This window comes from Sparus aurata, chromosome 20, assembly GCF_900880675.1.
Source record: "Sparus aurata chromosome 20, fSpaAur1.1, whole genome shotgun sequence".
Classification (NCBI taxonomy): domain Eukaryota; kingdom Metazoa; phylum Chordata; class Actinopteri; order Spariformes; family Sparidae; genus Sparus; species Sparus aurata.
Genome location: NC_044206.1, coordinates 24,166,679 through 24,237,169, shown reverse-complemented (window position 1 = coordinate 24,237,169; position 70,491 = coordinate 24,166,679). Strand labels below are relative to the sequence as shown.

Below are 70,491 nucleotides of genomic sequence, written 5' to 3'. Positions count from 1 at the left end.
GCATTGTGGGTATCCTGCAGGCCTAAGAAATGTGTTGAACGCTTTTCTTTCCCCTTCAAAAAATGCGTAACAACAAACATGCAGAATATATTTTAAACCGTCTTTGTTTATATATTTGATTGCTTATTCTTAACCTGTTTAGTTTCCGGCCAAAATTATCAAAGATTTGCTCATTCCAGCTACTTAAATTTGAGGATTTGCTGCTTTTCTTTGTCATTTATGATAGTAAATAAAGAGTCTTTGGGTTTTTGGACTGTTGGCTGTGTTGGAAGACGTCGCTTAGAAATGATGATGAGCATTTTTTAAATGTGTTTTTACTATTTTATAGACTAAATTATGAACCGATTAATCGTTAAAATAAGTCTAGTGAACAAATGACAAGATGTTTCTAGTTGCAGCTACAGCAGGATGTCCTACAAACCTGGGTAATGAGGAAGTTTTTAATAATATACATACTCACAAAATCAATCAATTTGCTTTCCAGACAATAAACACTCATAGTAACTGTAGCATGATTTAGGGTTTTTATTAACTTAATGTACTCAAAGTAAAGTCAAAGTCAAAGTTGGAGAAATATTGTGATATTGTGATGTTGAGTGACTTAAAGCAACACACAGTTAACTTAAATAATATTCAGCCCAAATCATCATCCTTCCTGGTCCTTAACTGACCGATTTTTATCTTTTTTCCAATCCAATCACCAGAATAAATGTTGGCAACGTATACGCCAGCAAACCACCGATATAAATCTTTGTTCCTTTTCATGCTGGTGCCCACGGTCCGGTTGGGTACAGGCACAAAACCCATTTGGTTCTAGTTCAGGAGAGATATTTCAGATCATATTTGTCTTATTTGGCTCAGTCGACACAGAACACGACGGGAAACTGTCCCAGTATCCCGTTAAAAACATGATGAAACGCCAGCATGAACAGTGGTGTCCGGCTTGGCAGCTGTCTAGACCAGCTGTAATGTCACCACCTGATGTTTAATTCAGTTTATAAGCATGTGGTGTGAACATGATGTGACATGTACTGTAGAAATGTTGATATGATACGTAAAAAACTCACTTTAATGTTACAGTTGTATTCAGGTGACTGTGCAGGACTCAGGTGTAATCATCCTGCGTTCCCCCAAATGTCTCATCAGTGTCTCTTGAGTCCAGTCCAGAAGCTTAAACTTAATTAAATTGATCCTGGACGATGATTATAATGAAATATATCTGGCAAGGGAAATGAGTTGTATATAAATGTAATTTCGAGGAGAGATTTGTAATCCAAAAAAATACAAATGAGTTGGCTCGCTCACCAAAACATCGCTCCAACAAAACTGCCTGCCGGTGCATTTTTTTAATAGTTCAAAACTCAAAACAAATGTGAAGAATTCATGTAAATTAACCACAACAGGGGGGTATTGTTTGGTCCTGACGGCGTGTGTTTCCTCCAGTCACCGTCTCCATCGTGTTCCCGGGTTTGTGCATCAAGGAAAGAACAATCCAGCACTTTCTGGAACAACCTTGAAATAGCCAGTAACCGTTGAGACACACTCAGCTGAACACCACAGCGGCAATTCCACGGGAGTAATGCGTTTCAGGCGCTGCGTGGAAGCAATCCACCATCACACTCAGTTTACAGTCGCCGCCTCTGTAGGGTATTTTTTTATTTCCTGGTAAATTAAAGTATTTGTGAGGCGGTGATGCAAGGCCACGCTGTGTCTGAGTCAACCAGCTGACGCAGCGGCTTGAGAGGAGATGCTGTCTGCTTCATGTTCGAACGTCTTCATCGACAGCAGGGAGTGTTTTTCTGCATGAATCATCGCGGAGGTCAATTATTTTTTTTCTTATTCCCGACATGAGCCGTTAGCCGGAGAGAGTTGTTGACTTACAAAAACTTTTTCGTCAGTCGTCGTGGTTTCCTGAGCGGAAAGCGGCTCTTATCTGGTGCTACAAGCTGTTCCGAACAAATGCTTGAGTTTGGAGCCCGTATGGTTCCCCCTGCCGCACTCGCATCCCACCGAATCGGAGAGCTTCCCCTTCCCCATGTCAATTCAGGCGATGGCATCAGCTGGCGCGTTGCATAAAAGCCGACGGACGTGAGCACAATGTTGGTGCGACGCCGCGGTCCTCAGGCAAAACAGCAGTGGCACCGCGCCTAATAGAGACATCGCCGAGGCCTATTAGCACAGATGGTTGTCATATGTATGCAAATAAGGAGCAAAGTGAATCACGTAGCCCCATCAGCACCACCTGTCTGCCTCACACAGCTCCACCAGAATCCCCCTTCAGCATCCACACACACACACACACACACACCGCCTACCCTCCAAATCCCTTTGGAGGGACGAGTTTGTTCTCTCCAATCAACAGCTGTATATATATATAAAAAAAAAAGAGCAGAGACATTAACATGACATTAATCATCATTTTGTTCCTTTTTCAAGAGCAGACACGAGGAGGCGGGACTGGCAGACAGGGTTGATGGACAGGAACAAGCGGGATGGCGAGGAAAAGGGCAGATCGCTTGTTCTTTGTCTTTGTGCGGGACGTGTCGAGGGTGTGCTCGCCGCGGTGACGTGTTAAATGTGGGTTTTGTGGTCAAGGAGCATCACGCCCGAGGGAGTTGGCGCGCTGCCCGTTTCCTCTGTGTGTGTGTTTTCAGAGGGAGTGCATGCGATTATACCTTCCTATAGGTTGTTTTGGCAAGTGTGAGACGAGCGGAGGAGTTCCTCAGAGCCCCCCGTGGCTTTAATGCTCACTTTCTACAGCTGCCAGTCAATATTTCCTTTACATGACAAAAGAAACGGCCCCTCAGCGGCCTCACGACTGAGGACGAGTGGACGTTTGGTGAAACTGTTTGGTCCTGGTTAATGTGAAACCTCTAAACTAAGAAGCATTAAGTCTCCAGCCGTGCTAGCAGCTCTGTGAGTTGGTGTTTTATCTACTTCAGTGTGTTCGTGAGTGTTGCAGTCGAGATGTAGAAACAACAAGGGCGCAATAAAGAAGATGCATTGGACTACAAAGTCTAGACTTGTTGCTGCAAGTGTTTGTTCCCTAAAACCACAAATATATTCCTTTACCTGACTTATTATCAGGATTAATGATAATAAATAACCTTTCCAGCTAGTCTAGCTCACAAACATGGACAGTAAGAAACAGTGAGTGTGAGCAAAGAAAATGTATGCAATACTTGAATTAGTTAAAAGTTTCTTACCATCAATTAAATATTTACGCTCGTCCTCCAGTTAAGGGGCCATCATGTGAATTTTCCTGGGTCATGAACTCTATATTCCAATTATTCCGACACAACAAATGAGCTAAATGCACACAAAAATGCTAACTTGCTAAGCAGGTAGAAGAGTTAAACCACAGTCAGCGTTATGGTTTACAAAAACGCAACCGAGGCTTTTTTTGTCAATGTATTAGTCAAACCTTTGTGTAAAAGCACAATTACAATAAAAGCGCTGCTTTTAAGATTTACCGTATTTTCGTTTTCGGGTCAAATTCATTTTCAATGGGAGTGCTACGGGCACTTTTATGCTAGCATCAAAAATCTCGCAACATGAAACTTTGCTGGTAGTATCACCAGGGTCTCTACACATGAACACGAGCATTGAGAACATTGTTTGTGTACACAAGAGTTTACTAAAAAGAAGGTTTTTGAACAACTCACGTTAGCAGTAGCTTGTTCCGCTCGCCGCCGTCCTGCCAGTGGAGAAGTGTCGATCTCAGAATGTGACGTAACCTGGAGGACAGTTAAGGTGGAACGCTCCTAAAGCTCAGTTCCATATAAATGCAGGATAATTCGTTGTTTTGTCGTTAGCGAAAAACAATATTGACCTTTAAGTTGAAAAAGGAGCCTCATATAAGAAACAATACTAAAATCAAAAGCTGGAAAAGTCACGTGAGATATCGCGTCACGTTGTTGCCGGAAGACATTAGCGTTCCACCTTAACTGTCCTCCAGGTTACATCACATTCTGAGATCGACACTTCTCCAGCTGGCTATGACAGCTGCTAGCAGAACAAGCTACTGCTAACGTGAGTTGTTCAAAAACCTTCTTTTTAGTAAACTCTGTGTACACAAACAATGTTCTCAATGCTCGTGTTCATGTGTAGAGACCCTGGTGATACTACCAGCAAAGTTTCATGTTGTGTCGAGACTTCTTACTGTTTTAAAAATAGAGATTTTGATGCTATCATAAAAAATAGCACATAGCACTCCCATTGAAAATCATTTTGACTCGAAAACGAAAATACGGTAAATCTTAAAAGTGCCTCTTTCATCGTAATTATGCTTTTACATGAAGGTTTGACTACATTCACAAAAAAAGCCTCGGTTGCATTTTGGTGAGAGCTTCACTTTAAGTCACGTTTCAGCCTGAGGAGGACGTGACTCTGATTGTTTGTTGAGACATTTCACTAAAATCCAAAAATGTAAAACTGCAGAGATCGTCGTCGTCAGGAGGATTCATCCTCTGGGGAACATGAACACGGACCAGCAGACAGACAGACAGACTCACTCTGCTCGGCTGAATCTGCTGCTGACGTCGAACTTTCCGGGTTTGCATGTGAGAAAAAACGTCTCCTTCTTTTTCATTACCCGTCTCGCTGTGGAGGATTAGTAATGACCGGGAGTAATCCCACGGGAACGCTGTTTTGATAACACCATTCTGCTGGTATTCCTGAAGGAGTGCCAGCGAAGCATTGCCAGCAGATGGCTTGGCGTTACTATTGAGACTGTGGTTTCCCACATTCCACTGTAGTAAGTAGTATGTGAGCTGACATTTTGCAGCACATTTTTATTTTGGACGAGCCGGTGTTAGGGTTTGTTTTTTTTTCTTCCATTCCTGCTGTAAGACTTTGAACAGAGAGAGAACTCCCAGAGGAGAATAATTACAGTATTTTGTGCTTTTCTGTATTTTTTGAAACAGTCCTGCTCAGTCAGAGAGCGACATCACAGGAGTCTATCTTTTTGAGGATGAAGTTTGAAAGATCAAAAAACAGCTCCCTTCTTTTGAAACAGAAACCTTCAGCTATTTCAGCATCCTGACAAGAAAATAAGTGGACAGAAATAGAAGAGGTGTAATAAAATAAGAGACGTATTTATTCCCCCTGCTGTCTCCAACAATGAATCTGCGTTGTCATCTCAACTCAGTCTTTTAAGATAAGACAAAAAACAGCGTCCAGTGTTGCTTATCAGTGGGGGAATTAAAGCAAAAGTAAACTTTGTAATCCTGGAGGGGTTTAGCAGCTTCACACTCACATTAATCCCGTGTTGAACCAACAAAGAACTTGTTCCACAGGCACAAACCGAGAGAGGATTAGAGCCCAGAAAGACGGGGGATTTAAATGCTGTTAATACGCGGCTAAGGATGTTTTAAGTTGTGTACTCAACGCTAACACTTAGGTGCTAAGTGTGAGCCCCCCAGTGGTCCACATCAAACCCACCCACGGACCTTTTTTACAGCCCCTGCGGACTCACTGTCGCGCCACAGAACCATTTTCTCCCAGGAGATTTATTTAAAGGCATTTTAGTGCCACCGATGGCGCAAACCACCTATAACACTGACAGCCTGCCAGTGATGAGTCACCGCCTCCGTTTACTGCACGGAGGTCCCGGCGTCACCGGGCAGGTACAGCTGGAGACGGCATCAAGGGGGGACGCTAGGAAAATATATATAATAATAATACATTCGCCATATGTTTTTCAGTACGAGCCAATACCACAGAGCTTTGACTTATTTATCGCTGCTCGTTCTCCTCTTTCTCACTCGCCGTTTAGGTTTTGAGGGTTGTTGCTGAATTAAAACCACCAACTCATCAATGCGCCCTCGATTCCAGATGTTGGGGAGACACGTCTGTCCAATCACACGGAGCTTTAACTGTATCGTCGGAAGTTGGTGCAGCCATGTTGGATTTGATTTGATCTCCTCGATGAGTGATTAGCTCCTGGGGTTTATTTGATCCAATTTGAGAAGCGTTCATATCCGACAGGTGAGTCAAAAGGAAACGTGCAGATCAAAAAGCAGCTCGATGGAATATTTACAGCAGGGATTGTTGTTATCGGTGATGCAACCTGCAGAAATCTGGAGTGCAAATATAAAAAGAAATGTTGGTGCCGCGACGGAGTTAACCACAGAGTGTAAAACTTAGGAGCCTTCATTGTTAACGGTCACAGGTGGGATTCCTCAACACCTCCAGTTTACTTTGTGGGAATATTTCGAGGCCGCAGCTGAAAAAACACATCAGACACGTGATGAATCGAGCGCCGCTGGATTTGCAAAGAACACAGAATATCCTTTGACTGGCCTGTCGTCGGGTATTGAACGGCGTGGATTTTCTTTTTTTGACGGACGTCCATCATCTAAAATCGTGACCTTGTTTTGACTCTGCGCTCGTATCGCCCCTCCGTCACGGAGACAAAGCAGCGCATTGTTGAGATACCTGTGTAATCAGGAGAGTCTCTGGCGCCTCTTGCCTTTTGACCCCGGCGGTATTATCCACTCCGCTCCCTCTCCGTCTTATCCAACGTGTGGCCTGAGGAGGACCTGGCAACCCGGGCTGATGGTGGAAGCCACCGCGGGCTCGCTAGCTGAACGCTGTGACATAACCGACCTTGGCGCGGGGGGGGGGAGATTCCTTTCTTAACACGCAACACCTAGCGAGACACATCATTTAGCATTTGAGTTAAGGAGCAGCAACGCCGTCATGCATGGCGGACCGTATGTGCTCGTTCTGTTTCGCTGATTGCCATTTTTTTAATTCTTTGACCCCAAACAGAGCAGTAACATAGATACAGCACTAACTCCACCCCGTGCACTTCTCAAGGCCGCGTCCTGTATTTGTCAGAGCGCCGTGGCAGCTGTTTGGCAAAAGGAGCCGGAGCGTGATTACTCTCATACCTCTCTCCAACGCCTCCAACTTTACAGCGGGAGCTCGGCGGAGTTAATAAAGGAAGGAGCCCCGAGCCTTCATGTAAAGCAGCTCTGTGGATGAACGACGTCTCAAACTCGGCATAATGGTGCCTTTGTGAGGCGGTGGCAGTAATATGGAACTTCACCGGTCCGACGTGTCTGCCGGGGCCAAATTAACTTTGTCATCCAAGTCTTTGTAAGGTGCTCGCTACATTTATCACTTAGCGGGGCGCCGAGCTCGTGCGCCAAAAAAACACTGTTTGCACATTTCGGGGTGTTTCAGTGTTGAGCTTATTAATACGGCTTTGATTGTGTGCGTGTGTGTTATTCTTTGCTCAGCAGCTGAGCTACTGATGTAATGAGCAGAATCACATTCGTTTATTCAGCGCATCTGAAAAAAAAACACACACACACACGGAGAATTCCCCCGACGGTTTCCGCCTGTCTGCTGAGTTTTCCAATCAGCCCTCAGAGCAAACAGTTTACAAATGGGCTCGGCGATGTTTAACAATGAGTCAGAAGATAAGTTAATCAGCCCGATTCCTCGCTACTTGAATGTATTTGCTCTGAAAGGTAAATAAGCCCCCAGAATTAAAATCCCTGGATTCATTCGCAGCACGTCACGGCGACCGCGGCCGGTTATTGATACGTCATTAACGCACATTTCTCCAGTGGAGCCGACAGGCTGTCGTAACCTGTTGTCTTTGTAATGAAAAATGACAATCGTGCGCATCCCTTTGATTGATTAGCCCGCGCAATTACTGTCTGGGCCACAGAGCGGCATGAAAAACAGCTCCGCCGCCGCTCCTCTGTGTGACATTTTAATCTGCCGGCAGATTAATGGGACGCTGGTAGAGTGGAGAATATTCTGCTATTGATTTTTTTTTTCTGATGAATCAAATGCCTCCGTTTTAGTGACAGGTTTACCATATATCTAGTCAGTGTTTCTGTGTGTGTGTGTGTGTGTGTGAGAGAGAGAGACAGTAGCTGGAGTGCGAATGAATGATCGTACGACGGGGTTTGTGAGTGTGTGTCGGCATTCCTCACGCAGATACGACACCTCGCGGCGGCGTCTCCGCTCCGTAAACAGACTCATCAGACGTCCTCCTGTTCTCCGCCTGATTTTCTATCAAACCTGATTCGCGTATTTGTTTTGCGCCGCCGAGGGAGTCCTAAATCCAGTCAGAGGTGGAGAAAGAGAAAGAAAAGAGTAAAGAAGAAGAAGGGGGTTCCTCAGCCGTCGCTGATTTACAACCCGACTTTAATTGAGTTGTAAAAAATCAAATCCAGAGTTGTTTCAGGAATGCCAAAATGTGATTCACCCCCTCCTCCTCCCTCCGGCTTGTTTACAGGAGGAGCCCGGCAGTCAAGGACACGGAGAGATAGTGAGCGAGAGAAAGTACGATAGCGAGCGAGGAGGAGGGAGGCAGAGTGATGGTGGGAAAGCAGGGGGGGAAAGATAGAGGGCTTGTTAAAAGAGAGTGAGCAGGAAAACGAATGGAGACGGATGGAGGAGAGGAGGAAGCTGAACTAAGTTTGGCCCATCACTTACAGGACCTGGGCCTGCGCCGCTTCACTCTGATTAAAACCGCCTGTGATTTATATCAACCGGTCAGCCTCGCCATGAAACAAACGGGCGGTTCTGATGTGTGAAGAAACCCAGTGCGGCGTGCAGCCGCTGTACAAACTCAGCTCGGAGGTAGCAAAACAGACGCACAGTCGGACGACAAGAGCCGATGTTGAACTTGGACTTAAAGAGGCGCGAGCGGAGGGGTTTTACTACCCGAACGTTGCGGGCCCTTTAACACATCCGCAAACACAAACACTGCATATTTTCCTCTCGCGTAGTGAAAATAAATGATGATGATGATGATGATGATGGGGCAGAGTTTTCCAGCGGCGCTCGCTCAAAACCCCGTGTCGCGGCGACTGAAGCCGAGGGGGATTTGAGGATTTAATCGGCGACGAGGGGCTAATTTGCACTTGATTAAGAAAACACACAGTGTAAAAGTCTCTACAGCAACACGAGGGATCCGGAGGAGGAGGAGGAGGAGTCCCGGGCGCTGGTGACGCTGACACTGGAAATAAACGTGGAGACAAGAAACCTGCTCTGAAAGGACTTGAAGTGAAGTACCTTAAAGCAGCTATTATACGTCCATTACGGGTGATTACTCTGACGGAGACGCTCCCACAATGCTTGGGACTTTCTGTCTGATTTCTGTTAAGACGGAGAAGGTAAATATTTATCTCCATCCAATCCCGGGATCATTAAAACGTCGTTAGACAAGAATACAATATTAAAAAAAATAAATAGGAAAGCCATTGCTCATCCGGAACTGCGGTTGCAGCGCGAGCACACGAGACATTTTTATTTTCTAATGCTCCCGCTGAACTCCTGAACCCTCATTATCCTTTTCCACTCGGTCCAAAATATCATTCTGAGCTCCGATCATTTACATATGCATCAGACTGTTATTATTTCTATTATGATTATGAGACCCCTGCCTCACATCCGTTCCAAAGAGCACTTAGGGGTAATTAGGTGTAAAGCTTCGCAGAGACAAATGCCTTATATGCAGCGATACCCGCTCGACTTGTCAGTGTTACACACGGTTGCGTATTACTGCGGTTTTTCTCTCCACCCTTTCCCATCACTATTCTCCGTCGCGTCTCGCCCCTTCCCCTCGTTATTCCTCGATGAGTCGTTGGGAAAGAACAATGTGTCTCATCGCGTATGCTGATTTAACCTGCCTCCAGTGACTCCTCGTGTTTTAATACTCTCCTCTCCAACGTATACAGGCTCCGAGATATGAGAGGAGGAGCAGAGCGAGTGATTGAGACCGAGACAAAGAAGGAGGAAGAGCAAGAGAGAGCAAAGAAAAATGGTCGCAACAAGTTTTAAAAGATCACACGTAAAACGAGAGACTGCGGATCGAGGCGACGCTTCAACAGTATTATACGTGAAACTGCTAGATAGTTTTCACGAGATGCTGGGACATTTTCCAGCTGTGTTTGTGGCGAGCAAGAGACCGCTGTTTGAGGTGGCGCTGCAACAATTGTAAGTGTGAAACCACTGGATACTTTTAATGAGCATCAAGACATTTTTCAGCCATGTTGGTCACCAAAATCAGATATTTGTTACACAACATTGGGACAATTTCCAGCTGTGTTGGTAGCGAGCGAGAGACCGCTGTTTGAGGAGGTATATTATGAGCATGAAACCACTGGATACTTTTAACGAGGAACGTTTTCCAGCCATGTGAGTCACAACAAAACTGGAGACGGACACAAAGAAGGAGAGGAAAAAGAGAAAAGGCAAGAGAGAGCAGAGAGAAATGGTCACAACAAGTTTGTAAAAGATCGCACATCAAACGAGAGACCGCAGATCGAGGCGGCGCTTCAACAGTATTATACGTGAAACTACTAGATAGTTTTCAGGAGATGCTAAAACGTTTTCCAGCCGTGTTTGTGACGACCAAGGGACCGCAGTTTGAGGTGTTGCTTCAACAATTGTAGGCGTGAAACCACTGGATACATTTAATAAGATATCACGACTTTTTTCAGCCATTTTCGTCTCAACATTGAAATGGTTCTTAGGCGACGTCGGGACAATTTCCAGCTGTGTTTGTAGCAAATGAGAGACCGCTGTAAGAGGAGGTATGTCTCCATTAGCACGAGCATGAAACCACTGGATACTTTTAACGAGGAACGTTTTCCAGCCATGTATGTCACAACAAAAATGGAGACACAGAAGGATAGGAAAAGGGGGGAAAGCAAGAGAGAGTAGAGAGAAATGGTCCCAACAAGTTTGTAAATGATCGCACATCAAACGAGAGACCGCTGGTCGATGTGGCAGTTTAATAATAATTAGCATGAAACCACTAGATACTGTCGGGAGATGTTGTGATCATTTCCAGCTGTGTTTGTAGCAACCGAGAGACTGCTGTTGTGTGAAACCACTGGATATGTAAAATTTGCAAACAACTGCAGCATCAAACGAGAGACCGTTGGTTGAGGCGGCGTCTGTTTTTATAGACTGTTGGGACATTTTAAAGCTCTGTTGGCGACCAATAGAGACACTGTTTGAGGTGGCGCTTCAGTAACTGTAAGCGTGACACCACTGAATATTTTTAACAAGACATCAGGAGACTTTCCAGCCATGTTTGTCGCAACGATGAGATATTTCTGATGTGATGTTTGGACAATTCCCAGCAGTGTTTGTGGCGTCCAAGAGACCGCTGTTTGAGGCGGCACTTCAACAATATTAAGCGTGAAACCACTGCATATGTTTGACGAGGTTACAGGACATTTTCCAGATCTGTACATCACAAAAAACCCACATATATATGACAAGATGTTTGGACAATTTCCAGCTGTTGGTGGTGTCCAAGAGACCGCTGTTTGAGGCGGCACTTCAACAATATTAAGCGTGAAACCACTGCATATGTTTGACGAGATTACAGGACATTTTCCAGATCTGTACATCACAAAAAACCCACATATATATGACAAGATGTTTGGACAATTTCCAGCTGTTGGTGGTGTCCAAGAGACCGCTGTTTGAGGCGGCACTTCAACAATATTAAGCGTGAAACCACTGCATATGTTTAACAGGACGTTAGCACACTTTCCAGCCGAGTGAGTCACAAAAAAACTAGAGATGGAGACAAAGATGTAGGAAAAAAATGGGAGCGAGCAAAGAACAAAGGTCACTACGAGTTTGTGAGCTATCACACATCTCTCGGCTGTATTAAATACAACTGAAAGTCTACGTAATGCCCGTCCCAGATGTCTCTTAATCAGCCTTGTAGCTAGATGGAGGGTAAAATACCCTAATCTACTGTACGGCACTAATCTGTACACTATGCACCAACCTCGGAGAAAAGCAGTACACAAGCTAACTAAAGCCATAAAGGACAACAACGTCCCTTTGCTGTGAAAGTAAAAGTAGGTCGGCCATAAGTCCTGATGTCTCCACACTTACACGTCTCCCAGCAGAGGCAGCCTGAGCCGACACTGAGGCTCGGTGACGCGCTACAAAATAGTTTACATTAGAAACATGGCGTTGCACTGAGCCAGATAAGCTCGGTTCAGAGGTCTTCGCAGGGGCTCAGCCTCCCTCTGCTGTCAGTACAAAGCCGAGCTCAAAGGAGGAGGAGGAAAAAATGGTGAGACAGCCGCTAATTAGCTATGCAAATCCCAAGCACTGGTGGATTGAGTTTAGAAATGAAATTGGTCCTTTGGATCTTCTCAGCGTCTCCTCTTCTTTTTTCTAATCTCTGCCAGTGTGACCAGTTAAGCAGGAGTGGCTTGAAATGGTGAACAGAGAGGATGGAGTGGTTTCTTATTAGAGTCGGTCCTTTCCTCAGTCTGACTATAAGACCCAAGTGAGCAGTTAACCTCACACACATCCAGCAGCCGTCCACCACCTTCCTCCTTCTTATACACAACATACACCTGAACTCCGGGCTGTCAGGGACTCCAGGTTTCATCAATTTTCTGTCCATTACAGCCCAGTGTTCCCGCGGGGCTCCTCAGCAGAAGTCTGAAGCTGTTGCTGCTTGTTTCTGCAGAAAAACACTAAGATGTGGAGGTGTGTGTGTGTATGTGTGTGTGTGTACCTTGTATGAGTACGGCACCAACCTTCCCAGTCGCCAGAATAAATATTGGCATTTTATGCTTCTGCAATACGGACGGACTAATGACCACAAATGTCACGGAAACAGTAATAAAGCATTTAACTAATTGTGCAATAAATATAGGCATTAATAAACTAGTTTCCACATTAATACATTAATCTAAATTACAAAGTAATTCATTACTTGACATTTTAATGGGCAGACTTCCGCCGACCGAGGCGGCTAACTTCCTGTTTAGCGCCCGGCTAACCTGATTGGGATACAGTAATTTGACCGTGCAGCTGTTCTTGACTTTACAAATGTTATTGGATCAAATGGCGCCACTTATGACAGACTCACAATGTTAGCTTACAGGAACAAGTTTTTAAGGGCTGCAGCGCATCACGTGACGATGTCATTAAACCGTTAGCGCCGGGCTCCGACGCCTCTTTTCGTAGTGGCCAAACCTTCAGGACATTTTCCAGCCGTGTTTGTGACGTGTCAGATCATAAGACAGAAAATAAACCAGGAGAAACATAAAGTTACAACATAAAAAAAGTGTGAAGCTTCTCATATTTTTGAGGTTTGCAGCACATTTGCCAACATTTACTTTGGCGATTGTGTTGCAATAACACACACTGAGCATCTGATATTCCAGCTCCTGCTAATAACAGATTTTTAAAATACCTCAAAATGATTTCCAAGCTGACCAAACGTGTAATCTCAGTTATTCTACGACACAATGCATAATTCCACGACGCAAGGCCGTATCTAACAACTTAATTTCACAGTCAAAACTGTTTCATCGTTGGTGCCAAGAAGTCATTAACCTCAAACGGCGTGGCTGAAATCCTAGCAGAGGCTGCGGTGGGTTTTTTAGGGTCCTCTTGGGCCAGGGGTTAGAATTAAACCATGTAACAAGCCAAAATGTGGCTGTACATTAATAAAAAACTGGCCAACTCAATTTTCCCCCCCCCTCGCGCCTTAATCCTTAATACTTTAGAGTACTGTCTGAGAAACAAGCCCAGCTTTGTAATAAAAAAAAAAGGCTTAAATCCCGGCGGTTTTGAAAGAGCACGTTGTTGCCCTCTCATAAAAGCTTGAATGTAATTGGACCAGTGCGCGTCCTAACCCCGACAGATCAAAGGTTAGCAAAGCAGGTACTCATTTAGCATGTCAGGGATTAGCTGGCTCAATACACTGGTTTGGCACGGAATATGTGTCTGGATCAAAGTTATGTCCTCGTACATGACTTGTAATTAGGTTTTTTTTTCGGAGAGGAGAGGAGAGAGGAGAGGTATTTCTGGGGCTGACGTTGATGAGTTCGAGCTGTGCATGACACAAGGCAGCCCCGGTGGAAAGCCTTCAGGTTTGTTTAGGGAGAGCTGACATCCCTCCAAGTTGCCACATCGCAGCGTTTGGAGACGATCCATCTGCCCGCGCCACTGCACACTCGTGCAAGTAATAAAGATTGATTTAAGTGTAATATAAACTGTTATGTGGCTTGGGCACAATGTAAACCTCAGCTAAATAGAAAATATAACCGCAGCGTTACACAGCCTATCTTACTCATAACACATGAAATGTTCGCTCAAACACGTTCCTTCGCCTTTTCCGAAGACGTCCCTCCAACCCGACGTGTTTGTTTTAACCATATGAAGTAAGAACGGGGCCTCTAATTCTATTATGTGTAACTATTAAACAATTTAAATGGCGGCAGTTTGTGCTCCACGTAGTTAAAATGATTGGGTGTGAACTCATAACATCAGTTTTTAAAGCAAACATTGCCTGTATGAGAAATGTTGAGCTCATTATTTAAACGAAGATTGCAGGTTTATTGTAATCAGCATCTTATTTTTATAGTTACAGACTTTATTTCTATTGGTAATAAAAACATTATTCACCGAATTGTTTGCTGAGGTCGGAGAACTGATGGCAACGCTGCTCAAAAGAAGTCCAAAGTAAATTATTCCCCAATCTGCTCATTGATTTAGTTCAACTTGACCCTGACCTACTGTGCTTAATGTGATTGTGCACGCTCACAGTTTTCCTGCACTAAAATGGATTGTTTTGGAAGTGTTAGAGAGACTGGTAATCTGTGGAAAGACTACACAACTTTATAAAATAAGACTCAAGTTTTAATGTGATATGTTTAACACAAAGTAAAGCTGCTTGCAGGTATTTCGTCATAAACCAAACGAAGAAAAAACATTTTGACATTGTGGTGTTGCTTGATTCAGAGTCAGGGGGTAATAAAAGTTATTAAAATGCATCATGCACGCTGAAAATATTATATCAATTCGTCCAAAAAGCCGAGCTTATGAGACATTGTAGCTTAAAAGGCTAATGTAGCTAAACATTAAGGGTGTAATATGTAGGAATTGTCTTAAAATTGCTAAACTGTAGCTGCTGTTAGCTAGTTAGCTTGGGACAGGTGTGTTAAACCAGAACTGGGTAGCTGGTTAGCATGCTAACTTCCGTATCTCCGCGACACAATACACACACGTCATGAAACTAAGATAATTTGCAATTTTTTACATATTTCTTACATATTGTACCTTTAAACAATAAAATACCCAGCCTTGGTCAGCTGTGGGACCAGGGGGGAGTCTGCATCAATAATGCAATGACAGATTTCTTGCAGTGATTTTATACTGAAGGAAAAGGCAGAAATAAAGTGTCTCAGCAGTTTACTACCCAATCAGGATTGTTGAAATTGTAAACACTGTTTGTCTGAATGAGGGATTTGTCTTTTTTTTCCCGGGTTGTACGTGCCCCCTAACAAAAAAGGCCCCCCTATTCAAACTGGTCTAGAACCGCCACTGTGTGGGACCAAGGCTGAGTATCAAACATTAAAAAACTGTTACTGTTTGTGTCGCTGAATATCGTGTTATAATAATAATATACTCTACTTTGTCTCCTACAGCAGCCGAGTCAACAGTAGGAATAAGACACCATCACAGGAGAACATAGTCAGGTCAGGCTACAAGTTACTTCTGCAATCAGAGGTGATACACGACCATCCTAGAAATAAAAAATAAAGAATAAAAAACAGCCTTACCCTTCCTTTGCCCTGCCCGGTAAGTATATGGCAGCGCGCATTTTCAAAGGCAAGACGGTAAATCAGCTGTGAAGGCCGTGACAGCTGAGGATGTTGAGTGTGTGTGTGTGTGTGTTTGTGTGTGTGTGTGTGTGGGTTCCCTTGTGTGTGTTTGTGCGTCCCGGGCCCCGGACTGGGTGTGGTGTCTAAGTCCTGCAGACGAGACAGGGGATTCATCCTGTCTGACTGCAGCTTATCACCGGACTGGCTGTCACCTAATGAGATATCAGCAAACCCTGCGTTTAAAGATGTGGAGGACAGAAAACACGTGACGTAAAAGGAAGAACGGCTGCGGACCGACCCGTGATTCTGTCTGGACGGGTTCAGAGTCTCTATAGCAATGTCTGAGCTGCATTAAAGCGCATTTATATTGTTGTTTTGTTCTTTACCGCTTCAGATTTAGCATTTATTGCCACTTCCTGCACCGACAAACAGCCGAGATCTGTCCTGTTGAAGACGAGGAAGCAGGACAACAAACGCTCGGAGTCCAACGGGTCGTGTCCTGGCGCTGATCCCTCTAATGCCCAAACCACAGCGACAATGAGCGACAGTCCAGATTCAAAGGGATCCCCCATTAGCCCTCATTGTGCCTGAATCCATCTCCGCATTCCTCTGTAGGCCGGCGGGTGTCAGCGGGTGATAGGCTACGCTAAATGTGATGCATTAGGTGCCGGCGGGTAAACAGAGGCTACCAGAAATGTTATTGGTGGCCTCTACGACAGGATCTAATGGGGGATCCAAATGGAGACGAAGGCTGCAGCATGTCTGTGGCAGTTTTTTGGGGGGATTACTGGCGTTGAAGGGCATTCTTTCCAAAGACGTGGAGGACAAAAAAAAGAGGGACGCCGCCAACTGCAGCGAGATCCCAGTTGATGCAAAAACGCCCCTAAAGAGTGAGGAGGACTAATCGACGCCGCTTAAAGGATGGAAAAATGTGTGTGTGTGTGTTTGTGAAGCTGATGTTTTTCCAGCCCATCTGGAGCCGTCGTAGTCCCGTCTGTTGACCTCCGCCGTGAAGCGGGCGGCTGTCTGCGACCGTGACGCGGTGACAGCAGACATTACTTGTGACTGACAAGGTGGAGTGGAAGCCGGGGCGCACAAAATAACAAAGTCCTCAACTCTTTTAGATCAGGCTGTCCAGGTCTCTGCGAGAGAAATACACAAATAATGCGACAAATCAGAATATGACACATTTCAGGGGCGTTTTCGAGGAAATATGTGAATGTAGAAATCAGGCTGAGACACTAAGAATCTATATTCCCACCAATCACGGCTGCATCCAAACGGCCTCTGACATCAACTCCAGGATTTCCCAGGTGTTTGGGGAGCCATGACATCACTTCGCCCCTCCGTCTCCGGACACACAATGAGGACTTTGAGAGGTGCCGGGTGAGAACAGTCAGCAAAACAAGCCTCGGCTACATACATCAACAAAAATGTTTATAAAAAAAAAGGCCCCTTCTAAATAATATGGAAAGTGGAGATGCGAGCCAAAGCAGCTGAATCCAGTTAACGCCTGGAAAAAATTATACAAACATTTTGGGTGGAGGTGGAGGAGGTGGAGGAGGAGGGGAACACACCGATGTCTGACAATTTGGAGGGGTGTGTGTGTGTGATGACAGCTGAGGGGGGGGTATGCATATTCAGAGAAACAACATTCTTCCTCGCAGCGTGACTCGATGTAGACATGAACTCCCAGCTCGTCTATTTTTTGATGCCGGGACTCTGGAAACAAGCGGGTGTTTGTGCGCGGGTCCTGAGCTGTCAGCTTTACCTTATTAAAATGTCATTGACTCCTAAACTGCATATTTATGCAGTGTTAACCAGCGCCTGATGGCACCGCTCGCATATAGTTTCGTTCTGGCTGGCAGGCTGAGTCAGACAGACTGTGTCGCCCAGAGATAAGCTTTATTACACAATGTATGCACAGGGGCCCGTTTGATTGATGCTCCTCCATTATTATTATGTTCTGGCAAGGTAATGTATTCCAGGCCTCCATAAAAGACCAGTTCTAAATTAGTTGTGTCAAATTGTGGAGGCAGAAGTGCTGGCCCTATCTCGGCTATCTGTGCCTGGAAATGAGGTTGCGCTGACATTGTGGCGGTGGCGGTGGCGGCGGTGGTGGTGTTGGGCGCGGTTGCATCAGCAAACCCCGGATTTCTATCCCCATTAAATGATAGCTTTTCTTTTCAGTCTCTATGTAAAATAGCCTCCTCACAGTTCCAGGGTATCAATTAGAGAAGAGCGGGGAAACAACTTCGCCGCCTGTTTGTTGTGTTTCTCAACGCCGACCGAGGCTGATCCCAGAAATATCCCTAATGTTCATTTCAGTCCCTTTATTTTGGCTTCACAGGTCGTCGACACAAACAGCTCAGTGCAATCCATATCTACAGTCACTTTAATGGTGTGTTCCTACAAAAAAAAAGCAGAAAATTACATACAAAGTCAACACAAAGAGAGAACTAGAGTCGGGTGCAGAGCCAGATCCTTCTGGAGGAGTAAACACCCAGAGTACCGTCAGATTCGGTTCTGATGTAGATGTTTTTACTGGCTCATCCTGGGCTTGAGCTGGGGTGGATGGACGGGTCGACAAACACAGGACTTTGACCCACGTAACCAAAATCATCCGTGAGTTATTTTAACTCACATATAATGTAGTTTAATTACGTCAAGTCTGCAGCAAAAGTTATTTTAAACTTCACCATGACAGTTTCCTTAAACCAACCAGGTAGTTTTGGCATCTAAACCGAACTGAACAGTGACCGTTTTACAACGTTGAGCAACGTGACAACAACGGTTTGGTACGTCGACTGTCTCTGGTACTCTCTAATAGTCACATATGTCATTTTTTGATGTAATTGACAGTCAGTCTCTTCAGCTGTTTAAGGATAAGGACATTCTGAGTGTCTAAATCAATAATCATTCTCAAAGCGACACCTCTGATTCCTCTCATGCATCCGCCTTCCTCATCCCGTTGACGAAACCTCGACCGGACGTTCGTTTTATCACTCTGTCGTCCTACGAGTGCTGAAAGTGATATGAAACGTTGCGCTGCGACACCACGTTTTATTCTCATTCCCCGTCCTCTGGCAGCTCATCGGCGGGACGAAGCGGGTCGCTTCTTCCTTTTAGTCGGACTTCGTGGAAAAAGGTGTGCGTGTGGAATGTAACACTCCGGGAAGAAAATCGATAAAGCACAACACAACTGCTGCTGCTGCGTCTTCAGGCCCGAGTGGGTGGAGAGAGAGCAATATGTTCGGGCTGTAGAGGGGAGCGCTCCTGGGAAACATCCACATACCTAACCGTTAGCCCAGATGTGGTTCTGTTACGACTGTCAGAGCAGTCACATCTGTCTGGGCTCTGCGATCGGTGTGCGTGGGCGTCTCCGTGAGTATAGCTGTGTATAAATATGTCTGTGTGTGTCGGTTTCCCAGCATATGTGTGTGTACGCTATTTGTCTGCGTCCTCGCTGGTGCTGATGGATCCCGGTTAATGTTCTGCAGCCGAGGGACTCTCATCCCCTTAATAGCTTTAGCAGTTTCACCCTGCGAACGGGTCCACCTTACTTCAGCAAAAGGCCCGGCGCTGGTTACGATTCCAACAGTTGAGCAACATTTATGGCTGCGATGGCTGCAGTTACTCCGCAGTGATTAACTTTAAGTGACTTTGTTGTAAAGATAGACATTTAGGACGCAAGTTCGACAGTTGAAGGCTGAGCGAGCGCGGCATAAAAACGCTGATTACAGCTTCGATTGATCGGCGCATTTAAAGATTCACGCCGGCCACGGGCGTCGTTAGCGGCACTTTACACAGAATCCTGTTATCTTCTCTTTTTTTACTGTGACTTTGCTACAAGCATCTGTCTGCTAGTGTGACTCAGCAGATGTTGATGTGGGTATCAGTTTGCCGCACACTCCTGTCTGCATGTTTAAAAACCCCCACAGCTACGAGAAACAGCAACCTGCACGCTGAAAAATGCAGGTGACCCTAACTTTGACCTGTTCGCTAACGGAACGGAACAAGCTAGCAGCTGTTGCCTTTTCCTCTGCAGGGATTTGGAGACACTGTTTTGCAGAGGAACCATCCTGGACTTTACGCCGACCAAGATGACTGTGATAGATTTAAAGCAACGCAAACACGCCAGAACCAGAGATCGGACCGGCTGCACGCTGACCCTCCTCTTACGGGACGGTTGTCAACCCCGACAGCAGCTAATGTCTGCTGAGGTTCTGCAGGAGCTTTATGTCCGAAACAAAAATGACATCATGAGGGTTATTTCAGCCAAATGTATGACTTCTTGTGAAATTGCACACGTCTGCGTGAATGTAAACGACGGCGCTGCGTCAGGTGGCTACATGAGTCTCTTGTTCCGACCTGCAGCTGAAGTCTGAGGCAGCTAATTGTCTCACCGCGCTTAAAAAAAACACTGAATGAAACCTCAGACCTGTTCTTAGGTGAATCAGTAGTCTTGATGCATTGTGAAATTACAGAGTTCTCATATCCATCATAACTAAAGGCCCGATATGTTCGGAGCTACTTTGATCTGCAATACTTTAATAGCACTCTGACAGACAGTTGCTATATTTTCCGAGCCGAAAACAATCATTTTGACGGCAGAGAGTTTAGAAAAAGAAAGCTGCACGTCACCTTTTGGTAATGTGCCACAGCGAGCGGGGCATCATCCACACTTCAGCTGTTATTAACGAGTCATCCAAGGCAGAAATTTAATTAGACTTCTGAGGTGTCGGGGAAAAAAAAAACAACAGTCGTGTAAATGAGCGAGGGGTTATTTCAAGCAGCACCTCCCTGCCAGCGGCTGACATTAACAAATAGTCTTCATTAGGTGTTTTTGCGAGATCTTCTCTGATGTAAATATCGCCGCGGCGGGGGCGAGAGGTTAGCTCCTCACCTACGCACGGAAGATGACAGAAAAAAGGGATTCTTATCGGCGGCGGGAGACGTTGAGCTCATTGTCCGAATGACAGAGAAGAATCACCTCAGAACATCATTTCCTCCTCATCAGCCCGGCGCGGCGGTGTAAATTAAAGACGGGAGTTTGTGGTGAGATGAAATAATCGGGCACACTTCCCTCCCTGAGGTGATGCAGTCGGATCTGATTTGGCGTGATGATCGACTAGTCAGTTCCTGTTTTCATCATTAACTTCTGAACGTATTGCCTGTTGCTCGCAGTTATCAGCGCCGCTAACAAATTGCTCGCTGTATGAGTCTGTCGGTGACACCAGATGTAACCCGATCCCTTTTTAAACACTCTCGGCAGACACGCCCGCTCTGCCAGTCATCCCCCCGTTCTCATGACCTCTGACGGTGTTTTCAGGTGTTTTCAGAGTGTGTGGTTTCCAGCCCGAATGCACCTGAGAGCCAAAAACAAAACCACACAAAACCTGACAGCCGTAAAAAGGTTCTGAGTTAATATCCCGGCACACCTCGTCGTAGACGGGCGAGGGGGAAAGATGGAACGTCTGTGGGGTAAAACGCGAGGAGATCAATCTTTTCCTCGTCATTCCAACCATCCATTTGTCATTAGCAACGGAGCCCCTTCCTCAAGAGGTAAGGCAATATCCGCCACATCCAGCGCCGCGGTCTTCCCTCTATCGCCGCATCTCTGCTCATATACCCTTTAGGGAGTTCATTAACGGGGAGGAGGGCGGGCTGGGAGCTCCAAAAAAACACAGCTTCTCTCCATACATCATGCTGCACGCCGTCAGCTCCGCTCCGACTCTGACAGCAGCTGCCCCCGTCATCCTCGGCTTTGCTTTCACTGGGAATTATTCTAACTATGCACAATAAGCACACAAACTGAGGGCCCCTTGTTTGTCTTGGACGACGTTCCTCGACTCTCGCACGTCCATCACTGCGGACGCCGCGGCGCTGAAGACCACACAGAGCTCATCTGTGGACGGGGAGGGATTGATACTGCTTTGAGAGAAAACAGGTGAGGTGGAGGGGGAAAAAAAAACGTGATTTTTTTTGCAGCATCACACTCTTAAAGTGGCTGTGATTGCTATGATATCATCAAAGAAGTGATTTAAAATCCCAGTTGTGGTTGTGCAACATGCCTTAAAACCACAGCACAGTCACACATTCAGCACCACAGCTAATATCGTTTCCATACGGCCTGCTGATGCTGTGTTTTGTCAGTTTATTTGACATGAAGCGCGCTCATTTGCCAAAGTAAAGACTGCAGCTGTAACTCCATCAGCGACGTCACACTGTTTTTGCAGCCGGGCAGGAAAAAAAAAAACCCACCTGATTCAACAAATGATGGCTCTAATCGATGCTGCTCGGGCTCCATCATCGCATCACGACAGCAAACAGCGTGAAGATATCCCGGACAGATTGCCGCCCCAACCGCTCAGTCCCGCGCAAATTCAGGGCTCAGTTAGCAGCGCGGTTAATTCGAACTCGCGGTCGGGAGGATTTCTGCAGCCCCGCGGCGGCTGAGACAAGCCGCGGCCTAGCTGTCGTCTTTGGATGTATGAGCTGATGCTTATCTGCAGGAAATGGCAGATCAGACTTCCACATATTGCTTTTTAATGAACACAGCGCGCCGACGTCCAGCAGGGCTCTTAATTGGCTCACGCGTGACGCATCATCTCCGCCGGTCATTTGGACGCCGGCATCAGTCCCGTATCACCAGCTCCTGGTTTTGGCCTCGTCCCAGGAACAAAGAGAGGTCGAAAGGTCGACACGGGGAGCGTCTCTGCCTGCAGCCCGGTTAAAGAGGCAACACAGCAGCTGAGGAGGGACAGGAGAGCATTTATTGATTTCTTTAGTGTGGAAATATCTAATAAACCGTCATAAAAGCGCCTGAAAACATCCTGCTGGAACAGTTTGGGATCTTTTTACACGAGCGATTTCTGTATTTCATCTGCAGCAGTGATCAGACAGCTCCTGCTGATCAGCATGGACCTGCCAGGGTTGGATCCTGGATCTGCTCGGGGGGGGTTTCCTCCACTGCTTGGAGACCAGGGGGGGTTCTGGGGACTCCAGGCTGTCATGGACTTTCCCCCGCAGTCACCAGGACCAAAGCATCGCAGGGAGTCTTCTTGGGGTTTTGTGTGGACTCGTGTGTGCTGGTTTGCAATCATTACCGGCCGGCATCGACCCTTCACAGATATATATCGGTACTGTCAGGATTAAATCTTTCTGGTTTCAAAGATTACAGTGCAGAAATCTAAGTTTATAACTAAACTGCCTCCATGATATTTCTTATTTGTTTGTTTGATAGCCACATTTGACGGATCATCGCAAAAAAATGTGTGTATATCTGAAAAACTGCACATCGGTCGGGCTGTGCTGCTTTTAAATCCAAGCTAGAGTCCGTTTGTTTTCTTTGATATGAAATGTATTTGTTGGTTTTTCTTCTTGTTTTAAATCTATCTGCATTTCTCTCCCTGCTTTTTTTGTATTTTAGTTGTGCTTTTTTTTTCGTCTGTGTCGTCTGTAAATCCCTTTGTGCTGCTGCCTTCAGGTGTGAAATGTGCCGCATAAATAAAATTGGTTTGAAGTCGACGCGGCTCAGCAGGAGGAAAAAAATAAACCCGGTGTCAGTCGTTGAGGTCGTTGTGAGGCCGCTGCCAGTCGCACACAATCCTAACGAAGCAGATTTAAATCAAACTCTTCATGATTTAAACCTCAGGATGTTTTTTTCACCTTTGAGTGGCTGCAGCCGCTGAATATTCATCCTTTCAGCTCGCTGGTAAACTCCTCAAAGTCGCCATGACACTGTTTTATCCCGGTGCCAAGTGCATTTGGTGATTAATCTGGACGATTGTTCTCCTGCTTGCCGTACGACATTTCCAGCCATATGCGCTATTAACCTTTGTGTACCCACACCAGCTTGTCTTTAAACCTGATTACTGGCCTGTAGAGATGGACACAGAGCTGCACAACCTTCTAACTCCAGCGGCGCCTCCCTCCCTCCCTCCTCGTCCTCCCTGCCTGCCTGCCTTCCTCTCTCGTATTCAGCTGCTGCCTCTCGGAGGAAGGAATGCGACACGAAATGCAAAACGCACCGACACACGAGATGCAGATCCAGCAGCGAGCGCCTCGACGTCACGCTCACACGCACAACAAGGTTTCATCTCGATCGCGTTGATGCATCCACCTTTTCCACAAATTAATTAAAGCTATCAGATTTTCTTTGGATAATATAAAAGCTTCAGAACACGTAATATAACACGTGTAAGGCTTTAGAAACATCTCAGAGAAGACAGATAACGTCTCATTTTGGTTCCAGCTCCCTCCCGGCCGCCGGCGTTAAACATAAGCAAACAGAGACTCTCGCTGACAAACGGAGCGTAATTGCTCGTGTGCTTAATGCAAATTGGCTTGTGTGTGGACAATTTGAGACTATTTAGAGAAACAGCCCACTTCAGATGAGCATTAATCTGATTAAGAGCAACAATTTATTTGGGTTTTCCGTGCTCAATAGAGAAAAAAAAAAAAGGGGGCTTCCTGTTCGGGCTCTGCCAAGCGGAGCAGAAGAACCAGAACTGGATGAACGGTCGACAGCTGTGTGTATAGAACGAGTACATTTCCTCTCTCGGCCCGTTTCAGTAAAACACTGAGTCACCGCTCACACATCGAGCACATGTGCCAGCGCGTCGCGTATCGAGGAAGGTCACCTCATCTTCTTCTTCTCCTGTTTTATTTCTGACTGAGCACAGAAGGTTTAAATTACATCACGGCCGTCTGTGGTTTGTAGGTATTGCGTTTGTATTTTTAGTTTTCATGAGTTCTTACCTAATTTAGCTCGTAAGTGGACGCTGCCATTTCAATTTCGCTCAAAAATAAAAGACGGCGTTTTAAGAGTCGGACCTCCCGGAGCCAGCGAGCCGCTCCGCTTGGAAATTTCGCGTGACGCTGATCTCAGCTCAGGCACGGAACATGTCGTAAATTACATCCCATACAATTTCCATGTGTAAGCATCTGTTTCTAACCGCCACATTGGAGAATTGCACCTTTTTTTTTTTTTTTTTTATGGCTATATTTCAATAGGCCGACACACATTTTTAGCAGCGTCTTAAATTTACGGCATCGGTTGTCCGACCGCTGAGGATGAACATTGTTTCGAGGAGACAGAGAGAGCTGGAGGTAGAATTTTATCGTCACGGATTTCAGGTGGAGAAACGTAAAGCCGTAATATTGGCAGTAAAGACGTCTCCTCCGGACTGACAGCTCCCAAACCTCAGTTCATAAACCTGTCTGGAGATTATGTGCATGGCCGAGACGCGCCGTCTAACTACTTGGCCCGGCTCAGCAGTGGAAAACAGTTTCTGCACGACTGTATTCTCAGCGTTGACGATGCACAAGTGTATGTATGTTTTAAACATTTCCTACCGAAAGCGACGATCACGATAATTCAGCCGTCCCCATGTTTGGTTTGAGCGAGTGTTTGCTTTCCCAAGGCGTGCCCTGAGAATTTCTTTTTTTTTTTTTTTATTCAATATGCAAAGTAAACGCACCATTTTTTATTTTTTTTTTATTATTCAAAGGATAATAAACAGTTTGTGTTTGCGCCCACTTTAAACTTAAAACCCCAAACTCTGCATCCAAGATTCCAAGCGGGCTGCGTCAGTGTAACCATAGCGCTGCAATTTTGGATAAACGGCGAAGATGAAAGCCCTCGGTGCGTTTTTACATGCCTTCTAGACTGCTTGCACATTTCTCTAAAAGCACCGATGTCTGGGTGTGTAATTACACACTGAATGCTGTTTTTTTTTTTTGTGTGTGTGTGTGTGTCGCTGCACAAACATTTCAGACCCCGACTGAAAGCGGCTGCACTGCAGCGGCGTCTGAGCACCCACTCAGACGCCACCGATGACAACAGCGCCATTAGACTAATCAGCGGTCTTTATCGGCCGGCCCTCGTCACAAATGTGACTCCGGGTCATAATATAAATCTGAGAGACTTCGAGTGGCTGCAATCAGCTGTGCAGAGTGGCTGAATACATTTACTTTTTAAGGAAATATGACACACTGCTTGAGGATTAAAGGGGCACTAAGACACTCAAACTCAGAAGTTAAATATTTACAGTATTAGTGAGGTAATAATACAAACTAAGACATATTTTTGGGATAAACACGCTGCGTGTTTATCCCAAAAATATGTCTTAGTTTGTATTATTACCTCACTAATGATGTACATGATCCCAGAACGGTGTTTGAAGCTAGAAGAGGTGGCAGGGTCCGCCACGTGTAAACAAAGTAGGACTGTGTAAACTGTGTCGTCCTCTAAGGTCAGTTTGTTTATTCAGTCGTGAAAACAAAGTTTATTTAGTTTGTTTCTACGCAATTCAAATGTCTTCCCCAACATTACATAATGCACCTTTAAACTATCTGACTGTGTAGAGTGTTTTAAAGTGCTGATACAAGATTAAAATACTGCGTACACGTTAATAAAATAATAAATAATCATGTGACACTCGTGGGTTTTTTTCGTTCCTCCAGTAAAAGTTCAGATGCTTGTGTAAATAAAAATCACTGTGGTAAAAGTATTAAAAATATAAAAGTTAAAGTTTCCCTCTGAAGGACGTCCGTCGAGCGTTTGTCACCAACACGCCTTCGCTCCACATTCCAGTCACCCTCCTCCGTCTGCTTTCCTCTTTTTTTACGTCTTTTGCGTCGTTTCATCTCGCGGCGTGCAAATAAAGATCATAGATAATTCACCTCGAGCGCGTTAAAGCTAAAGTTACGAGCCTGTTTTGAAACTGCGAGGAGGAGAAAGTTCAGATATTTGTGTTAAACTGTATGAAGGAAAAGCAAAGAGTTGTCAGAAGAAGTATTTATACTGTTTTTTATAAATTGTTTAATAGATTGTCACGTTTGGGTCGTTATCTAGAATTTGTTTGGCCTCGATAATCACACAGTGAAAATCTGATGTTGTGATATTTTAATGCAAAACTTTGCTTCTACTTAAGGAAATGATCTGAATATTCCCTCAAATGTGTCCAATAATCTAAATGTTTAATAAAATAACTCGTCGTTCTGCATGATGAGAACTTTGAGGTCTTTCAGGACTTTTACTTGTCGCTGCGTATTTCACACGGTGGTTTTTACAACTTTAACTTCAGTTGAAGAATCCGAGCACTTTGTCTGCCGCAGGTCTTTTTAGGATTCTCGTCTTTCACATTAATCATGTTTGATTCATCTCGCGACCTCTTCGGGGGAGTCGAGACAAACAGGAAGAGAAACTCTGCGAAGTTACAACTCCGCTGTGAGGTTTCTTAACTGTGGAAATACATAATTTAAAAGAAAGAAAGAGGGTGTTATTATTATTTCACCAGCGTTTGTCTGTGATGAGTCTGAAGACGTCTGACCTCTGTGAGGGAATGCTGGATGTCGTCACAGTTGCGTCGCGGCGGCGGCGGCGGGGGTCGAGCATCTCTCCGGTGTCGCAGAGACAGAGGAAAGACACGGGGTGTGGTTTGTTAAATGCGGGACGACCCCCGTTGTATTGTCTGGACAACATGGGGGACATCTGGCAGCGGTGTTGAGGTCTCCATCCTCTTTCTGGAGCAGTGAGCTGTGCAGCATTGAAGCACTGCCTGCACATTCTCATGCTAATACGGGAGAAGGCAGCAGCAGATGTGAAACATTTGGTTCTCTTCTTGTGCACTTGTAAAGAAATAATGTGGCCCCCGTTATCATCATTTCACTGTTTTTGTTCTCCTGCGTGTCATAAAAAAAAAAGGGGAGTTTGCGGTGGAGGCCATCTTCTTTGGTGGCCTCCACGACTTCAGCTGCATGTGGGCGCCGTCAGTGACGGAGGAACGGCCTCCGGAGCGTTTGAGATCGTTTAAAACGTGTCGGAGTGGAAAAACTGGAGGCGACGCAGCAAACAAACATCGTCCCGGTCAGACAGAAGCTTCCTCGGCTGCGCTAACAACAGCATCGTCTTCTGAATCACTTTTAAAGCTCTCCTTTAAAAAAATGTCTTTTTAATTATACTGAACTTTATTCTTGACGTCTCACACGGCTCTATTTGAACGTACACGTCGTTTTCTAACTTTTTATTTGTGGTGTTTTTATGGTTTTAATCGTCCGTCATTATTAGTTTTATGTGTCTTTTATTCCTGCATGTTTTATTGTCTTGACTTGTAACTGCTACGCAAATAAAATAAACATATTGTGAGTATTTTCTTACGCTGCATGTGTTCATTCTTGTGCACAGGAGACGTTGAATACCATGTAAATAATGGATTAAGTAAATAAAACAAATATACTGACATGTCTATTTGTGTCATGAAACTATGTGTGTGTTAAAGTTTGTCTTTGCAGCATTTTTTTCAACTTTACAGATAATTATAACTTCAGTGGTGGAAGAAGTTAAAGTTATTACAGTGCAGTAAAATTCAAAATCCAAAGTAGAAGTGTGTATCATCAGCTAAATGTACTTAAAGTATCAAAAGTAAAAGTTGAATGTGTCTGATATATTATTATATGTAACGATGTTAGTCGAGCTTTAACTATTTTTCATATTTTAAACACTTTTATTAGTTTTCCCAAGAAGACAGAAAGGAAAAAGTTTATTACACAAACATTTATTTACATATCTGATCAAACATCTGTACAAGATGCAAAAAAAAAAAAAAAATAGAAATACGCAATAAAAATCCAAATGAGAGGATAAAAACAAAATAAAAACAAAAGTAAAGACAGAGAGGGACGACTTGTTTCACGTAGAGGACAAACTTTAAATACAGTGCAGTTCTAGCTGTGTAACATGGTTCTGGTTCTGTGTCAGAAGTTCTTGTTCTTCATTACAAACTTCAGATTTCAGCAGCTCCCGTCATGGTTTACAGCCACAGCTCCTCTAGCTGTCATAGGTCCAGTTGTTGTGATGTGTTTGGTGTGTTTGGACCGGGTTCTTTTGACAGGATCATTCAGAAGGCACAACATGGGTCCATAGTCCAGACCACATGTGAGACACGCCCATCTTATGTAGTCGATCACGGGTGAAATATGATGTTTTGAGGGGCTCAGTCGAACTTTAGTGTTGCGCGGGGAGTTGGTTGTTCTTAGCGGATGCTAGCGTTAGCACTCTGTTAGCGGAGCGGAGGGCGGCACCGAGACGAGGCCCGAGTCCCGACCCGAGTTCTCCACAGAGATATCCAAAGTCCAGCAGCTTTAAACAACCTGACGAGACTGTACTTTAAAAACTAGAGGAGAGCGAGAGAGGGAAATGGGGAAGGTCCAATTTTTCTGGCAATTTGGAAAAAATCCCCCCTTTAAAATAATGTTTTACAGCTCATCTATATGCTTTTATTTGTTTAATATAAAACTTTACTTTGATAAGTAAATATATCTGGCAAATAAAGGTCAAGTGCATTAACTGAGAACAGTTCTTCAGTACAGTACTGAGGTAAAAACATCTTTGTTACCTGGAACATGAACATTTGCTCCTATTTGGCTCAGACGTCTCTGTGCGTCATCGCCCCGCCCACCTGGACTGTCATTGGCTCCCGTCTGCTCCCCCCTTCATCTGATTGGTCGGGGAGGTGTCCGTCAGGCAACCTTGACGTGCGAGACAAGTTTACAACTGTATCCACGTGCGGCTGGCGCGTCCGGGCATCCTGCGCGCGGAGAGCCGGGACGAGGACCGAGCTGCTTCACCTGAGAGCGGCCGAGCAGACGCACCTGTGAGCGGGCTCACCTGAGCGCGCGGCAGGTGTCACCTCCTCCCCTCCTCCTCCTCCTCCTCCTCCTCCTCCCCCCTGGAGGAGACAGCGGTGGTACCCACGGTCCAGCCCGCTGTGGATCAACACTCACTCCTCGGTTTTCTTCATGGCGAGGAGACCCGATCATGTTCGCCCAGCATGGCTGTGGCTCCTGCACCGACCCGCCCGGGACCGGTATGGCTTTTAGCCGCGTCGGCAGACTGGACCCCCCGAACCGAGGCGTCTCCAGGAGGGCGGCGGTCATGCTGTGCTCCCTGCTCACCTCCCTCTTCCTCCTGCACTGCCTCACCGAGCGCTGCGGCACCAGCTCCCCGGTCAGAGCGTCCTCCAGCCGGGGGCTCCTGCAGGACCTGGGCTCGCAGAGGACTAAGAGGCTGGTGTACCAATGGACGGAACCGGTGGGCTCCGATGGACGGGTGGACGCCGAGCCGCCCGAGGAGTCTCCGGAGCTAGTCGCGTCCAGGAAGGTGTCTCCGAGGTTCGCAGGTAAACTGAGTCCGCTCGGGGAGGGAAGCAAGAAGCTGCCGCAGGCGCTCATCATCGGGGTGAAGAAGGGAGGCACCCGGGCTCTGCTGGAGTTCCTCCGGGTCCATCCCGACATCAGAGCCGTGGGAGCGGAACCGCACTTCTTCGACCGCAACTACGAGAACGGACTGGACTGGTACAGGTGAGCCGTGTGGTCAGAACTTCTGAGCTGGGTCGTGTTTCTCCTCCTCATCACTGATGAAGAGTGTGTGTGACAGCCTGTTGATTTATGAGCCCACATCAGCTCCTGCTTTCATTAGATCGTATCTCCTGCTGGTTCTGCTGCCCAGTTTCAGGGTTGACTGGCCTTTAAGTCCCGAACCGAGAACCAGAACCGCTTGATGAGGCTGGGAAACAAGACAGGGACGCATTTAAAAGTTGTTTTCTTCTGAAGCTTTGATGCCTTATACAGCTACATGAGCCTGTGAGGGTCAAAACTAAAGGAACGTTTCTCAAATACAACTTTAAAGTATTAAATGAATAAAGATTTGGTCACTTAAAGCTGCATCATGAAGTTTTGGGGAAGATATTTTTATCAATTTGTGTCTAAACAAACTCTAACCTTTGTTTATATGTGGCGGACCCTGCCACCTCCCTCACATCAAACACACAGCTCTGACTTTATTTACAGCTCATGGAAGAAATAAAAGTTTCTGATAGTTTGCGATATTGTAAATATTTTTTAAATAAAAATTGAGATCCTCTCACTTTTAACTCACTTTTTATTAAGATTTATATGTTTGTTTTAAATCAAAATACGACCTTAATCACATTTTCTGCCACAAATGTGTCAGACGGCAAGAAAAAGTTTGAGTGTAGCCTGAAATTTAACTTTAATTCTCTGAAGAAGCTGAACTTGATGTTAAAAGTGCAAATTAATTAACAAAAGTTGGAATTAGATTGTTTTTCTGTAGATTAATAACAAAATCTTCAGTTTTTTTAATATTGTTTACATTAGTTTAGTCCCTAAAACTAAGATATCAGATTTTCTCTACAGGATTTTACCAAAACAAAATAATCTCAATATCTAAATAAATACAAATTTAGATTTAATAATTCCAGCAGTTGAATCCATCTTTAAATTAGTTTACTGGGTGTTTTCTCTCTTTTATTTTGGTGAATAAATAGTTAAGTGTGTCTATAACATAACTTTAAAAAAGAAAAAGAAGAATTACGCTCAATTAAAAGTGAAAAGTCGACCAGAAGCTGCACGAGGCCAAAAAACATCGTCGCTGGATTATTCACGTGCGTGTGTTATTACAGGAAATCAATAAATCAATATTTATCTGCGAGACCTCGACCTCAAACTTTTGGCCGTGTCGAGTTTTTCGGCTGGAAGAACTCGTCGGTCTTTTTTCATTCGCTCCCGTCTGATTTGACTCTCTCGGCCCGACGGAGGAGAAACTTTGGGGAAACTCTGCTCCCACATTAACACACATTTACTCTCCAGCGTCTCCATCTTTTTTTTTTTTCCTCTCTCTCCAAGTCGGATTGCGTGATTGATTTCATCTGTCACTGCGAGTGTGTGTGAGTGAGTGCTGTGTGTTCACATTTCCAGCGGGGCCGTTGGGGAATAATGGCTCCCTCCTCCTTCTCCTCCTTCTCCTCCTTCTCCTCCTTCTCTCAGTGCTTCTCTGTCTAATGGGGCATTGCCGACATCGCAGCTCTGTTATTAAGAAGGATTAGGGCCATAATGAAAGGTTACCTGAGTGTCCCGGGAGGTATAATTCACCTTTTGATTGAGTTAACACTACACACAGCACCCTCTAAAAGCCTGGAGACAAAACTTTTACTCTCCCCTCGCCTCCTCCTCCTCCTCCTCCTCCTCCTCCTCCTCCAAACACCCTGGCTCTCTCCCATCTCCCCCCTCACACACCTCCCTCTTTGTGCCGCTCTGAGAGTGAACATTCTCTTTTCGCCATCACTCTTTCACACCCTTCTGTTTACCTATTCATCCATTGTGGGGTGTTTTTTTTTTTCTTATATCCATGAGGGTCCCATCTATCCCGAGGAGTTGCCAAGATTCTCTGGAATTTGGACCGTGCCTCCAAGGACGGACCTCAGCGCCGGTTCCCCTTAATGCCGTTCCATTTAAAAAAAGAAGAAGAAGAAGAAGAAGAAGTGAAGAGGGAATAAATAACTGTTACAACGGCGAGGCCCGCTCTGCAGGAGTTCATCGTGTCAGGCGCTCCTCGACTTGAACGCCCCTCCGTTTGAAGCTCGAGGTCACGCAGAAGAACGGGAAATCAGCCGCAGCCTCGCCGCTAACGACGTTTTCTGTTTAAGATTTCGAGGCTGCAGGAATGTTTGCAAACCTCCTCTGACAGGTCGAGGGACAAAACTCTCCAACGCTGGAGAAAAACAATCTGTCGGTGTTTGTGCAGAACAAGGCCGGGATCCTCTGTGACTAATCACCGCGTCCAATTTGCTTGAATTATGTGATTCCTTTCATTAGCGACAGTGGAAAAAAAACAAAAAAAAACGCGGAGGCTTCCGTCTCAGGAGACTCTTTGTTTATTGTCGAGGCCTCGGCATGAATCGCTCGTCTCCGTCCCGATGGGAATGTGAGCGGGAGACACTTTCTGACACCTCTAAGCTCTTCATGTGACGTGGAAACATCTCCAGCCTCCCCTGTTTGTTTGTTTTCCGCGTTTCTCAGAATTAAACTCGCGTCGCTCGTTCTGGGAATTTTTCCATCAAAAGCGCTCTGAAAACATCAGTCGTGACACCCCCCAAAAAAAAGCCACGATGCGAGAAAAAAAAAAGTGTGATTTATTGAGAAGGATAAAAAAGCTTTAAACTTCCACTTTTATGTGTCCAGAGATTAAAAATAGTCGGTTAAAATTCTGACTCACCGTCTGCATGTGTCCAAGTGTTGGTGCTGACTTTGCAGATTTATTTTTGTAACATTTCAGCAACTTTTTCTGTGTTTTACTTTTGAATTTCGCCTCCTTTTCTTTTGATTTTCGTGCACTTTTTTTGTCCAACAGGAAGCCGACACCGGGCCCGGTCGCCCCGTCAGTGTTACATTTCACTGCACATTTCTCGGCGGTGTATCCGTATAATCGCGTACAACCTGTTAGGCTTTTGTTGTGGAAATGGACACTTGGAGTGAACAAGGAGGTCAAGCACAAACACTGTGAACTAAAGCAGAGGTCCGGGCTGTGGAGCGCTCGGTATTGTGTTTTCGGGCCTACTTGGGTTACCAAACCGCCCAGCTTTCACCTGTCTAGACCCGCCGGGTTCCCCGTTTGAAGTCTGCTCGGATTATCCCGCACCAGATCTCTTAATGGGTTAATTATCCCTCGTGAAAACATGTTTGACCCGTTAAACACAAAGGCCAGCGACTCCGCCACACGCGTATCCATCTCGATGCAAACAAACAGTCCTCGTAGAGTTGATCAGAGTCCCTTCAGCTTCCCCTCCAATGTTTTCCTCCATGCATGCAATACTTGAAAACCGCGAGAAAAAAAAGCAAAATGAAAAGAATATGTTCGGCTAGCATCACATTAAATCAGGGGTTTCCCTCGTCATAAAACTGGCCGTATTTGAAAGCACGTTCCGTAATGGTCATAAAAAAACGGGGTCTTAATCACAAGAGTAGCGACCCAGAGGGGAGTTGTGTTAGGAAAGCAAACGGCGCTGATCCGATCTGTACAGTCGTGTGTGTGTGTGTGTGTGTGACAGCTTCAGATGTGAATATACACACACAGAATTCAAACACAAATGTCGATCCAGATGTAAACGTGCAGAGTAACAGCGCGTCTGTGTTTAAATTCCACGAATGCCAGTTTGCTTCCTGATTGGCGACGACAGTTTGTTGACACAACTCCATTAAAGAAGAGAACGGAACGTAAAGAAAATAAAGTCGAGCGCTGACGACGCAGAAACGAAAAAAAAAAAGCCGCTGGATTCCCAGCGTTATGAAACGAGGCCGGCGTCCAAGTCTCTCATGCTTTGGCTGAGTTTGGAGTGGAGTGTCAATTAATTGGGTGGCAGGGTTTGAAACTCTGGCCTTGTTCTGCTGCCGCCTGACATTTCACATGTCACTCTCGAGTGCGGAGAGGTTCTGGCGGACTCGTGGAAAGCATGACTCCAAACTCCGGCTGGGAGCGGCTGGATGTCAGCGGCGAGGACGTGACTGAGGAGCTGTGTGTGTCTTCCAGTAAAAAAAAAAAAAAAGTTTGTTGCAGCAGCAGCCAGTCCTGCACGCCTGGACGCCGGCCATAAACTGTACAAGTTACAGCACGCATGTGTATATTGTTTATTGTGCGCCATGTTGTCATGACAAAACCGCCACGCCAGCTGGAACGAGAGTCCGGATTGAACAGAGACCCTGTGTGTCTGCGTCCGTATTTATGTGAGCGTGCGAACTGTGAGCTGCCCTTGGATGTAACCCCGCGGCGGCCGTGAGTAAAGGAATGACGTGGTGTTCCTCAGAGTTTAAAATACGGCGATCGGGTTGATAACCGTTTGGTTCTTCCGCACCGTGCGGCGTTAGAGCGGCGACGATGAATCATTTCAGACGTTTTGCCAGCTCCGGCTTCTTTAAATGTGAGAGCTTGCTGCTCGTCTTTTGAATTCATGACAGCAAATGAAGACATGTCTGAGTTTTTTGAAGGCTGGTCGGACAAAAGAAGCAATTTGAAGACGTCAGTTTGGGCTCGGGGAGATTGTGACGAGCAATTTTTGCTATTCACTGACATTTTTACTGACGGATAAATATTCGTCAGATCTTCGATGATGAGATTAATCGTTGGTTGCAGACTCTAAAGTACTTTGCCTCCCTGTTCGTGTTTGCACGACCGCATCGGCCAAAAATACGAGGCACTTTTTACTTTTTTGCCGGTGTTATGTGTCCGCGGTCTCTTCAGCGAGGCTTTGAGAGGAGACATTTGTTTGAGCTTTTCTCCGAGGCAGAGTCAAGATATTTAAAACAGATTTCCACTAATTGATCCCTTGATTGATTTCACCTCCTCTGACACTACATTGGAAAAAACCACTGAGCAGAAGTGAAATATTCTTAAAGGTCCCTAGAAACGACTTAGGAAGGTCATTTCGGTGCTTCGTCGTGCAACAGGAAGTTGGAATGTGAGAGGTTTTATACGCTGGGAGGAGATTCCTGGTATATAAAAGCTGCACAGCTACCTTCAAGTTTTAAATAAAGTCCTCTCCAAAATAAACTCGTCTCTGGCGGCTGCATTAACAGCTCTGTAATGCTCAGCGCTTCACAGGAGAAGGGTGGAATTTCACAATAAAAGTCAAGCGAAATAGAACACCGAGCCGAGCTGCGACGATTAATCAATTAGGCGTCGGCTCGTAAATGAATTTGCAAAGTCCGAATTCTCGGATTCAGATTGACGACAGCGAACTGAAGATCCAAGACATGTGTCGACGTCATCTTGAGAACGCTGACCGGCATTTTACTCCTTTTACAGACCAAAAAAAACGATTTAATCAATCTAGAAAATGATGGTTAGCTGCGGCCCTGACACCATGTACACGGAGCACAACTCGGTCTGCTAACACAGCAGGTTTGCGGATGGCAGGTGGAGCGGCGGGGTCACGGTTGGGGTTGCAGAGGGCACACACACACACACACACACACACACCGCGGAGGTAACGTGATCACCAGAGACCTCCTGAGCATGAGCTCCGGCCTGCCTTTGGATTGTGAAAGTGATTATCGGGGAGTATAATTGTAAAACCGGGACGCTCACCTCCTGCTGAAGGCATGCAACCCACCCACCCATGGCTTCATCCCCCCCCCCCCTTCCTTGCCAACTCCTTGACCTCCGCCGCCCCCTCTGACATCTTTGCATGCCCTGAGCAGCTGACCCCAGGAGGCCCCATGTAGGGGAGGTAGATAGAAGTATCCAAAGCAGTGCCTGTCAGCAGCTGCCCTCAGGCATCCCGGGAATCTGCCCCCCACCCCCCGATGGCTGAGTGAGGACAGGCAGCAGGTGCAGCGGCGCTCCTGCAGACACCACCTGGACCTCCACCAGACGCTCACACCTGACGCATTCACCTGACACACCTAAAATAAGAGCTGTTTGTTGACTCGGAGATGAGGGAGGCTAACCGGAGGACTTTCATGCAGATATTCCCGGCCCCCCTCGGCGGGGTGTTCAGGAACTCCGGGAGCTTTGATGATGAACATGTGTGGAAAAGGGGGGGAGCGTGATTGATCCGCCACCCTCAGAGTTCACAATGCCAGCAGATGGTACTGTAACTTTAAGATCGGGTTACATTGTTCTTAGGATTCTGTTGTTTGTTCACTTTTGGGTTTCTGTGTACACTAGTCGGCAACCGGTTTGACCCCCCGACGTATCGCGGGCCCATTGAGCTTAGCAGCTGTCGGTCCTTTTTTACGAGGTATTAGTCCATACATTATAAAAGCATTTATTCCTGGATTCATATTTCAAACAGAGCGCCTGAGGTCATTTTTTGCACCGATGCACCGCAATCTTTTATTGTTCCTGAGTGAACGATGCACCGCAATCTTTTATTGTTCCTGAGTGAACGATGCACCGCAATCTTTTATTGTTCCTGACCTTTACGTCTGGAGCTCAGTCCTCTTTTTTTTCCAGGTGATCTACCTGAAGCCTCTCGACCAGTTTCGTAGTTTTCAGGAAACACCCGCGAATGTCGGCGCTGTTTTTATTTTCCAGGTAATGTTTTTTCTCGCATCGCAGCAGTTCTGCCTGCAGGCGCTGAAACAAGAAGTGTGACTGAAATGAAAAAAGACAGACTCCGTGTTTGCAGTTTTCTTCCTGTGCTGTATTTCTGTTCGTCTGTGTTTTCACTTTTTTTTGGCAGTTCAAGGTTGATGGAAGTTAAGTGTTATCCCTCCGCAAACAAAGAACGACTGTAACCCTCAATCATTTGGCAGCCGGAGAGTCGAGGGGGGCTTTAGACTACAACCGTTTCAACTCTCGTCGTAGAAGCGAACCAAACAAACCGCAAAACAACCTCCAGAATTCATGCATATCGAGACTTTCAGAGGATTTGCCAGGAGCGCTTTAGGATTTTTCAAGACAACGTCGCAGCCAAAACCCCGAACCCGCGTTATTTGGGCACAGAAGGGGCTCGCGGTAAATGATGTATGGATGGAGCATGCACGCCGTTACGGCCCTCAGCGGTGCGGATTGGCAGGGTGAGCCAACGCCTCAGTGTGATGGATCTCTCTTTCCCATCTCGCAGGCAACAGCTTTATCACAGGATAGGGAGCCCTCCATATTTTTCCACCAGAGAGAGAGAGAGAAAAGAGACAGAGGCAGACAGAAAAGAGAGGGAGAGGCAGAGCGATGGAAAAGCCTGGGAACCAATAAAAAGAAGGAAGCCCTCTCCTCTTGGGTCCTCCATTTTCCGTTCCAACCTCAGCGTTTTCTTTAAAATACTTTAGCCACATAATCATTTGTTTCTTTGGCGCACATCTCCGTCCTGTATTTCAATTCCATGTAAGTGTTTACTGCTCGACGAAGCTGGAGGTTCATCTCTCAGCCCCTTTTTACTTCCGTTCACTCGGCAGGAAAAGTCTTTAACTCTTTTCGAGGGCTGGTTGTTGTTCCTCGCCGCCTCGCTGCTTAAAGGCATGGACTCCGACCGCCTCGCCATGTGTGCTATCTGCAGCTGCCTGTGTGGTGATAGGATGGCACCAAACATCCTTTTTTTTTTTGGTTTTTTTCTCTTTGCTCCAGCGGGGCATGGCCGGTGCCAGTCGCCTTGGCAGAGTCCAAACTACAGACATGGGAGGAGGCCATGCCAGACGGCACCTCAGGCACAACCTCCATTTGACTGCCCAACCTCTGTCTCCATGCAAGACACAAAAAAAAAAAAGCAGAATTATACAGTCGCTAAGCTGGAGGCGCAAGTGTGTGTGTGTGTCCAGCTGAAATGAGGGGATTGGCGTTTTTCTGGCGCGCCCGACAAAGAGGCCAACACATTATTTCCTTCAGATGTGATTCCCGAGCTTTCAGCACTTCCACATCCAGCGTTTTTCTGTATGTTCCCGCGCGATGACGAACAAAAGAGTCGCACGGCTCGCGATGAGGGGGGAAATAAAACATGGCTCGAAGATTAGAGGTTTGGCAGCGCCGCCGACCGTGACCAGAAATCCTGCACAATTTTTTTTTTTTTTGAAATAGCTAATAATGGAGGTGGTGAACGGAGAGTAGAATGACAGAGTGGCATTTAATCTGCCCCGAGAGCTGCTTTTATAAAAAACAGAAGCGCCTGCAGATCCGTTGCGTGTGCGGTTTTTAAAAAACAGCTACCTGGATCCACAAGTTGAAATCCAGCTGTTCAAACAAACGCTTTTACATAAAGTCTATTGTATCGTGACATTTGAAAGGGAGGCGCCGCACAAAAGGGCCATTCACAGAGCTCAATGGCTGCATTTCTGTCTTTGGAAATGATCAATTATCAATAAAAATGTATCGCTGATGTTTCACGAGCTCGCGCAGACGAGCAGCTTCGCCCTCTGCTCCTGTCAAACGAGAGTCGTTACGATCCCGGCTGCTCTATTTTTAATTTTCTCTAACGTTTTTATTCATGTGGAGGGAGAAGACGGTGGACAGGTTTTCTTACTAACTACCCCCCCAGAACGCCAGGCTGCTTGATTAAAGAGAGGAATGTGTTAGAAAATGAGTTTGCCAGCCGCGGACCCGGTTTATTGATAGATGGAGTGCAACAGCACAGTCTGCGTCTTTTTACATAAAGATGGAGGAGGGTGATAAAGGGTCCGTGTAGCGCACCGGCCGTGATTGATATGCCCACCGAGGAGTGCGAGGAAGCCACCCAGTAATTCAATTAATCTTAACCTGAACACTAGTAATTGCTGCTGTAACCAGGTCTGACTGTACATCAGACAGGAGGGAGATTGCTGTCAGAGGAACATGTCCGGCTAATAGAAAGCAGGAAGGAACATCCTCGCTGCTCTGGAGTTGCACAAAAGGGGGCTTCCTTCCTTCCTTCCTTCCTTCCTTCCTTCCTACCTCTTTTTTCCTTCCACCACTATTATCCTTCTTCCTCCTAAAGATGAGGATTTGCATGTTAATGAGAAGGAGCAGGGAACAGATTTCCTTCAGTTATGGACCGGCGTGAGAGGAAGAGAGACGTGAACCGCAGCAGGAAGAAATTACGGATGCAAAATCTCAGAAGGAGCTTTTGGAAGAAAAAAAAAAAAGACACATTCTCGCTTTAAAGTTATGTAATCATGGAGCGATGAAAATGTCAAATCACAGGAACAGTCCTCCATTTTGTGAACTGTGCTTCTTCCCTTTGTGCTTCTTAACTTTCTCATATGAGTCTGTTAAGATGTGATAGTCAAAAAACACCGACAGGGAGTTGATCAGGGTGAATTTCCTTTTTTTGGGATAATCAGAAATGAAGATAATTGCTCACCTACAGTCCTACAGAGGTGGAAGTGAGGTGAATAATAGTTTTTATCCTTTATTTTAGATGTTATCACAGGTGTCGGAATATCTGTTTTGCTCTTTCTTTTGCAGAAAAAGATGCTCGGCATAATTTACAGTATGTTAACTATATTCTAGGTACGTTTACGGTTTAGGTTCCCGTCAACATTTATTGTTAAACTGTTAAATATCCTGCCTCTATTATATATCTCTGTCACAATCAATGCAAAAACAATCAGCTGATATATTAATGTATATATATATAAAGTAGGTGTCAGTGTGGCTCTGATTAAAGTGATTCCAGACTGGCATATTGTCATTTAAGGACCATTTTAAACCTATTTTGATGATCATCAGGGTTGATATCGTGAATCGGGATCAATCAGGATGAAAGTGACTTGAAAGCATATTTATTTCACCTGTTTAATACATTTTAAAAAGTCTTGTTCCATTTGTTTTTGTAGAAATTACAGAACCAAATGTATGTCAGTGAGCGTTAAAGGTGCAGGGAGGTTTTGTTACCTTCAGATGAAGCCAGGCTCGCTGTTTGGGGTCTTAATGCTAAGCTAGGCTAACTCTCAGAGACATCAGAGTGATATCAATAGTGTCCTCTCGCTCTCGGCATCAACTACCTCGAGTGTTTCCCAAAACATTGATCTTGTTTGCTCTTTGTTTGTCGTCCACATTCACACCGTCCCATTGTTTCTCAGCTCTTTTGTGTGTATTGAACTCCATAACAAATGGTTTTGGGATTGTCAGAAATCCTCTGAACACACCCTGAGATATTGATCCTATTGTCTCGTGTAAGAGCACAACAGCGGTCTGAAGGTGCTGACCCAGAGAGAGACGGGAAGACAGGACTTTGTTTATGGGCCGGGGTTTTTTTTTACGCGTCCTCCTGGAAACCAGACACCTCGAGAGCAGCGGGTAAATCAAGTTTACAGTAAAATCTATGTTTCGTACCCTCCTATGTCCCATTCTTCTGCCACACCTATTCCTTCCCATCGGCTCGCGTCCTGCCCTCCGTCTGAGCAAACATCAGCTCCTGTCGGTGAGTTTGAGCCGGATCACCGAGCGAAAACCCGACCCTGCTGCATCAATACCTCGTGTTTCATTTTCCGCATTATTGCTGTCGGTTTTATTGACGCAGCTGGCTCGTTCTGGGTCAGTTTGGACGAAGGGGTGTGACAACGTTGTGGAGCCGGTGGGACCTGACATGAGCCCGAGTCATTTTAACCGTCAAAACATGTGGCGGGGCCGGAGCTCATTATGTCATTATGCTGTCAGGCCGATTGTTTATTCTGACATCTTGGTCTCAGCCGCGGCATCAATGGGAGGAGGAGGAGGAGGAGGAAGCCGGACGGACAGATGTGCAACGTATAGCGTTGGACGTCCTCTCTAACAAGGCGGCTGTATGTTCCTCCATCAACCCCCCCCCCCGAACACGCCCACATCAATTATTAATCCAGCCAATTAGCAAGGCTGCATTATTCACCAGGAAGCTGTGATCACATCCATTAACGCCGCTGCCTCGCCTCATTGTGGCTTCTCCCAGGCGGCGCTGGCACAGCCCGCAGTCCCCCAACACACCGCACATATTGGACCACCAGATCCAGAATATTCATGAAGGGCTTCGTGCTCATTCTCTCTTCTGTTTTTTTAACTTTTTTCCCCCGACAAAGAAACGCCGGTAACACCAGCTGTAAGAGTTAAACCTCTGAAAGTAAAACCTGTGGTGAGCATGAACTGCAGCTTCTTTGTTGCAGCACCTTCGTGCCTTATCATGTTTTACTTACCGTGATAAAGACGGTAGCTTACAAAAGATAAACAGGCAAATGCACGAGGATTTATGACCATATTGACAAAAGGCATTCGGGTAATTAGAGAATCGTCTCCCACACAGAAATATCTTCCAGATCCTGCTCTAGTTGTTTGCCAAGACAGTTTAACAAGCGTCACTCGTATTGTAGCTGCTCGTCTTCCCCGAGATACAAACTGCAAAAGACGCCACAGAAGTCTTTAAACGCAGCGACTGACGTGGACGCTAAGAGTTTCTATTATCGTATACATGTGCATCTTGTTCGTGTTGTTGCTTGAGGTGTTTTTTGCCATTTTGAAAAAAAAAGTGTTGTTAAACACCTTGCAAGACCAAATGAGCTGATTCCATTTATTTTTATTTTTAGTTGCGCTGCTTCTTGATGGTTATTTGTGCTCGGTTCATGTCTGTTAATCAGGGTAAACGGGCAAGACACAAACTCAGAGCTCCTGCGCACATTTAACTGCGTCGGGTTGGATTCAGACCTATAAAACAGAAGGACTCTAGTGTTTTCGGATCGGGCCGGGCCGCTGCTGCTCTCTCAGACTCGGCCCCGTTCGGACGGGAGGATGACGATTGATTTGAATTTCTTTTGCCAGCACAGCCGAACAACTACAGTCAAGAACACATGTGTTATGGTAAATATATGTAGTGTCAGAATGCCTAGAACACATTCAAATTAAAAACTCTGAAATTAAAACTCACATTTGATCGAAACCAGAGATTACGAACAACAAAACTCAACAAGAACATCAGAACGATCTCCGTATCCTCACTAAAAAGAACCAAAACGTAAAATGATGATGCCATCCGTCTTCAGCTCCTGAAGAGGAAGTAATGTTTTCTCTGTCCTCCCACTGGTTCCCAGAGCTCCTGTGAACGGAGCGCTGATCCTGATTACTTGTCACTGGGATTTATGGACCCTCAAATCTCTGAACAAAATCACTTCCTGTTTTTCTCCGTGTTTACCGGACACGCGGGCGGGCGGCCGCACGTTTCGATAAAAAAGTGATTTATTTTCATTTGCTTATCTGCTTAATTGATGTCCCCCCTCCGGCCTCCCTGACGGCCGTAATTTCATTACACAAACAATTTAGAGAAGTTTGATTAACACAAACGAGAGTTCAGGGTTTAACATGTGGCTCCTACACGACCGGAGTCACGCGTCCCTCTCCAGGCAGCTCGGCCCTCTTTGTACCTCGCTCATTAATAATAACCACTCCCTTTCTCACGAGACGGTAGCAAGAAAACATTTTTAATTATCCCTCTATTCGTCACGATGAAATGTTGAGGGCGCCCCTCGTTAGAATCAGACGCCGGCTGATTTAACGTGCGCTTCACGCCCTCCTGACGACGAGCCGGTCTGCGGCTGATTTAAAATCCCTGCCTTCAACCAGATTCTCATTACGGCCATTGAGACGCAACTGTATTGATTTTGTTGTTGGGGATCCACCGCCGGCATTGATTTATGGCTCTTCTGAGACAACTGTGTGTAATTAGGCTCATGTAGTCAATGGTTCAGCCCGCCAGCGCCTCAGCTGTAGTCGTCCTCATCGACGATTCGGCGCTTTGTTTGCTCGACCGATGTTATGTGAGCGCTAATGGAGACACACACGCATGCTGGCATGTGCGTTCGCATGCACTCACACATGTAAGCGCAGACTGAGTGGCTGTGGTGGGCCGGTCTGGTTCTGACATACCATTTATTACATCATATTATTTTCCACTCAGCCCGGCAGCAGCAGCAGCAGCAGCAGCAGCAGTATTCGCTCCCACCGCCCTGTTTTTTAGCTCGTATGTTTCTTCTCTCTTTCTTGAATCCAACCGGCTTTTAAAAACCGGGTCGGCTCTGGCAGGGCGTAAATCCAGCAGGAGGGATTTCCCCCCCTTCACCCACAAAGCTTTTACTTCTGGCAAATCGAGTGCCAGCGTGCGTTTTGAGCTCTTCCTGAAGAACTCTTGGATGCACAGCGTAGCGAAAAAAATTGGTCCTTCAGTGGAGCCGAAACACGCACGAGAGTGTTGCGGTGTGTTTGCACTCAACGCAGACAAACGTGAGCGCACTGTGCATGTTGATATATCTTTTAAATGCACACATGTAGAGCTCAGCTGTAACGGCTCTGGTTCTTCTTCTTCTTCTTCTTCACTCTGTAGAACTCGCAGAAAATTTGAATATAAAGAGTTTGGAGAAACAAAGCCGACCATCTACAAGATAAATCCGGATGATCAAACACACACGAGTCTGCGTTGATGATTATTTAAAGAGTCTGACTGACGTTGGGTAAACAGTTCGATCGTGCTCGCAGTAGCTCGCTCGCCAGCATGATTTCTGCAGGTGTGGTTTAACATTTTAAGTTGCTGTTCCACTTCAGGATTGTGGGTTGTGTAGTACTTTAAGTAGCAGCATATAGCAGCATTTTACAACCTCATAGCTCTCGGTAAAGTCTGACTTGGATGGTTGTGACTCAAGTCGATCTGAGTCTCAATCAAGTCCCGTCGAGTCGAGCCAACAAACTTCAGTCTCACCTGCAGAATCTGCTCTTCATTAAGAGAACAGACGAGGTATCAGTGCCTGTCAGACAAAGATTTTATTGACATAATTGAATTTTAATAATCAAAATAGATGTAAACAAACAAAAAAGCTCTATAAAGGTGAAATTTCTTCTTATTTTGAGTGAAATATTGACAGCCAGACTAAAAGAAAACTATAATAAGCATGAAACGAGCACAGACAAGTCGCTTTCTGTCTCTAATAAAACTACAAGTCTTTAACTTTCAAGTCAAAGTCAAGTCTCAAGTCATCGAAACAGTGACTTGATCAAACATCTCTGGTTAAGACGGTATTTTTAAATCTACTTAACCCCTTAAGGAACACCGTTCCAACAAAGGAACACCCTTGTTTTTGGAAACCAAAACCTGTGTTCCAACCTCTGTAACTCTGTGTAAGTATGTCATACAATCACACTTACACTTCTAAAACAAACTTGAGGGTGTTACCTTTCCAATGGTACCAAGCACATCCCTGTGTCTCAAAGTATGTGGGAGCTGTCGTGCTTTTAATTTCGGTATGTCATTTTGGAAAAAGAACCTTAAAATGGGGGCGTTCATTAAGAGGTTAACACCGCTTAATCAATACTACGACTTGGCGACAAAGTGAAATATCACCATTTTGACCGAATACCTCGATATCAATATTGCAACACCATCGTGGGAAAGAACAAAATATGATTTTTGATAAATATTTGGAGCCAAACTGACATTGTTAACAATAAAATTGCAACGTGAGTCCAAAAATGACATCAAAGCAGTGAAACAGCAAACTTCACTCAGAGTTTGATAAATTATGAATCACCGAAAGCTTCTTTTCCTGCATTATAATCTCTGCTTATATAAATAATTAACAGTAATGTGGATATAATGACGAAGGGGTGAAAGTACAACAGTTTGGTGAAACGCTCATCACGCCACATGATCCAAAACCTCAGACGATATATGAAAGTCGACGCGACACATTTGACTTTTGCTTCAAAGCATTTATTCTGTAGGTTTACAACATTACGCGCCCCGTAATGTAAATGCAAATGTGATTGAGAAGCGCTTCATAATGGCCTCCATTCAGCCGTCGTGGATATGAATGGCACTAATATGCATTTCGTCTTGGTTTGCTTCTTTTCTCCGTTAAACGTGTCGCGCTGAACGATGGCGCCCGCCCGGCCCCTCCCCCTCTTTGTCTCTTACGCCCTATTTATTTGTTTTCTAATTGTGATTTTGGACGGTGGAGTATTTATCCACGCCGCAGCCTCGTCCTCCTTCTCTCTCTCTGTATGTGCGGCACATCCGTCATTCAAGCCTGGCAGAGTTTGACTCAATAACAGCGCAAATATCCAGCCATTATCTCTCGGCGGAGTACTCCCTCAATGTTAATGTGTTTTTAGGACGATTACATCAACGTGAAATATTGAAAAGTATCCCTCTGATTGATGAGCGCGAATCATCGAGCCCTCGTCCCCCCCCCCCCCCCCCCTCCAACAACCCATCTACCCTCTCTGTGATGCTGTGGAGACCCGCGGTGTGGTGCTGGTTTAGTAATCAGACTCAGAACATCGGTTATTGGACTGATACGGGCCGCGAGCCGCGAGGGCCGTGCCTCTTGTAATGCCGTACATAAATACACCGCGGACCTGCTCGTAAAAAGAATGAAGTGCAACATCCCTCATGGAGATAACTGTTAATCTATAGCTGCACGAGTGCCGGCGTCTTCCAGTCAGTCTCTCCAGCTCAGCTCCGAGGCTTAACTGTTTGAACGCGGGAGGTACGGCATCGGAACGAGGCGCCGGTTCTTCAGAAATAACCGATTCATCTGGATATCACGGCGGAGGGAAGAATAAATCTCTGGCTTAAAACCGTGTCGTATTTTCTCCCTCCTTCTTCCTCTCCGTCAGATGAACGGGATGGTTGAAATCCTTGTCACGGTATTAACGAGGACGTCGAGATACGGCTAATGTATGTAAACACTGAGGTTGAAGGAACTGTGTTGAAACTGGTCATACGTGTTGACGGTTGTTTAAGAACATGTAATCGTATTGTTTCCGGGTCGTTTCTGGACTTGAACCTTCGTCACGTGTCATGAATCGTTCACTCCCTCGCTGTATTTTCTGTCTGTCTCTACAGTGTCGTCGTAAAAAAGAAGGTAAACAATAATTTAAAAGAGTAAGAATGGTTTTTTTTTTCATATTGGCAGAAGAAGAACAAAAACACGGTAAGATAAGACGACTATCTCGAGTCTCGAGTCACGTGACTTCACTCGAGTTGGACGCAAAGAGTCGCAAATTTAAGGACTTGAATATTTGCATTTTCTAGATAATTAAATTAAACATGTTGATGGAAGTTCTCATTCATCAAGGTCATTTTTCAAGAAACTGAAGTGAGTCCAGTAGTTTATGGCACTTAGAAACAGAAGTTGTGTTTTGTTTTTGAAGCCTGATTTTTGGTGCAATGTGCGAAAACGTGGGAGCTTTGACGCAGCGAACCAGCACACGAGACAGAACTTATGTTGCTGATGACAGCATGGACAGCAGTGTAAAATACACTGTGGGGCAGAAGTATTAATTGAGAAAATCAAAGTAATCTTTAGTTGCAGCCTAAGAAGTTATTTCATTGTTGCTCAGGTAAAGACACCAACCTCTAGTGTCTAACTTCGACACCATACCTTAAAAAATTCCGATATTTGATACCGTGATCGACATTTAGGGCATCAAATATCTTGATTTGTATTAAAAGATAAATATACCAAAGCGTGTGTACTGTGAGTTAACCACAAAAGCATCAAAGTTCATGTAGCGTTACTCACCGCCGGAGAGGAGGAGTAACGATACTACAGAAAAGAGGATTGAAAGCGTTCCAAATAATCAGAATAAAGAAGATTGGGGGTGAAGAAGTTCAGGGAATTCTGGGAGGAATCAGAACCACATTGCACCACTAATCCTTACTGGGTTGGGTCGGGGTGAAGCCACCAGAATGCTCAAAATGAAAAGAACATTTAAATACGGTGAATGAAGCAGATGTGATGTTTCTACATATAAAGACGCTTCATCTCAAACTTCTCTTCACTCTCCAGCTCCAGCAGAGCGCCTGTTTTAGCAGGAAGAAGAAGAAGAAAAAAAGAGAAACCTCCACTACACTATACGCATTGTCCTAACCCCGACAATGAGGTTCTGCCCTGTAATTACATTCTATTTCTAAAACCATCCGTCTTGCGCTCACACAGAGCTGACAGGCTAAAACATTAGCACGTTGTCAGCGGCTCCTCAGACGCCGCAGTTCTCCGTTACACTCCATATTATCTCGCGCCCGCAATCCGGCTTCCCAGATGGAGTTACCTCTCTGCCGTCTGGGGAGGAAGAGGAGGTGTTTTCCTGTTGCACGGCCAGTTTAGCTCAGCCGTGATGGGGCCTCCGGGTCTCTCACTGGGGGTTCTGTTGAATTCTGGGTCACAGCCCGGCCCCAGGCAACCGCTGGCTCCGCTCAAGCCATTCCGTGTCGTTTTTTTAGCCCCCGTGACATTTTGTGCAGCGGGTCATTTTTCACCTTTTTCTTTCAGCGACAACCTGTTTCTCCACCTCGCCGGCACCGCTCACAATCACCAAGTGAGCTCATGCAACCCGGTGCTGATAGCGTGACGATCTCACGCGCCGAGACATCACCTGTTCGTTATGCACGGCGCCGCTGCCTCGGCGGGAAAAAACGAGCCGCAGGAACTTCCATTTTCCCCGGGCTATTTATTTAATGGATAATGCAAGGGACGCAAAAAATGGAAATCACGCATTCGACCATGTCTTTAACCCCGAGCACCTCCCCGCCTGCCTCCTCCCTCCTGAACCACATTCAATTCTCCTTCCCCGGTGAGAATAAATCATTTCGGTAACTCGTCATTACCGAGCTCATTATTTATTCTCCACGATGAAATAAATTATGAAATATTTAAAGCTCCTCGGTGCGACTGCAGGAACATCATCTCCACCTTCCTCTGCCTGTGTCTCTCTGTCGCACTACAACAACGAAAAAAAAGCGAGAGATTGATCGAACCTGTTTGTAACGAGTTTACGTCAAACGACGCGATAAGAGGGGAGCGTTCGTACATGCTAATCTCCGGCCCCCCCTCTCTCTCTCTGATTCTCCGGCGGTGGCAGGGCGGCGAGGAGGGTTTTTGCGAGCTCGCCTGTGTGTGCTCTGTTGTGGCTTGGCACGGCGACGAGGGAAAGCGATGTGATGGTGCCAGCCGCTTTGTATTCTGAGCCTGGGAGTGGAAGGATGGATGGAGGGAGGAGGGAGGGAGGAGGGAGGGAGAAAATGAAATGTGTGGGGAGGAAGAAGCAGCAGACAGAGAGGAAGAGAGCACAGAGACAGTGTAATCACTTCTACACTCCCTGATACTGCCGCTGTCCGCCTGATGCTTGACTCTTATCCCCCCCTCCCCGGCCTTCTTTACACTCCCCTCGCTCCGTATCTCACACTGTCTATCTGCCTTCGCTTGTGCAGAAACTTGAGCTCTCAGGTTCTGTACGTGCGGCGCTGGTTTCGCTTAGACCCCTAAAAACTGGTTAAAGTCAACTGTCAAACACGTGGCTTCTCGTTATGTCACAGCTATCGAGTTTCATACGAGTAAAAATGGTGTTTTACTGCCCGTAAGTCCGGAGACAAAGTACTGTAGGAGAAGTAATGCAATTCCAGCGCGATGGCATGAAACCGACACCGGCGCTCTCGGTCCGCAGCGTCTGAGAGTTAAATACAATGATGTTCTGAGTTCACAGGGAGAAGATGTGCCAGCGCTGTTGGCTCAGACGCTACCTGACTAATTTTGGCTCCTTCTTATACACGAACAGGACAATGACTCCTTTTCAGAAGTTGTTCTATTTAAAAAAAAAGAAAGAAAAAAAAAAGATCCCTGGCGGTTTACAGTCGGAGCGCTCAGAAGTGTGCCAGCAGACTCTCAACCTGTCAAGTTCTGACTGTAATTGTGCGTGTTGTGCGAGCTGCAGGGTGGATCGCGAGGATGTCGACGTGCTTACCTGGTGGAGAGATGCAAGTGATTTTTAAGATTAAAGCAGATATATTCAGGTGGGTATTTTTGAGGATGCACGTGACATCATCTCCACATTACACTTCTCCTCCTCGTCCGCTCCTTCTTTAAGTCCTTAGATTGAGTCTTTTGTTTGTTACCTATAGATGAACTTTGCCTTCACCTTGATCTGTATGTCAGTCTCGTATATCTTACTCACCTTTGATACAGAGCTCCATTGTTGTTGCACTAAAAACCACATCTATTACATCAGGTGTCACGTTCCTTCATTTGAATAAACACCGAGGTCGTACTGCTGTCATAAACAATCACCAGTGCGCCAAGTGGGTATTAATCCGCGACTGAAAATAGTCCCAAGGTATTTGTTTTTTTGTTGTTTGATAGAAACAACGGCCGAACAATTAATGGGAACATTATTGAGTAGGGGTGGGCAAAAATACCGATACGGCAATATATCGCGATACTTTGCCGCCCAATACAATATCGATTTTTCAACTCCAAATATCGATATATCGCCGAAGAGCGACTCTGCTGTGCGGCGGGTGTATTTCTGTAGTAGAGAGAGTGGCTGAGGTCTTTGCAAAATGGATGGCAAGTTAACAACGCCTCCGCAATTTAAAGTTGACATTTGGAAGCACTTTGGCTTCAAAGTTAAGAGAGACAGCAAGAACAACGAGCTGGACAAAGAGAATATTACTGCCCGGAAATTTCATGGGAATTAATAAAATGGAGAGGCTGTTTTGAATGAAATAGTTTTGACTCAATTTGTCCTCTGATCAATATCATCTGATGTACATATAAAGGTACTTGTGTTTTCATCTTTATTTATATCGCAATATCGTGATACGTATCGTATCGTGACCAAAGTATCGCGATACGTATCGTATCGTGAGGTTCTTGCCAATACCCACCCCTATTATTGAGACAACCGACTAAAATCAAATCATCATTATTTTTGTCTTTTTATGTGGAAAATTAGCATTCTCACTTAAATCATGGCTCGTTTTGCAATGTTGGAAATTGCTGAACGTTTCTAAAGGACAAGTTCACATAAAAATCGAAATTCAGTCGTCGTTTGCTCCCGTTATGCCGATCAAGAGTCGGGTAAAGTCCACAAAACTGGAGCTTGCGGCAGCTGGAGAATTTGACTTGACACTTTGAAAAACAACTGAAAGTAAATATAAAATGGCTCCAAACATCTTATTCAGAAGTCCCAAGATCCCAGACTGGTTTGAAAAGATATTCAGCTCCGAGCTATAAAAGCGTTAGCATGCACCGGGTCTTCACTGTTAGTCGAGGTTGTAAATAACATCTCATCAGTTTGGGATTTCTGGGAATCAGGAGGCTGTGAGACGGAGCAGATAATGACTGGACCTTAAAATTTAGAGCGACCTTCTCCTTTAACGGACTCGCTAAAGATTTACATCCTCAACTAATGAGCTCGAGGCTGAGTACCACAGACCAGACGGACTGACATGTTTTTTAGTTTTGGTCTTTTCGTGGCGTTTCTTCTTGAGTTAAAGAACTTCTTGATTGGCTCCTCCCTTCAGGTAACCATGGCGATGATTCAGTCATTTTTTTACAGGAGCTTCCTCGCTGGACGCTCGTCTCCCGTTGTGGTGAAACACGAACCATCGCCAGTCCTTTTTCTGCCGCGCCTCTTACAGTGTAATGAAAAACAGATGCAGGAAAGAAACTGCCTTTAAAAAAGAAAAGTGGCTCAGGATTGTTGATTGTTGGGAGTTTTTTTGAAATAAGCTGTAATTTATCTTTGCCAACACCGTTTCAGGGTGTTTATACATCAGGGGAGTGTTTAATGGAGCGAGCCTTGATAAGGACATGTGCTGCGCTGACAGAGAGAATTATACCGGTTTTAATGTAAGACGATAACAGACGTGCGTGTTGCTGAAGGAGTAATACTGCATCATCCTAACAGTGAACAAGACGCATTTATACTTTTATAAACACACTTTAAGATCGTCCCAAGAGTTTAAAGACAGAGTGCTTTTTAAGCTCGAATCTGCTCACATTTCACTGCGCTGACAATGAAAGCTTAATCAGCCTCTTGGAATACATATTAGATCATAAAGGAAGATGGCAGAACTGCTCCGCCATCGGGGGGGATAGAAGAGAAATCTCTAAAGAAAACACTGTCGCGTCCTCGTGGAGATGTTCCTTCATTGAAGATCCCCCGAAAAAGAAAATATAAAAGTGCAGCACACACAAAGGGCTGAACATTTGGGAATGCTCACCCCAATAAAAAAGAGAAAATGTCAAACGGTTTTAAATGTTTGCTGGTGAAATCAATATCAGTTCAGCGTCTCTGCGTCTACACAGAGAGGAGGCAGGAGGGATTGTCTTTTCTGCCAGCCCATCAGTTTGTGTTTGTTGAAGGATCTAAAACTGGGCTTTAGTTATCAGGCTTTAGCTTTTATATATATATATTTTTCACAAGCGTTTTATGTCTTCTGAGCTCTGATATTTGAGTTGCTCCTTCGTCTCTCGACAACACGACCAGCAGCAGCAGCAGCAGCAGCAGACGGGATCTGTGCCAGCAGAGATGTGGCTCGTAACAGCGACGGTCTATGTGGCATATTCAGCCGACTGAAATGTTTATATTGAATGTTTCAGCAGCTTGAAAATCACCATGGTAATGGTCCCAAAGACAAAAGCCCTAGCCTTTTGTCACGGGTAATTATCGCCGAGCAGTCCCCTCAAAGCCTTCCATTTGGCTCCGAACAAATTCACATTTTAATTTTTGCTCTCATGCATTTGACACATTTGGCTTTTTTTTTTTTTTTTTTTGTATTCAAATCAGGCTTTAATGTAGATTTTAAATACCCATTGAAATGGTTCTCCGTTTGAATCAAGTGGTGCAGATTATTTCACTACTAGAAAACTATAGAGAGAGGAAAAAAAGGGATGAGGAGGGCTGCAGAAAGACCTCTTGAAAGGTCTTAATGAGGCCACCTTCAGTGTTCAGGCGAACATTCAGGAAAACACAATACCTTGAAAATGAGCTTTGGCGTTAAACCCCCCCGAGTTTAAGTGTCTTATCTCACACGAGCTGTTGAAACCCTAAAAAAAAACTGACTTGGCAGAAAGAAAAATAGCGTTGAGCCGCTCGCAAAGCCGATCCGACTGAAGTGTCATCTCCACATGCTCTGTCTCAAACTGTAACTCTGAACAAGTGGGTCAAGAGAAAATATGAAAAAGTAATGGGAGCGCCGCGTCTCAGAATCCGCCCGGCGACACGTACACCCCCGTGTGATGGTGCAAGATACGATCCAGAGCTTCAGTGCGGGTTATATTTAGTTGTTGGGCTCATAATGTGGTTAAATGGAACATTAATCACTGAGCGCAGAGTGTAGCCTCGTCTCTGTTGGCCTGTTTTCAGTTTGTGTGGGTTTTTCAGACTCTCCAGGCAAAAATCAGACTCGGTTCAGCATCTCGGCTAATTCGGACACAGGCTGACTCCCAACACCCGCCGCTGAAATGCATCTCCAGTGATCATTCGTCATGAAAATCGAGGTGTAAATGTACCAAAGCGTTATGTACAGATAAAAAATTCAGGTGCTCAAACCACCCGGGGAGAAAGGCATGTATCTATTTTTATTGTTCACCTGAATCTCTGCAAAACCAACGATGTTAGAGACACGTTGGGCTTTGTTCGGTCCTGAAAACAAACATCTTTAGGCTGTCGGAGAAACATATGTAGACTTAGCTCCAGAGTAAATCAACAAATATATACAATAAAGTATATCAGAGTTAACAGAGAGGAAAATACACAGCTGGGCCAAAAGAAAAAGTTCCCCACCTGGATTTAACTAAGCAAATAGGTAAGAGCCGTCCGTTGGATAATTACTGCAGTGATTAATCTGTTTTAGTTGGCAACAAGTGATTTAACCCTCACTGATGCGTTTCTTAAACAACCACGTTTGAAGACGTATCCTGTGCTCGTGGAAAAAGATGTTACTCCACTTCAGAAGGGTCAAATTATCAGCCTGCATCACGCAAAGAAAACAACTCGGGAGATTACAGAAACTACTGAGAGCTCGCCAACACATTATTCAAACCTGGACGGACGGCGGTGAACCGTCGTCTTCCAGGAAGAGATGCGGTCGGAAAGAAAATCTTGAGTGATCGTGATCGGAGATCAGCTAAACGTTTGGTTAAGTTAAACCGTAAACAAATCACCGGGAGAAGTCGCGGCTGGGTTTAATGGTGGAAGTCAGAGCGTTTCCAACACCACAATGTGAAGAGAACTGAAGGGATCGGGACTAAACAGCTGGGTAGCCTTAAGAGAACCACTTATCAGTGAGGCCAGTCGGGGGGAAAAGGATTCGGTTTGCTGGGAAGGATAAAGATGGAACGATGGAAAAGGGGTCATGTGGTCTGATGAGTCCAGGTTTACCCATCATGCCTAGTGCCAACAGTACGAGCCTGTGGGGGCAGTGTTGTGATCTGGGGTTGATTCAGTTGGTCCAGTTACGTTACGTGCCCAAAAAAAAATGATTGTACCGAATGAGCAGGTTTCTACCCGACGACACTAGCCGTTTTCATACTGGGTTTTTATACTGGCCCAATTTGGCAGTCCTTTTTGCAGCTCGGTCCGCAGATTTAGACAGAAGGCGGTAAATTGTGGGTCTGTTTTGGTCCGCTGATTTGCCGCCTCGGAGGGTACACTTATTTCCGTCTCCATGGCTATCTAACTTCGAGACGTCAATTGCGTGAGGTGGGCGGAGGTGTCGATGACCTGCACTGTTGTGCGACCCACAGCCGGGGAGTTTCAAAACCAGGAAACAGCTGATCACAGCAGTCAGTCCATCACTTCATCCTCGGACGGCAAGATGAGCAACTGGACAGCCGCTGAGATCCAGGAGATGCTAGCGTCTCCTCGGTCTCTGTAGCTGTCTTCGTTGTGTTAGCTTGTTGTTGTAGCGGCAAGCTACAAACGGTCGCTGCTTTCAAATTAAAAGCCCCCGGCTAAGAACCCAGCTCTAAACTCCAATGGGGTGCAATGTAAAGCTCTTATTTTGAAGACAAATCCGTTGTCGCTGTTCACTGCCCAACTTCGTGCTTCACGTCACGTCACATGTTTACGCCTACCCAAGTGGCAGCTTTTTGGAAAAGGAGGAATATTACACCTCCGTTTTAGAAAGACAGGGAGGCAGATTGCAGCCTTTACCTTGCTGCAAATATGCCGACTTTTCTATCTAAAAGCGGCTACTGTCAGATTCTAGAACGACAATGGTTTATAAAACAGTGTTGTCTGAACCTGTGTGTCATTTAAAATATCTATATATATTATTACAGCAGTAAAGGGGATGGCTAAACGAAATCAAGAAGCCTTAAAATAAACCTCTAAAAGTCGATCTACTGGCCTCGTGCACGATCGTCTTCTCAGAACGATCTTTTACAAACTACTTTGGGATAAAGTTATATAATCATATACAGCAAAATGCCCGTCGTAAAATGGGAGATATTTCTGTCTGTGTCTGTTTTCCCTCATCTTTCTTTTTTTTTTTGGAGCTCTCACCACTCTCACCCCTCCTCCCCCCCGTCCTCTCTGCTGATACGCAGCCTGGGATGCGATGTGGACGTCGGGCCGGTCTCGAGCTCGTTGATGGAGCCTCTCTGCCTCCCTCTCAGTCCTCCACCACAGTTAGAGAGGGTGAATAATTCACAAGCAAGTTACTATAAAGATAAAGCTTATTTTTTTTCCTTCCCCCTCCTCTTACGCAATAAACCGGGGACTTACACTCAGAGAGAGAGAAAAAAAAGAAGGATTCTGTTAAAAACGCTGCTGATAAATTTATAAGAACACACCGCAAAGCTAACTCTATAAATGTTTTAACTAAATCGCATAGCTGTTGTTGTATGGAAAGAAAAAGAAAAATAAGAGAGGAAAGAGTCGGAGCTTAGTGGCGAGGCGAGTGTCCAGCAGGGAGATTTATGTGTACAGGACGGCGTACGATACAGTCTTATTCCTGCGCTCCATTTATAATCAACTTCACCGAGTAACAAATCGAATAGGGCTGATTATTTTTTTCTTTCTTTCCTTCCTAGACGTTATTTATGAGCTCTCTAATATCCGAGTGTGTATGAAGGGGGGGAAAAGAAAAAAAAATAGGAACTTTCCAAGTGTAGCCAAACATTTCAACTGAGATAAATTGAGATGGCGACGAGCCAGCCGTGTTGTTTTTCTTGTGTTTGGAGGCTCGAAAAAGTCTGAATGAATGAACGCTTTCACCGGCTAATACCCGAATGTGACTGAATCTTAAGACAAATGAGAACAGACAACACAACTTATGGGGCTTTGTACCGTTTCCAGTGTTCGCTCTCCCCCCCCAGTCGACTCTCGTGTTGTTGATTAACTTTCCCTTTATTGCTTTTCCACCGTCGAAGCCTGAGGGAGCGCAGCAGCTTTATCCTCCACTCGTCTTTGTCGACTACTATCACCGGGGACGTCGTTTTGACTTTTAAGTTTTTTAATATCACTGGAGAGTTGTTTTCTTAATGACGTCCTCCCGAACCCGTTCACATCCCCCCCCCCCCGTCTAATTTGAAACATAACTAATCATCAATCTGACAATGAGTTTCCTGTTATATTTAAAAAGCTGACATTTTCTGAAGTTTTTCTTCCGCCCTGACATTGTTATCTCATGTGTCCCCAGCGTTTCTTTCCCTTTTCCTTCTTGTTCTTTATCCAAACCATGCCATTTCCCAGAGGGAAACAGTCGACCCCCGTCCTCCCATGTTGTTTTCCAGGAATAGACCGCTCTTATCTCGTAATTGTACGTCTCTCAAAATTGCTTCCGACCCCCCACAGTTCCCACGTACCGCTCTGATTTCACTCGTTAATTCCGAGAGCCCACCTCGGATAATTTCTTCCCCTGACTCAGAATGACAATTTGCTTTTTGTGTCGTTATAAAGAAAAAAACAACAACTAGTTTCTGACGGTGTCCCCCATCTTCAAACGATTCTGATCAACATCTGATGGGTTGCTTCGCTATGAAGTGCAAATAAATTGTGGGAAGAAAAAACCTTAAAATGGTGGCCAAGGTTGCATCAAAACTGAGAAACAGAAGATGGTTTTCAGATGTGAGGTCTGACTCTAATAATTTCACTTTTTTTTTGCGGGGGAGATTCGATAAATTAACCACATACGAAGCAAAGTGAAGTCAGAATCGGGTCAGAACGGATCAAGTTTTCTTCTCTCTACTGACTAACCAAAGAGTAGTCTGACCTTCAGACTGACACTGAAACAAAAACGACGTCCAAGTTTGAGACCAACATGCTTATAGTGGGACGTTACATTATCCCTTGCCTGGATGCAAGCTGCTCTCAACCTTCTCTTTTGCAGAGATTTGGCCATTTTAATGCCGGGACTTGCTTCCTAACCTCCAACGCCACAATACAAACAAGCCACGACATGTTTCCCCGATATCTGACCCTTTACTTTCCTTTCAAAGACTAACCAAGACTAACCTTTAACCGAGGAACCTAAAGAAGAAGGAAAGGGTATCTTACTCTGTGATGGTGACACCTGTATTGAAGTCTATGGGAGATGCATGCAGAAACAAGCTAAACCCAACATAAATGCCTCCACAATATATCATCTGTGATATTTCGTTGCACCAGCCCCGTTTGGTCACAGTATTTTCAGCCCTGTTTAGAAAAAAGGAAGATTTTTCGGGAGATAAAGCCTCCGCTGTGTGTGAAATTCTGCACACAGAAAACTGACGGCACTCAGTTCAGTGGTGGAAGCTGTGTGGCAGTAATCCTGTGCAGTCGTGTTGGAGGAGTGCTTAACCGTCCAGGAGGAGGGTGGAGGATTTACAGCTCTAAAGTGCAGGTGTACAGCCAAAGGTGACACAGTGCACGACGGGGGGAAAAAAAAGAGGTCACGTGGGCTGATCTACGCAGACTGAGACCGTCAGGGTCGTAAAACGGACGATTATCCCGATGTGCTGCTGGGAAGCTCACACCTGTAATCCCTGAATATTATGTAGCTGGATCTGCTGCCATCCGGCCTCAGCTGCGCCGCTCGCTGCCCACGTCTGAAGTAGGTGATTAACACGAGGGGAGGTGGATGAGAGTTGATAGCAAACATGTCATTGTGTTGTTCATTAGTGTTTCCATGGGATTCCCAGAGTAATTTGCAGAGGCCGTTACAGGCCGACACCCCACGTCATGTGTGTGTCACTGTAGCTTTTATGTGCGGCGGCGCTGCCGGCGACTCTGCAGCCCGCAGGGCAGGTTAAGAGCTGCGCTGCTGCACAGGGCTGGCAGAGCAGCAAAGCTCCGAGGCTCAGAGCGGTGGGCTTTCCCCTCACCGCACAGCAGCCATTACTCTAAATCACCCTCCGCTCCGTCCTCCCCCTCTTTTCTCTCTGACCTCCGCTAGCATCCACTGACCTGGAAAATATCTTGGTGAGTCCAAGCCACCAAGAGCGGCGCTGGCCTTTGCTTCGCCTGCAAACAGCAGAAATATTGAGCCAATTACAAGATTATTATCTGGTGGTAGTGGCAGGGGAGCACTGTGGGAGCGTAGTAATGCCTGCCAGGGCTCCCTGCTAGATGAGGAAAAATGAATCAAAGGCATGTGGGGGGGAAAGGAGTGGACACGATCGTGCCCACTCGCCTGTACGTCTTTACAACTCCAGCCAATTTACGGACAGTCGAGTGGTTTTTCTAAGAAGTGCAGGATAACACCAGGAAAACGCTGATCACTTGTTAGTTTTTACTCCTCAAGTTGTCATATTTCTGCATGCGCCCGGTTCTACAGTAAATAAGACCGTATGGCACAGTCGGACTTCTCTGGCATTTATATAACAGGCAGACATGAGTCACTGCCTGTATATACGAGGGCCGAGTTGAGTTAGTTTGCGAGTGAAATTCTGTTCAGTAGGGAAACGAAAAGCAGCGATGCGTCAGGCCCTTTTATTCCAAAGTGGTTACTTTATAGACGAGCCTACAAAGGACGCATTGAGTGATGTACTGCACGTTACTGTGTACATTGGATTTGGTTTTTTTAATAGGGAATAGAAGCCTGAATGAGCTCCTGGCGTCCTTCTTCCCAGCTAGTTATTTCCATATGAGAGGGAATGACGTACAGTTACAACATGTGTTATGTTCTGTCATGTACACAAGCTGTTTGCTACGCTCTAAATATCTTACATCCTACAAGTTCTCTGCTTGTTTCTCCCCCAGAACTCAAAACGCATGCCAGAGCAGTGAATTTGATTTAAAGCGAGGCCAGGGTTCATGCGCTCCGTGTTTCTTATTTCGGTTTTTTTTTTTTGGGTCTGTGTCTCGTTTCATGAGCCGATCCCGCTGCCTGTGTTTCATGCATCGCCGTGCTGAGGGAGTCGTATTTTAGCAGCACGATGAAGACATCAAAGCGTAATCTGGACCTGCAGTAAATTTCGAGCACTTGGACGGTTTTGTCATCTGTTACATCACCTAGCCTGCCAATAAAGTTTCATTAGAAAGAGCTGCGCGCTTCTGCTGTAGCATGGAAAGACGAACCCCCGGTGGAGCGCACGTACTGTAAAACCAAGTGTTCCTTTACTCCTTCGCCCAACTTGAACCCAAAAGTTGAGACTTGAGGTTCTTTACTTGAATAATATATAAAGGACTCGTCGCTTGATTGGCAGAAAATCAATGCAAAGTAGATTTTTTTCTTAACCGTTCCAAAAACAAGCCGCTTTCTAAAGATTTCCCAAGTGTGACATGCAAAAATGTATTTTTGAATAATGAGACCAGATCTGAACGGGACCCAAGAACCGTCAGAACTGTTCTAAATAAATCCGGGGATAATTGCATCCAAGCCGAAATGTGGTGGAACCAAACAAACCAAAATAGAGCGAGGCAGAGCCAACATGTTGACACACAAACACAGGACCTCGAGGCAACACAATGGGACGCTACCAAACGAGACTGAATCGGGTGTCAGGTTTCGGTTATTAGCGCCCGCGCAGACGTCTAATTTGTGTCTTTTCTCGTTTTCAGCTGCGGGTCAGACAAGGTTACGGTTTCAAGCCAACGCCGCGGGCTCTGGGAACTTGTGACGCGCATTTTTTCACAAATTTTGGACATGAAACAGCACTTTTATGGCTCCAGAGAAGGCGCAAAGATTCTAATAAATTGATTCAACTGACATAACTTGAAGCGACGTGGGCTCCTCATCGCTGCTCGAGGCGACATTAGCCGCTACGAACCATCAGCAGGTCGAGTTGCTGACAATGTCACTTTTTTCTTCCGTGCAGAGAGTCACTCACAATCATGTAATCACAGTCATCAATAATTAGTTGCAGGCTGAAGGATGTTTGAATTGTGTTTGCCACGAAAGAAAACAAAATGTCGTGTGGCAAGTATCCGTTTCGTACGACCGCATCATTCTTACAATAACTATGACATTTACATCAACATGAATACATCGGTGCTTCATGACCTCCATAGTTGCACACCTTATACCTCACCCCCCTCCTCGCCAACACACCACCGCTGTGAGTGCATCGGCCACAGAACGGGCTCGACTCACTCCATCAAATATGGATGCTTCCTTTAGCACGGGCTCATTTCTTTTTCATAAAACAATAATGTTCTCGTTCGCATCATGAAGTCGTGGCTCTACTGTAAAGGCCGTCGGAGGAGCGTAGTGACTCCCACATCAGCATGTCGCCAGTATAGGCAGGAAGACGCTCGTGATGACTTCGTCTGTGTTCCCCTCCTCCTTTTATCAATATTTAGTCTCCGTGTTCTTTATTATTGACTTGTCAGCTTAGTAGCCGTCGGAGTCCCGGGTGGCACCGAGGCTGTTTTAAAGCACCATTATACAGCCTCGCTCCGGACTCTCGGGGCGATGGGGCAGAGCTAATGTGGGAGGAAAGGAGCCTTGTCCACGCCGCTCTTTACACCGCTGTGGGAGAGGCCGCAGATACTGAGAGGACTCTGGAGGTCAGGTGACGGTCAGTGTTGCAGGCGGATGTCGAGACATCGTTGCACCTGTGTTGCCGCTCTTGCTCTTATCGACCACTTCCTGCGAGTCCCCTCAGTGCTGACCTCGTGATCTGTTCCTCGCAGAGACAACCACAGAGAAACACTCAGCCATGAAGAGCGAGCATGTTTTTGACATTGGCCTGAAGGTATTGACTTATTGCTTTTGGATCAGTTTCACTTCATGTGCTGAGCACAACCGGCAGCTGTTATAAAGCCGGAACGAGGAAAAGTGGCGAAGAAGCACTCAGGCTGTCACCTCAGTGAGTCTGATGCTCCGGTTGTTTGGGACTCTTAATATAATATGACGTAGTTTTAACGCCAAATATTTAAGAAGGATCATCGACTGATTGGATTCAACATGTCCTTAAAAAAGTCTCTTCTGGATGTTTAGTTTTCCGTCATGTTTGCAGTCATGACTGAGGAAAAGAAAATGTCTTTTCTAGGGGTGTGCCAAAATATCGATACTTCGATATATCGCGATATTTCGTCTTGAGGTACGTTATCGATACACTGGTGCCAAATATCGATATTTAATAATGTAAAAACATTTTTTTTATTTTTTTTTGTTTGGCCCACCACCACCACCCCTCTTCGGAGGACAGCTTTATCTTTATTCATACATAGGTATACAACCAAATAAAATTTAGAAAATGGTTTAAGTAGCTCTGAAACACACACATATAGATATTTAATGATAGTTGTAGTCAGTGTGTGTGTTAAGAAGAGACACTGTGCAATATACTCTTTGTTTACTTGGCTGAAATTGATTGACAATGTTTTGTAATTCCTGTGAAATGGATTCAGTGCAGTCAATAAATTCTGAATTTCTTCAGTGACACAGATATCGTGATGTATCGTGGATGAAATTTCTATCGCAGAATCGCTGTATCGTGATATTATTGTTATCGAGGGCAAAATATTGTGATGGTATTGTATCGCGAGGTACCTGGTGATACCCAGCCCTACAATTAATTAAATGGTTGTATTGTTGTATTCACTCACAAGATGTCACCAAAATCACACTGTCCCTTTTAAAATCTTTCAGAAAATGATGTAAGTGTATCGAATGGTATCGAATCGTATCGTTGGCTGAATATCGTGATATATATCATATCGTGAGCTGAATATCGTGTATCGTATCGTATCGTGAGATTAGTGTATCGCTACAGCCCTAGTCTTTTCCCAAGAATGACAACAGCAGCACTTGTTTCAGCAAATGTCCAAAAACATCACGTTTAAGTCCGAGTGACAAACATGTTTCGGAGTCATAGGAATGATCTTGGAGTCTTGAAGGAAAGGAGAGTCTTGGTGGTTGGATGGGTCAACAAGAGATTAGATTTTGAGAGAAGCCTTTCCAACATTTTACAAGTGATTTTACATTAAAACGCAGCCGAACTCGATGGTGTTGGATCAGAAAATGCCTCTAAATTCTGTTAAACTGATTTTCAGGATGTAGTCCTGCTGATAGGGACTCTAGTTGGGGTGATGTCTGCTGAATCGGCATATGATGATGTACGAAAAGCGCCGTTGTCTCGACGCCACATGTCCGTACGTAGCTGTGTTCGTCCTCAGAAGCTCAAAACAAAAGCTCGTTGGCGCGCTGAGCAGCCACAAACATCTTTTCATTTCCTCTGCAGAATGTCTCACGGTGTTACGACGGCCAGGGCTCAGCAGTCGACGGCTGTCAACCATCAGTGACCGGTGATGGCGTCGTTCATCAGCCTAATAGGGACGTCATATCAGAAAATGCTTATATGTGTCATATCGAGGGCAATTACAAACCACGCAATTTGTCTTTCAACTCGGAGGACTCGTTGGAGGAGAAACCAACCATCACGCTCCCCACGACTGCTGGTGTCTTTTAGAGATGCACTCTGTTTGTCTACAGCGAGGATCTCAGTGCCCTCGCTCTCATTCCATTCTGTGTATGTTAAACGGAGCATGATTGTTTACCAGCCTCTTCCAGCAAGGCAGAAAATCGGTGCCCGTCACATGACATCGGAAAAAAGACACTCTGCACATGCCAGCTCCCTCCACCGTTTCTACGGGTCTAGAAACAACGCATTAAAGCGTCGAGCACTCTTCAGAAAATCGGAAGGAGGACCTCCCTCCTTCAGGGTCTCAGTAGTTCTGTCACGGGCGGCAAACGGCGTCTACCCTGGGAGCAGCCCGGGCCACTTTGTCAGCGCCAGTCCTCCGCTTTAAGCAGCACCAGCCAAGCAGATGAATAATTGACGCCTGCATTCTGTACTTTGGTGAATTTTAAAGCTGTATTCTGCAGAGGCTCTAAATGGCAGAGGGGAGGGTGCGTTAATCATTCATGGGCTGCTTTTACCCGCTTTGCTTAAGGTCACTGTCCCGAAGGCAGCTGGGCAGAAGGAAAAGCGGAGAAAGAGGAGTGGGAGAAGAAGGGGTGGCATGGCCAAATGGATTAGCTTGTTTCCCATCCCTTTTGTGAGCCTGTGGCAGGGAAAAGACTCCGGCACATTTAGGGGGAAAAATCTTCCCAAACAAACGTTACGGGGCAGGTTCTGGCGAGTTGTGAACTCTGCCGGTGTAAATATTTAAGGCAGGACTTGAGAGTAAACTTCCATCAGTGGGGATTTAATTTCATAGAGGTGAACGCAGTTTGAATACCAATTGATGAATATATTTGTGCTCCGTGTGTTCGGATTGCTTAGAGTGGGAAAAAACTGTTTCATAAACACCTACGAAACAAGAGCAACTCCACCGAAAATGATGCCTCCAAAATTAAAACAGCGTTAAGCCACAGCAACTCTGCTGCGAGGAGGCAAAGACTCGCTTCTCACAATCCACCAGAGGGTGATATTAAAAGTGATGAAGAACAGCATGTTTTCTGATGTTTTTCCAACGCGTTTTTTGAGAAAGTGAAAGACAGGAAGGTGATCAATTATGCTGGGACGGCCTTTCAGCCCAAATATCAATATTTTATAACTTGCACTACGGTACTGTGGGTATAGAGACGGACGTTTTTCTTTCAACGCCCTGTCAGAGTGAAGAATACCCTCTTTCAAATGGACCCGAGGGAGTTCTCCCCTCCTTCTTGATTTCACGAGCCCTCGGGCTACATTAAGGAACACACGACGTAGCATCTGCATACGATCAGACCACCAGAACATCCAGAACTCGGTGCTGCGGCGCTGAAACTGCATCTAATTATTTGGTCGCACCTCTTGGCAGCTAATTGAGCGTGAAGGAAAAAAAGACACTTGATGGAGATCAAATAAACGAATGAGTAAAAACAAACCGGTTGTTTCTTGATTGATTGGATTCAGCGTTTTTTGATGACACAGCCCGAGTTCATCCAGTTTTACTGTTTATTGTAAGAAGAGCGGTTGTACGACTGTGACGGTTCTTCAGTGTGATTCAGTCAAACAAATATCTCACTTCCTCGTTTTCTTGTTTTTCTTCTCGCAGGGAGCTGATGCCCAAGACCCTGGAGGGCCAGATCACCATGGAGAAAACCCCCAGCTACTTTGTGACCAGAGAGGCTCCAGCCAGGATCTCCGCCATGTCCCGGGACACCAAGCTGATCGTGGTGGTGAGGGACCCGGTCACCAGGGCGATCTCGGACTACACGCAGACTCTGTCCAAGAAGCCCGACATTCCCTCTTTCGAGAGCCTCACCTTCAAAAACAGGACTACCGGGCTCATCGACACCTCGTGGAGCGCCATCCAGATCGGCATCTACGCCAAGCACCTGGACAACTGGCTGCAGTACTTCCCCATGGGCCAGATCCTGTTCGTGAGCGGCGAGCGCCTGATCACCGACCCGGCCGGGGAGCTGGGCCGCGTGCAGGACTTCCTGGGGCTCAAGAGGATCATCACAGACAAACACTTTTACTTCAACCAGACCAAGGGGTTCCCGTGCCTCAAGAAGGCCGAGGGCAGCAGCAAGCCCCACTGCCTGGGCAAAACCAAAGGCCGGACCCACCCGAACATTGACCCGGAGGTGGTGCAGAGGCTACGGGACTTCTACCGGCCCTTCAACATGAAGTTCTACCAGATGACGGGTCGGTTCTTCGGCTGGGAAGACTGAATGTGTGTTTGTCTGTGGCGCTGAGGACTTTAAGAAGAGTACTGAAGAGGGGAAATGTGACATTTGAGGATCAAGTTGGAATATTTCAAGAAAAGTTCTACGTTACAAAAACAAATTGGACGTTTAAATACGTTGTGAATAACGTAATCCTCCAGGGTTTTTTTGCTCAAACAGGCGTCATTTTAATTTTAATATTTGTTTGTTCTAACCTCTTTAAACGAAAATGTCTTTATTCTCATAAATCTCACAACTGTGCGACTTCATCTTCATCATGCCATGACGTCTCTTCTCGCAACAATAAGATTTTATTTATATTAACGTCAAATTTTATTTAATTGTGTTATTTTTATATCGATGTTACGATTTGTTCTAAATATTTAAAACTGTACGTTAATATAACAACCAAAGTCTTCCCTAAAATATCTAACATTTCTTGACGTATTGTAATTTAATTCTTGAAATATTTCAACTTTTTTCCTGACGATGTTATTTCCTCCTGAACAGTGTTTCTTCTACTCCGTCCTCAGAACCGACTCTAAGCAATATGTGGCTGTTACAGGCGAGGAGGAGGTCCGATCTCCCCTCAGCGGCGCCTCAGATATGCAATATTTCACCGTTACATTTTTCTGCCTCTGATCCACAATCACGGAGATGTTTTCATGTTGAGTTGTCGAAAAAAGGATTTGCGTCGTATCTCGCTGCACTATTTGATGAAACCGGTTTGTTTTTTTCTTTTCCTCTGCGGTGACACGGATGTTGTATGCAGTGCTTCTTCTTTTGAGAAGATTGGGTGAAATCATTTTGTGTCACTGAGTGATTTAAGGCCATATTTGACAAAATAAAAAAAAAAAACATACATAGCTGCTTTCAAATTATAACATTTTTCTAGAAAAAAAAAGATATTAAAAAGATAAAAATATGTATTTTTGAAAAGTATTTATTCAAGAAGTTAATAAGCAGTATGTATGTTGAATAACTCCTCAGTGAATATTTGCTTTCTTCTTTTTATTATTATTATTATTATTGTTATTGTTATTATTATTATTCGCCCCATGCCTTTTAGAGCTTTGTTTTGTTTTATACTTGTCTAATTTGTATTCATACGCTGACGATCACCTCGTTTTCATACGCAGAGTTTCAGGAGTCGTCTCCAGTCAGTGAAGTCACAAAGATGGCGCTCGCTGTTATTCGAGCAGCAGCGACTCTGGTGGAGGGAAGAAAAAAAAAGATCCTCTTCCCCCCCCAAAAAAAAAACTGTGACTCAGATTTCCTCAACATGCCTCCTCGAGAATTGAATCCACTTGATGTCACTGGCCTTTCTCTGCCTCGAGGCGATGCACGAGAACAATGGCCGAGCTGTGTTCCTAATTTCTGTCTCCTCGTATTGTGAGCCGCGTTCTGAAAGCAGATGTGCCTCGAAAGACACAAAATCAGAAGAAGAAGCTAATATACTGTAGATCTTAACTGTGGCTGCACCGACAGTTGTTTTCTTAAAGTTGTTTGGGTTTTTTTTTTTAAGGGCACTCCTTGAATAAAAGATGTTATATGTAAAATGTTAATCACGTCGGCCCTTTTTTTCCTGCACACAGTGTAACGGGAGACGGCATCCGCGACGCGAAGAGGAACATTAAAGTCATTACGGTGCTGCTCACGCGTCTGACGGGCTCGGCTCCCTGCAGAACCGTCGGAGCGCTCCCCGGCTTCCCTCCTATCTGCACCGTTACACCTTCACATATTGTCTCTGCTTATCTCAGTCCAGCCTCCAGGGCAGAGTGTCAAAAGAGGCAGTGAGGATTTTTTAAAAAGATGCTTGCGAGCTGGGAGCCGTATTCTGGGCCTCCTGGCAGCTCGTTGGCAGCTGGAAGACTCGGAGGTGCTTTTCTTTGGGGAGGAAATGTCAAGAAAGCTGGAGTAGCACTCCCGGGTCTGTTGACTTTGACATGCACTTACTCCGAGCTAAAGAAGATCATTTATGCACACATAAATATGTATTTAAATATAGTATTTAAAGCTACAACAAGTGACAAACATAAAATTACCTGCAAGCAATTACAGTGTTTCTCGCAGACTGGAAGAGCCTGTGTTTACATTTTTTCGAGGCAAAGTCACCGTTAACAGGAAGCAGGAGGAGGTTTTTATTCAGGTAATTGTATTTTTGGCATTCCAGTTTGTGGTTCTGACAGTGAAACACCACTTTTGTCCAAAAACAACAAATGCACAAAGGTCCTTGTAGTAGCCTTAAAACTGAAAATGTTTTTATGACCTTCTCTGCACGACCAAACACTCGACTTAATGCTCTCTCAGGTTTAATTCAAATAACACGCAGGTTTGCTCGGACTGAAAAAAAGGGAAGTGCAGCATTATTTTTTGCAACTGTGCTTTCAACAGAAGGCAAGAAAATACAAAAACATGGAGCCGAACAATTCTCGTTAGCGGACTCTATTTCTAAACGAACGTTAGCTACCGTTGTTCTCTGATTGTCGAGCGTAGATACGAGGAAAGAAATCCAGAGTCCAGCAGCGTTAAACAACTGGAACAAATCATCCACGGACTTGTTTAGACAACCGAGAGAGACGGGGAAAGTCTCATTTTGTGATTAATAAGTGTAAATCAAGCGTCCTTTGAGTTGCATTTGATCGTGAAGCGACCCATTCAACAGTCCGACGCGCCAGACGTTCATCTGATTGCCTGATTGTTCGGGTTCATCGGGCATCATCATCCGCCTAGAACTGAATGTCAGCCGTCAACCAATGTGTCAGAAATGCATCCCACATGTATAATTGGTCAAGGTCAACCAGTCGGAGGTGTCAATAGTTAAAAATCCTCTTTAAATCGAGGCTGAAAAGTTGAAGGTCTGTGTGCTGCTGATTGATTGATTGATGCGACTGAGCAATTATCAGACACATTTCACCTCCACCTGCTCCTGATGAGGGCTTCATACTCTGAACACGCTCCTGTCAGCGCACAGAAGAACTGTAGTCTGAATGTAACGGCGTATATCAATCACGCCGGCGCCTGAAGGGAGAAGCTGTCCGTCTCTCGATGCCCTCTTTCAGTCTCTCCTCCCCAAAACACTCCACTGTCTCCATCTCTTCCTTCCTTCCTCCACTGCACCTGTATGTTTTTTCTTTCGCTGCAGGAATCTCTCGGCCTTCCTCCTTCCCTGCTGTCTGCTGACTGATTTGAAAAACTTGCACTGACAGGCACTTAGCAGATGAACCGCGATGAGAGGAGGAAGCCCGTCGACAGTCCCGCGAATTTCTGAAGCTCATTCATGCCGATCGTCGGCGTGCTGAGAAGATGTTGTGACTGCAGCGACCTGCGCGGCGAGCGTGAGGGGGAACGGAGGGGGGGAGGCTCGCGACCATTTGTTGACTCGTTCAATTTGCTTGTTATTCCTCCCTGAGTGGGTCAGCGGGGCCTCCTCAGCGACGGCTCCTCGCGGGTAATAAACAGAGACAGTTTTCATCCTCCCACTCGAAAGTCTAACTATGAAAGAGAAAACGGCGAACTATGAAAGAGAAAACGGCGAACGGCAACATCTGCTTGCGGGACGGCGTGAGAGACCACCCCTGTCAGAGAGCGTTGGGCTCAATATCGGCGGCACGGACCTCGAGAGAACTCGACGTCTATTGAAAAACAGCTGACTGCATGTGGTGGAGGGGTTTTTTGGAGGGTGGGGCACTTCTGGAAGCCTGGCGAATCTCTTTGAACCGCTTTTTCTTTCTTCTTTAACTCATTCCATCGGCGCCGCTCTCCCTTTCCAAAACGGCAGCACCTGCGTGGAGTCACCTGCGCACAATTAGCTCGCCGCCCACCCCGCTTTAACTCACCTTAAGCCGCCGAAAAACCTCCTCTCATCCGGGACCCCCACCCATCTCCTCCAATCTGCAGACACGCAACTCCTTGAGCCTTGTTTTCGCACACGTTACCGAAAGATGGGTGGGTTCTACGATAACACGGCTCAGCGCGTGTGTGTGTGTGTGTGTGCTTGTGTGTGTGTAGTCCTGAAGCGATGTATAGGACATGTAAAATGATGAAGTGAGGGGATCAGAGAGAGATCGCTTTGAAGAAGACGCCATTTGCTCAGCGCTCCGGATCGCTTGTGCATCTTTTCCCAGTCGCACATACGTAACATGCAGACAACACACACTTAAACACACACACACACACACACACACACACTCTGACCCACCAGGATCCAACACACCAAACACAGCCGCCACCCGTTCGTGCCCCGCGGTGGGACATGGAGGGGGATCAGACCTCTGTTTTCTCTGGATCCCAGAAGAGAAGCCCTTAATCCTCGGCCAAGTCTGAGCAAATATCTCCGGCAGGCACGCTCGGCACACAGCCTCCATCAAAACAGCCCAGAGAGGGGGGGAAGTGACTGAGTCGCACTTTCAATTTCGAGTTTGCGTTATCTGCCGTGGACTTCTGGTATCTTAAAGAGAGATCTTCACACTTCAAAGACAAGAGAGTGTGTCTGGTGCTCTACACGGCCAGATGTGAGCGCAGATACCTGCTTCCTCCACGCGTTTACTTTAAAACACTCACAAAACACAAAGTCTGATTCGTTCTGCTGATTCAAATTAGGAATGAAAGACTGGATTATCATATATTTCGTTTCTTTATTTTATTTTTCAAACCACACTCCAGATTGTCCGCGTTACGACAGAACAGAGAGGTTGTGGCTTTTTGCACGACGAGAAAATGTCTAGCTATACTGCTGGATTTGTTGGTTTTAAGTTTAAAAGACGTTCTCACGCAGAATGATTGTTTGTCCGTGATTAAAAAGGCATTTCACCAGTTGGGTTTTTGGGTTTTTTTGCGTGCCAGTCATAAAGCTTTGAACTGTCACTTTTCGACAGACGAAATTAGCAATTAAGATCGTCTGGGCGCAGGAACTCGTTCCAGACGTGTGTTTTGACTTTTCGCAAAAAAAAAAAAAAAAAGTTTTCACGCATCTCTTCTCTCTCTTCCAGACGTCCTCCTTCAAAAAAAGAGCTGCTGCGTTTTTCAAAAAGGGGTGATAATCGATCCTGACACATGATTAAAGACGTGTTCATGTTAAGCTCAAATTTTCCTTCTCCGGGATGAAAACCAGGGCGACAGGACTCTAAACAAGGCAGCCAGATCGTCTGACGGGTAGAGACCCGAGAGCGTCCTCCAGGGAGGGGAACGTTTCGCCCTGTTAGCGGACGGTTCTGTCAGCTCCGAGCTGGAACCTTTTAGTCACACGGCACAGTTCTCAGCTTCCTCTGTTTTGTGTCATTGTCAAATTAAATGTAGGACAGTTTTTTTTTTTTCTTGCCATGAGTCAGATGAGAATATTCATACCACTCAAATATGTGTGAGTGAAGTGTGGAGCTAAAGCTGGAGGCTGGTTAAATAAATAGTACTGAGACTTGTTTTTATTTGAAGCTACAGACAGAAGGCAACTTAGCTTACGTTAGCATAAAGGTTGGAATAGGAGGGAAACAGGTAAGCAAAGATCCACCTAATTTAATTGGTAGTTGTGGAATAAAGAGTTATTAGTGCTCTTTTCTTTAGAAGTTACATAAAACATTGTTTCTGTATGCTAACAATAAAGCTGTAGACAGAAAACAAATTAGCCTACTTTAGCATAAAGGCTGTAAGAAGAGGGGGAAACATCTCCAAACTTCTTAATCCACCTGAATATATAATAGTTTGTGTAAATACAGTTATTGGTTTTCTTGTTGAGCGTTTTACAGAAATTCAGATAACTCTGTCTGTGTTTGCCAATAAAGGCTGAAAGGAGCAGGAGAAACAGAAAGAAGTTGAATTAGCTTGCGTTAGCATAAAGGCTGGAAAAGGAGGGAAACAGCTAGCCAAAGATCCACCTGATTTAATTGATAGTTTTGGGACATGTTCTTATTGTAGAAGTTACATAAAACACTTGTTTCTGTATGCTAACCATGAAGCTACAGCCAGAAAACAAAGTAGCCTACCTTAGCATAAAGGCTGTAAGAAAAGGGGGAACAGCTTCAGGCTATCTCCAACTTCTTAATCCACCTGAATAGAAAATAGTTTGTGTAAATACAGTTATTGGTTTTCTTGTTGAGCGTTTTACAGAAATTTAGGTAAAACTTATCTGTGTTTGCCAAGTAAGCTACAACATGATGGTAAATTAGCTTGCGTTAGCATAAAGGCTGGAAAACGAGGGAAACAGCTAGCCAAAGATCCACCTGATTTAATTGATAGTTTTGGGACATGCTCTTATTGTAGAAGTTACATACAACACTTGTTTCTGTAGGCTAACAATGAAGCTACAGCCAGAAAACAAATTATCTTATGTTAGCATAAAGGCTGTAAGAAAAGGGGAAACGGCCTCAGGGAAATATAGCTACTGGTTTTCTTGTTAAGCAAAAGATAAAACGTGTCTGTGTTTGCCAATTAAGCTACAACCTGATGGCAAATTAGCTCAGCGTAGATAAAGGCTGGAAAGAGGGGACAAAGCTAACTAGGCTAGCAGTCAATACTTCCAAAGTCCACCTTATTAAATTAGTTTTTTTGGGACGTAGAGTTATTTTTTTTCTTGTTGAGCTTTAGATACAAAGTTACATATAAATCTCATGTTTCTTTATGCTCGGAGTGACAGAAAGAAGGTCAATTAGCTTACGTTAGCATAAAGGGGGACACAGTAAGCCAGGGTCTAGCTCTGAAGCTACAGCAATGAAACCAAAATTGCTAACCTTAGCATAGCTTGAAGGCTGGATGAAGGTGGGGACAGTTAG

At 45.4% G+C, this 70,491-nt stretch overlaps 1 protein-coding gene across 1 annotated transcript; it reads left to right on the top strand.

Annotated features, from left to right (window-relative positions):
• The first annotated feature begins 29,200 nt into the window (after positions 1–29,200).
• On the top strand, positions 29,201–64,621 carry LOC115570635 (heparan sulfate glucosamine 3-O-sulfotransferase 3A1-like). The gene is made up of 2 exons (XM_030399239.1): positions 29,201–29,996; positions 63,112–64,621. The coding sequence occupies exons 1-2, from the start codon at positions 29,455–29,457 to the stop codon at positions 63,731–63,733; spliced, it is 1,164 nt and encodes a 387-aa protein (XP_030255099.1). The 5' UTR covers positions 29,201–29,454; the 3' UTR covers positions 63,734–64,621.
• Positions 64,622–70,491: the final 5,870 nt, after the last annotated feature.

Excerpts from the sequence above, each read along its gene's own strand:
- LOC115570635 (XM_030399239.1), top strand. The coding sequence starts at position 29,455 with ATGTTCGCCCAGCATGGCTGTGGCTCCTGCACCGACCCGCCCGGGACC. Across the intron at positions 29,997-63,111 it reads AACGGACTGGACTGGTACAG|GGAGCTGATGCCCAAGACCC; the intron begins GTGAGCCGTGTG and ends TTCTTCTCGCAG.